Here is a 72,089-nt window from a genome sequence, read left to right on the forward strand (position 1 = left end):
GGAGATGTGAGATCACTCTTCTCAATTCTCCCCTTATTATAGATGGGTAGGGTTCAGTCAAGCTCAATTGTTTTTCACTCTCACTCTCGCTCACTCTCTCTCTCTCTCTCTCTCTCTCTCTCTCTCTCTCTCTCTCTCTCTCTCTCTCTCTCTCTCTCTCTCCTCTGTGAGTTAATCATAAAACCCTAGTTTTTTTGTTGAAAAGAAGGAAAATAAATACCATAAACAGTAACCGATAAGGCGACAACCGTTCCTTTTTCAACCTCTTTCACCATTTTAATTTCTAATAAGCTATGTTCCCCACGTTTAACAACAAGTTATAATCGTTATCTCCTCGAGCACTATATATATATATATGATTACTAATACATTCCTTTGTCTGGTAGCAAGGAAATGTCCCAAGATCCTGTACAACATGTTGAAGTGGAAAAGGATAATGGAAACTGCGAAGGTTTTCTTACAAGGCCGGAACAACTATCAAATCCTTCACCCATGCCCAAAAATTCTTCACAATATGTCAAAGCGGCAAAGGATGATAAAAACTGCAAAGGTTTTCACACAAGGCCGAAACAACCATCAAATCCCATGCCCCAAAATTCTTCACAACATGTTGAAGCGGAAAAAGATGATGGATACCACAAAAGTTTTCATATAAGGCTGGAACAGCCATCAAATCCTTCACACATGCCCCAAAATTCTTCACATGTTGAAGTGGCAAAGGTTGGTGGACATTGCAAAAGCTCTCACATAAGGCCGGAACAACCATCAAATCCTTCACACATAACCCAAAATTCTTCACATATTGAAGTGGCAAAGGATAGTGGAAATTGTACAAGCTCTCACATAAGGCCAGAACAACTATCAAATCCTTCACGCGACAACACGACCTTTGTCGGGTGCACTACACATCACAAACTATGAACTTAGGTGCAAAGAATATCATAAATAATGCCGAAATTACCATAATACCCCCCACACCATACTACTCTCCATATCATAAAAGGGCAACTATGGTAATTTTGGATATGGTGACATTTTTTTATTTTTTATTTTATTTAAGAATAAGAAGATTTTGGTGACAATAGATAAAAAATACCGGAAATCGGGATTACGGGTTACTTGGGAGATGTGAGATCACTCTTCTCAATTCTCCCTTTTTTATAGATGGGTAGGGTTCAGTCAAGATCAATTGTTTTTCACTCTCGCTCTCACTCTCTCTCTCTCACTCCCTCTCTCTCTCTCTCTCTCTCTCTCTCTCTCTCTCTCTCTCTCTCTCTCTCTCTCTCTCTCTCCTCTGTGAGTTAATCATAAAACCCTAGTTTTTTTGTTGAAATGAAGGAAAATAAATACCATAAACAGTAACCGATAAGGCGACAACCGTTCCTTTTTCAACCTCTTTCACCATTTTAATTTCTAATAAGCTATGTTCCCCACGTTTAACAACAAGTTATAATCGTTATCTCCACGAGCACTATATGTATATATATGATTACTAATACATTCCTTTGTCTGGTAGCAGGGAAATGTCCCAAGATCCTGTACAACATGTTGAAGTGGAAAAGGATAATGAAAACTGCGAAGGTTTTCTTACAAGGCCGGAACAACTATCAAATCCTTCACCCATGCCCAAAAATTCTTCACAATATGTCAAAGCGACAAAGGATGATAAAAACTGCAAAGGTTTTCACACAAGGCCGAAACAACCATCAAATCCCATGCCCCAAAATTCTTCACAATATGTTGAAGCGGCAAAAGATGTTGGATACCACAAAATTTTTCACATAAGGCCGGAACAGCCATCAAATCCTTCACACATGCCCCAAAATTCTTCACATGTTGAAGTGGCAAAGTTTGGTGGACATTGCAAAAGCTCTCACATAAGGCCGGAACAACCATCAAATCCTTCACACATAACCCAAAATTCTTCACATGTTGAAGTGGCAAAGGATAGTGGAAATTGTACAAGCTCTCACATAAGGCCAGAACAACTATCAAATCCTTCACGCGACAACACGACCTTTGTCGGGTGCACTACACATCACAAACTATGAACTTAGGTGCAAAGAATATCATAAATGATGCCGAAATTACCATAATACCCCCCACACCATACTACTTTCCATATCATAAAAGGGAAACTATGGTAATTTTGGATATGGTGACATTTTTTTATTTTTTATTTTATTTAAGAATAAGAAGATTTTGGTGACAGTAGATAAAAAATACCGGAAACCGGGATTACGGGTTACTTGGGAGATGTGAGATCACTCTTCTCAATTCTCCCCTTTTTATAGATGGGTAGGGTTCAGTCAAGCTCAATTGTTTTTCACTCTCGCTCTCACTCTCTCTCTCTCTCTATCCTCTGTGAGTTAACCATAAAACCCTAGTTTTTTTGTTGAAAAGAAGGAAAATAAATACCATAAGCAGTAACCGATAAGGCGACAACCGTTCCTTTTTCAACCTCTTTCACCATTTTAATTTCTAATATGCTATGTTCCCCACGTTTAACAACAAGTTATAAAGAAAAAAGGAAGCAAAGAAGGTCCATCAGCGCCCATTTCTGGTGACATGTATCTTCTTTGTTCCTCATCATATAGTTCACGTTCAATATCACAAAACACACACAAATCATGACGTGTAAAACTGTATGAAACAAATTCTATTAATTTTTTTATTAGTTAACAAATTATGTAAAACTCTTATTCGTATGAAAATCTTGTTTGATATTAGCTATATCCTTATCTAGCTTTAACTCTGTCAAGAATACAAAGTTAATGTACTCTAAGAGATCGCAACTTTAAAAATACATGAATGTGAAACAAAGTCATAATGTGACACAGGCACATTAACATTTTTCTCCCAATTTCTCAACGACTCCACTAACTTATTAAAGTTACGATCTCTTAAAACTCCCAATACAACAGTCTGATATTGTCTACAAAGAGTTACCTGGCCAAAAACCATTAGAGACTTGGCTTAGTTACCTGTCCAAAAACTAAAGAAAAAAGAAAGCAAATATTGGAGGAAAACAAGAAGAAAATGGAGCAACTTAATCTCCATAAACTTGCTCAAGCTCCCAAACCTTCCCCTAAAAAATTTCATACTTTTCCCATGTAACATATTCACTTTTCCCATGTAATTTTAATTTAAAATAATCAATTATATATATATATTTAATTTTTCTTTAGTATTTCGTTTTCAATTCTCATGTAAATTACTTCATTCATGATTCAGGTGAAGAAGGCGAAGCTGAGATTGAGCGATTTCAGTGTCTCGTCTGTTCGTTTAAAAATACATGAATTTAAAACGAACTTAATTTAATGAGTATCTTCTTTAGTCCTCATCATATAGTTCACGTTCAATATCACAAAACACACACAAATCATGACGTGTAAAACTGTATGAAACAAATTCTATTAATTTTTTTTATTAGTTAACAAATTATGTAAAACTCTTATTCGTAAGAAAATCTTGTTTGATATTAGCTACATCCTTATCTAGCTTTAACTCTGTCAAGAATACAAAGTTAATGTACTCTAAGAGATCGCAACTTTAAAAATACATGAATGTGAAACAAAGTCATAATGTGACACAGGCACATTAACATTTTTCTCCCAATTTCTCAACGACTCCACTAACTTATTAAAGTTACGATCTCTTAAAACTCCCAATACAACAGTCTGATATTGTCTACAAAGAGTTACCTGGCCAAAAACCATTAGAGACTTGGCTTAGTTACCTGGCCAAAAACTAAAGAAAAAAGGAAGCAAAGATTGGAGGAAAACAAAAAGAAAATGGAGCAACTTAATCTCCATAAACTTGCTCATGCTCCCAAACCTTCCCCCAAAAAATTTCATACTTTTCCCATGTAACATATTCACTTTTCCCATGTAATTTTAATTTAAAATAATCAATTATATATATATATATATATATTTAATTTTTCTTTAGTATTTCGTTTTCAATTCTCATGTAAATTACTTCATTCATGATTCAGGTGAAGAAGGCGAAGCTGAGATTGAGCGATTTCAGTGTCTCGTCTGTTCGTTTAAAAATACATGAATTTAAAACGAACTTAATTTAATGAGTATCTTCTTTAGTCCTCATCATATAGTTCACGTTCAATATCACAAAACACACACAAATCATGACGTGTAAAACTGTATGAAACAAATTCTATTAATTTTTTTTATTACTTAACAAATTATGTAAAACTCTTATTCGTAAGAAAATCTTGTTTGATATTAGCTACATCCTTATCTAGCTTTAACTCTGTCAAGAATACAAAGTTAATGTACTCTAAGAGATCGCAACTTTAAAAATAAATGAATGTGAAACAAAGTCATAATGTGACACAGGCACATTAACATTTTTCTCCCAATTTCTCAACGACTCCACTAACTTATTAAAGTTACGATCTCTTAAAACTCCCAATACAACAGTCTGATATTGTCTACAAAGAGTTACCTGGCCAAAAACCATTAGAGACTTGGCTTAGTTACCTGGCCAAAAACTAAAGAAAAAAGGAAGCAAAGATTGGAGGAAAACAAGAAGAAAATGGAGCAACTTAATCTCCATAAACTTGCTCAAGCTCCCAAACCTTCCCCCAAAAAATTTCATACTTTTCCCATGTAACATATTCACTTTTCCCATGTAATTTTAATTTAAAATAATCAATTATATATATATATTTAATTTTTCTTTAGTATTTCGTTTTCAATTCTCATGTAAATTACTTCATTCATGATTCAGGTGAAGAAGACGAAGCTGAGATTGAGCGATTTCAGTGTCTCGTCTGTTCGTTTAAAAATACATGAATTTAAAACGAACTTAATTTAATGAGTATCTTCTTTAGTCCTCATCATATAGTTCACGTTCAATATCACAAAACACACACAAATCATGACGTGTAAAACTGTATGAAACAAATTCTATTAATTTTTTTTATTAGTTAACAAATTATGTAAAACTCTTATTCGTAAGAAAATCTTGTTTGATATTAGCTACATCCTTATCTAGCTTTAACTCTGTCAAGAATACAAAGTTAATGTACTCTAAGAGATCGCAACTTTAAAAATAAATGAATGTGAAACAAAGTCATAATGTGAAACAGACACATTAACATTTTTCTCCCAATTCCTCAACGACTCCACTAACTTATTAAAGTTACGATCTCTTAAAACTCTCAATACAACAGTCTGATATTGTCTACAAAGAGTTACCTGGCCAAAAACCATTAGAGAATTGACTTAGTTACCTGGCCAAAAACTATTGGAGACTTGGCTTAAGTAAAATGATGGTGGTGATTTTTTGTATTTGAACATTGAGCACGAGTTCAAGGGATGACTACTTATAACTGGTTTCTTTTACGGTGGGTTAATGTGTTTAATGATAATGATACATACATGGAATTGACCTAATAATGAGTAGAAAAAAATTTAAGTGCAACTTTAGAAAGATGACTTTCTTCAACAGTTAATTTTAATAATCAATAATAACTTATAGTTGATTACTAGTTTAGGGCCCGTGCAACGCACGGCTACTACTAAAACAATTTATTATTTTAATAGTAACTAAAAGACTTGTGATATTAGGAAAACGTGAGAGTAAAAAGGATATATGAAAAAGTATAAAATTCAAAGTTGTGTAAAAAAAATATTCAAATGAACTAAATTTCGATAATACTCTGCAAAGTTAAAATTATAGTCGTTTAATTGTATGTAGAACGATCTAACAACGTTAACCGAACCCGAATGACTCAAGACTAATTTTCGAAAAGACCCGAGCATAACCGAGTTATTCAAATACAACATATTTTGAATGGAGTAAAATCTTGATAAATAAACTTACCATGTATTATTATTTTAATTAACATTCTTATTTACCTGTTACCATGTATTATATTATTAATAGTAGACTAACATTAGAAGTTCATTTATCAATGTTTTTTATATTTCTTATCAGAATAAAAAGTTATAATATATACCTAAATTAAATTATATAATAAAGGAAAAAATAATATTGATTTAGCTTTCCTCCAATAATATATTATGCAGTACACATCTATGGTAATTAAAATATATTTTTATCTTAGTTTCCTAAAAAAACGTAATGTAATTTATTTATTTTAAAGTAAAAAAATAAAAAAATATTTTGGCGGGAAAAAATCGCACCAGGAAATGACACGTGTCATTTCGGGTGTCTCTTTTAGTATATAGTAATAGATTAGGATATCCGGATATTTAAGTAACGGATATCCGGATATTTAAGTAACTCTTGTATGTTTGTAATGTATCATCGCTCAAGCTCAAAAAGGAGTTCCCAGTCATTCCATCTAAAACTCTCGACATATATAACATAGATGTAACCGTTATGAGATCAGAAGCAATCTCAGATTTGAAAACCACAATTAGGTCTTGCATGTTTGTTGCCATGAACCCCACACCCTCCAATTAGGAAGATAAGAATTCTAGGATACAAGACCAAAAGATATTAAGCAACCCCGCCGAGCTGTTGTTGGAATACCACTCCATAAACTTTACAATTTCTTACTGTTGTTGGAATACTCGTATTGAATACTCTATTGCATGCAATGACCTTGTAATTGTAGCTGATTAAACCGAAATAAATGATGGTGTGTTGCCCTTCTTATTTGAAGCTTTCCCCAATTCATTAGGTTTTTTTATTTTTATATTAGATCGATTTGTTTTTCTATCAAAAAATAAGATCTTTATAATTTTGTCGGATTTATGGGAGATATACTGCAACAAAAATGCTTCAGATTGTCTATCTAAACGTTGGTGTTATTCAATTGCGTATTGAATACTCTATTGCATGCAATGGCCTTGTAACTAGGGGTGAGCAAAAAATATGGGTACCCGGTCCCAGAATTGGAACCGGTTTGGAACCGGTGGGTCCGGACCCGGTATTGGTTCAACTGGATCCAAGTCCGGTTCCAACGGTTAGAATTGGTTCCGGTTCCAAATCTGAAATTTTAGGAACCGGTACCCGGTGGGTACCCGGTTTAATAGTGTCTATGTCCATATGCCATGTCCAATATCCGGTTATAATATGCTATTAATTAGATTGGGCTTTATTTTTTATGTAAGGAAGTATAGTCCATTTATTTAATGAAGCCCAATCCCACAAAAATATATTACCTTTAGTCCTTTACCCTAAAAACCCTACCATATTCACCCAGCCTCACTCCCACTTGTCATCTCACGTTCTTCCTCAGCCATCCAAAGAGTAGTCACACTTTTTAACTCCTAAAATCACTTCAACAGCCATCTTCATCTCTTTTCTTTTCATTTCATTTTTTTGTTTTCTTTTTTTACATCAGTTTTTATAAGTTTTAACTTTCATCATTTGTTCTCCTATTCGATATTTATCATAAAATCACTTTTTTTCCCCTCACATTCAATCTGATTATTTTATATGTGCGACAAACAATCTAGGATCGATGGAGAAATGAACCAGTGGGTCGGGTCAATTAGGGTCACTGGTCATAAATTTTGGATGTTAATTTTTCTAGCGTAGTCTGATAAGAATTTAATTGACGAACCCAGCTCGAACTACCCGTGACCCACCTATCCCACGAACACAACCCTGGTACGTCCAATTTCTCCGACCCGACCCACGACTCGTTTCACCCTATCACTAACCCGGTCCGGTCCTGTGTCCAACAACCCCGACCCAAGACTCCCCTGACTTGGACACAACCCACCCAATCACTCCTAGAATCAAACCCGAACTCCACCGAATTCTTTTCAATTTGTTCTTGTCTTCGCTCCCATCTTGCCTAGCAGTCCCTTTGGAAGATTATAATTTTCAACTTCCGAGACGTGGTATTGTTTTAGATCCTAATGGAGTTATTGTTCCAGCTCGACCCACCCGCGACCCACCTAACCCATGAACACAATCCTGGTACGTCCAATTTCTCCGACCCGGCCCACGACTCGTTTCACCCTATCACTAACCCGGTCTGGTCTTGTGTCCAACAACCCCAACCCACGACTCGCCTGACTTGGACACAACCCACCCAACTGATGCGTATAATAGCATCAATTTAGGCTAATTAGTATCAAATTATTTTAATTGGTTTACTTTTTTTAAGTCGTCTATTTTTCACGAGATTGAGATGCGTCACGGGTTGTGTTCGTGGGTTAGGGTTCGGGTCACCGATTTCTCTGGTTCAACCAAGTTGGGTCATGATCGGGTTCGGGTCACCAATTTCTCTGGTTCAAACGCATCATTATAAGTCACTAGTTTTTTGGGTCGGGTCAATTAGGGTCACTGGTCATTAATTTTGGATATTAATTTTACTAGCGTAGTCTGATAAGAATTTAATTGACGAACCCAGCTCGACCTACCCGTGACCCACCTAACCCATGAACACAACCCTGGTACGTCCAATTTCTCCGACCCGACCCACGACTCGTTTCACCCTATCACTAACCCGGTCCGGTCCTGTGTCCAACAACCCCGACCCACGACTCGCCTGACTCGGACACAACCCACCCAATCACTCCTAGAATCAAACCCAAACTCCACCGAATTCTTTTCAATTTGTTCTTGTCTTCGCTCCCATCTTGCCTAGCAGTCCCTTTGGAAGATTATAATTTTTAACTTCCGAGACGTGGTATTGTTTTAGATCCTAATGGAGTTATTGTTCCAGCTCGACCCACCCGCGACCCACCTAACCCACGAACACAACCCTGGTACGTCCAATTTCTCCGACTCATTTCACCTTATCACTAACACCTTATCACAAATTATTTTATCACCTTATCACAAATTATTTTATCACCTTATCACAAATTATTTTATCACCTTATCACAAATTATTTTAATTGGTTTATTTTTGTTAAGTCGTCTATTTTTCACGAGATTGAGATGCGTCACGGGTTATGTTCGTGGGTTAGGTGGGTCACGGGTAGGTGGAGCTGGGTCACGGGTACGACTTAACAAAAATAAACCAATTAAAATAATTTGATACTAATTAGCCTAAATTGATGCTATTATACGCATCAGTTGGGTGGGTTGTGTCCAAGTCAGGCGAGTCGTGGGTTGGGGTTGTTGGACACAGGACCGGACCGAGTTAGTGCTAGGGTGAAACGAGTCGTGGGTCGGGTCGGAAAAATTGGACATACCAGGTTGTGTTCGTGGATAAGGTGGGTCGCGGGTGGGTCGAGCTGGGTTAATAGTATAGGGCCAGCCTATATTAATTCAGCCTGATAAAAGTATAGGTTGGGCCTAAGTAACAAAATAAGGTCTTGAGGGGATCGGGCCTCGCTATCCATAACATTGTTCCTCACTCTACTCGTCTTCCTCAATAATCGCTCGTCTTCCTCAATAATCAATCACTCGTCTTCCTCTTTTTCCCTAAATTCGTGTCTTGAAGCTGAGATTTGGCGAGATTGAAGCTGAGATTTGGTGAGACGTCCCTTTCTTTAGTAATTTTCGAAATTCTAGGGTTTATGCTGCTTTGATTGTGTGGGATTGTTCAATTTGATTGTCTGGGATTGTTCAATTTCTACTTGAATTTTTCTTTTTCTCGATGTTCAATTTTTTTAGTTCATGTTTATTCATAGTTTTTTCGTTTCACAGTAGTCTCAATTAAGCCATATACATGAGTAATTTGTAAAGAATTGCTGAGATTTTGCCCCAATTATGCGATTTTTTTTGAAGAATTAAGTAGTGACAATTTAGACTATTTTGGTGAAGATATTTGGTTTAGACTTTAGAAAATTCAATGTGGACCTAAAAAATCAGTGTATTATTTTTAAGATTTTTTTTTCAAGAGCTAATTCTCGAAAAATCCTATGTTTTGGCACTGCATTTGCTGCTGTGTTTGTAAGGTATTTTTATGGTGTCTGTAGGCTGAAATGGTGTTGGTTTAAAGGCTAAACATATCACCTATTTAGGACATTACAATTCTCAACAGGCTAAACAGGCTGCTAATCTCATATTTGTTACACTTGTTAGGAAATTACAATGAATTCCAACAATTCTCATGATACATGTATATGCAAACTCTCCGATTTTATGCCTGAAAAGGGTAAGTTTTATTTCGAATTTGTTGAGTCGATTTTCATACTATGTCAGTTTTATTTGCCGTGAAATTATTGAGCATTTCCTAAATTAATTTCTAGTAGGTACACGATTTTCACACTATGTTGTTTGGAACGGTAGAAAGCCTGGAGTTTATGAATCTTGGGATGAATGTAGTAAACAAGTGAAGGGATTCAAAAATGCTACATTTAGAGGGTTTTATGATTTGGAATCTGCCGTTGCTGCTTTCAAACGCAAAGAGGAAGGGCCTCTTTCTATTGTAAGTTAAATATGTTTTAAATAAGGCGAAGATGAATGTAATAAACTAATAATTGCCTTTTACTTTATTAAACTAAGAATTGCCTTTGACTTTATTTGTCATGGAGGTGCCACGAGAGATACATCTTCGGGGAGGTGCCCAAATTGTGACTATCTCTCGTTGAAAATCAAGCTCTTGGAAACTAAAGTGGCTTACTACAAGGAGAAGCTGCAGAATAGTCCATCCCCATCTTTGTCGAATGAAAAATCTGTTCCTATGCTCATTGAAGAGCTGGGTGAACTGCTAAAAAATAAAGCATGTTTGGATCACTAGATTATCATAGATTTTTCTATTTGAAACTTGATTACTTACATCAATTTTTGTTGTAATGATCTACACTTTATTTTGTTGGACATTAACTTCAGAGTAGTTTGCTAGCATATGGAATATTTTATAAGAAGTTAGCGTAGTGTACTTGATACTGGCGTAGTTTATAAGAAGTTAGCGTATTTTACTTGAAGTTAACGTAGTGTGATAAAAGTTAGCGTAGTGTATATGAAGTTAGCGTAGTGTACTAGAAGTTAGCGTAGTCTTAAAAGTTAGCGTAGTCTTAGAAGTTAGCGTAGTGTATAAAAAATTAGCATAGTATACAGAAAGGGATCACCGAGTATCCGTCTTCCAACGAGTACCGGGTCGCCCGAAAGAGATCACCGAGTATCACCCGGTACCTTCGTTCCCCCAATGTGCTAACGTAGTGTATATGAAGTTAGCGTAGTGTACTAGAAGTTAGCGTAGTCTTAGAAGTTAACGTAGTGTATAAGAAGTTAGCGTAGTATACAGAAAGGGATCACCGAGTATTCGTCTTCCAACGAGTACCGGGTCGCCCGCGAGTATCACCCGGTACCTGCGTTCCCCCAATGTGCTAGTATCTCTATCTAGTGATATTTTGATGTAACATGATCAAGGGTAATATACCTTCACCCCCCTGTAATGTTCTATTTTGATTTCCTCTATTTTTATATTTTTATATTATTCATATGTATAACACTGCACCTTGTTTTGCCTAGGACGCCGACGAAAATAATGATAAAGTTTGTTGAGGATGACGCTAAGTTTGTTGAGGACGGCTCTGTATTGCACCTTGTTATGCCGCTGATATTTGTGTCTTTATTGTAAATTTATTGTCAATATGATTTAAATTTATAATTGGATTGAATACTTGAATATATTGATGAATTTTGTTGAGTTTTTTTATTATGATCATCGTGCAATATTTGAGTTAGATGATGAACTAATGATTTGCGAAGTGGCTCTTCTAGTTTTGGTTTAATTGTAAAAGACATTCTGTTTTTAGCCAATTCTTGTGCTTATTTTGATGTTTCTCATGTGGGAAGAGAGGGGAATGGGGTTTCTCATAGGCTTGTTCAAAAAAATTACCATAAGAAGTTGGCGTAGTTTATTTGAAACTGGCATAGTTTATTAGAAGTTGCCGTAGTGTACTTGAAACAGGCGTAGTTTATAAGAAGTTGGCGTAGTTTACTTGAAACTGGCGTTGTTTATAAGAAGTTGGCGTAGTGTGATAGATGTTAGCGTAGTGTGATAAAAGTTAGCGTAGAATCTTAGCAGTTAGCGTAGTTTAAATGTAAATGGCGTGGATTCTTAGAAGTTAGCGTAGTGTACTTGATACTGGCGTAGTTTTTAAGAAGATGGCGTAGTTTACTTGAAACTGGCGTAGTGTGATAGAAGTTAGCGTTGATTTTTAGCAGTTAGCGTTGTGTAAATGTAACTGGCGTAGATTCTTAGAAGTTAGCGTATTGGTGGGGACGTTCCTTGCAACCCCATGAAGTGGCTTGGCCTAGGTTTCCAAAAAAAAAAAACATTGGGCCTACATTTCTTAATTCGTTTTATTGTTCGGTGTACGGTTTTGGGATAAATAGTTGTACGGTTTTGGGATAAGTAAGTGTACAACTTAACTAAATTATGAATTTATGTAACTAAAGGACGATTGGGTATTAGTGAGGCCCTTAAGTATTCATAGATAGCACGCGCCCAGTTGAAAGTTTTGAAGGCCTCCAGATATAATTCGAATTTTAGTTTTGGGATAATTTTTTTTCCTTTCCTTGAAAGCATCGTGCAAAAACGTGTATAATAGATGATGAACTAATGATTTGCGAAGTGGCTCTTCTAGTTTTGGTTTAATTGTAAAAGACATTCTGTTTTTGGCCAATTCTTGTGCTTATTTTGATCTTTCTCATGTGGGAAGAGAGGGGAATGGGGTTTCTCATAGGCTTGTTCAAAAAAATTACCATAAGAAGTTGGCGTAGTTTATTTGAAACTGGCATAGTTTATTAGAAGTTGGCGTAGTGTACTTGAAACAGGCGTAGTTTATAAGAAGTTGGCGTAGTTACTTGAAACTGGCGTTGTTTATAAGAAGTTGGCGTAGTGTGATAGATGTTAGCGTAGTGTGATAAAAGTTAGCGTAGAATCTTAGCAGTTAACGTAGTTTAAATGTAATTGGCGTGGATTCTTAGAAGTTAGCGTAGTGTACTTGATACTGGCGTAGTTTTTAAGAAGATGGCGTAGTTTACTTGAAACTGGCGTAGTGTGATAGAAGTTAGCGTTGATTCTTAGCAGTTAGCGTTGTGTAAATGTAATTGGCGTAGATTCTTAGAAGTTAGCGTATTGGTGGGGACGTTCCTTGCAACCCCATGAAGTGGCTTGGCCTAGGTTTCCAAAAAAAAAAAAACAACACTGTTACTCAACAATGTAGTCGTATTACTAACAGGCCTGATGAGTCAGATCGTACTTGGTTTTTATCTGATTATTTTGGCTATGTTTCTTCTGAAAATGACTACAAGATTGTTTATTTTATGGGTGAATTCTGTAGTGGAAATATGTTGTATGGAAAAGACTTGGTTAATTGCGTTTATATATTTTCTTCAAGGACTTGTAATTGGGAAAAAAATTCAATTTCTGCTGGAATTGCTCGAGTCGATAATCCGGTTTTAATTAGGGAAACTCTTTACTGGTTTACGGGTGATAAAAATATTGCTGGGCTGAATTTAATTAATAAAAAAATGGGTAAAATTTCTCTATTATCATTGGCAAATGTACCTGGTTTGTGCCAGCCTTATAGAAGTGTGAAATTGTTTAAGACAAAAGAAGGGTTGTTGTCATTGTGTTGTGGTTCAGAAGTTTGGATGCTGAAATCAGATGGTTCGTCTTGGGTGAAATTGTATGAACTCAATAGATAATAATCATTTGATGTGTATTTCCGAGATTGGAAAATGGTTCGTTGTTAAAAATAGGGTACTTGGGTTACTTGATCCAAGTAAGAGTTTTAATGGACAATATCAAGGAGGAAACAAGTCTAGCAATGGTGTTCCTATATTTGAAGCATGTGATTTCAAGATGAGTCTAATTTCGCCGTTTGTATTATGAGTTTGGTTTAGTAGTTGAAGTTGTGCATTTTGCAATCTTATCGAGAATTAACTGGTTTAAGTACTTGTTTTACTATATTGCTCTGTTTGCAGTGGGTAGTAGTACTCACTGTTTAGTTGGTTTTTGGAGTTCCATGTAGTGTGTAATATATTATTACTAATTGTATTGTACTGCGTAATTAGATCTGAACTCCGAAGGAAAGAATTAGTGATGTTTTCATTTTGAAGTACTATATTTGCTGTATTACATAGGGGGCTTCATTGGCGTAGGTTTGTCGCTGTTGGCGTAGTCTCTTTTCAGTTGGCGTGGTGTTGTTTCTAATAGAGTTGTATATACTTTGTTGGCGTGGATTTTCTGTCTTTTGGCGTAGTCTCTTTTCGGTTGGCGTAGGGTGTTTATGTTTGGCGTGGGGTGTTTTATTTAATTGGTTTTACTATTCTTTGATTGAATTCATTCAACTTTTTAATTTTCAATCAAATTCTTGTAGGTAGAAAAAGCGATTCGCAATCAACATGCTAACTGGTTTAATTGGTTTTACAGCTCTTCGATCTTCTATGTTTTATCTTTGCAGGGCTTTGCAAATTTATTAATGCCGGTACTGAGGAGTACAAGACTCAAGGTCTTAGTGTTAAGTGTGTTTGGTAGTGGAAATGTGACAGCCGAACAGCTAACAGGACTAATAAATGTTGTTCAGACCGGAAAAAAAAGTGTGTGTTGGTGAAAGTATTGAGTAATCCTTAAATGAGTAACTCCCAAGCGTGCGTTATCTGTCTGTATTTGGTTTAATGATACACTAACATTTTTGGCACTCTATGCATGTGTGACATGATTACTGGCATATGAAAATGATTGAAGAAATGCCATTTGTGTTTTGGTGGGGTGGGGGTGAGGGGGGGGGGGGGGTTGGGGAGGATTTTTAATATACTAAGTATAAATAGATATAGATTATAGTATTGTAGAATTGAAAAGTTGCTAATGGTATAAAAGAGATAAATTAGGTCGTTATACTCATCAAAGTTGTGGAATTTGTATGCAGGGGGGCATAAATGCTACATTGTTTGGGAAGGAAGAAATCCTGGAATTTATTTTTCGTGGAAACAATGTAATGAGCAAGTCAAAGGATTCAGCAACAATTGCTATAAAGGGTTTTATTCATATGAAGATGCACTTGCTGCTTATGAGAATCATAGCTCATATGATTATGATGTAAGTTTTTTGTTGTCCATTTTTTAAATGATTAAAGCTAATTTCAACTTTGGGTCTTTGTTTCTGTTTAGTTGCATTTATGTTCACTCCAGAATGATAGTTCTTAAATTTTAATTTCTTGTATGCAATTTTTTTTGTTTAGTTACGTGATGAAGCTCCTGAAGGTCCCTCTTCTGAGAGGTGCAGAAAGTGCGACTTGCTAGAGTTAAAAGTTTAGATCTTGGAAGCTAAAGTGGACTTCTTATATGAGCAGCATGCTACCCCCTCATCACCCCGAAAGAAATCATTTTTTGATCATTTTGCTGAGTTGGGTGAACTGATGGAAAAAAAAAGCAGTGTTGGATCACTAATGAATGCAATAATTGTGGGAGAATGCATACCAAGGCCTCCTGATTTTGTGTTAATGTGGATATCTAATGAATGTTTATTTATAGCGATGTAATTATAAGATATTGTTTTTGGCCTTTAACTCTATTACATAAGTTAATTCATAACTTTTATCCATCATAAACTCATTAATTTAACATTCCTCCAGCCCCTCAAGGTGTGCCTCAGTTTTATGTCTGCTAGGTCCGGACAAGAAAATATGTATGGAGGACTTGTAACTGGCGTAGTGTCTTAGTAGTTAGCGTAGTGTACTTGTAACTGGCGTAGTGTATTGGAAGTTAGCGTAGCGTCTTAGAAGTTAGCGTAGCGTACTTGTAACTGGCGTAGTGCACTTGTAACTGGCGTAGTCTCTTAGCAGTTAGCGTAGTGTCATTGCATTTGGCGTAGTCTAATTTAGGGTATCCGGTTTTGGAATTGGAATCGGTTTGGACCTGGTGGTTCCAAACCTGGAACCGGTCCAATTGGGTCCGGGTCCGGTTCTAAAATTTTGGACCCAGTTAGAGCTGGTTCCAATTCCATGTTCTTCTATGATTAATTGCTCCGAACTTCTTCTTTTTTATCTTATTATGCTATTTAAGAGCAAGATTTTTTAAACTATATTTTTGTTCTTGCTAGATTAAAGTAGTTAATATGTTTTTAATGTAATATGGCACATAAAAATCAACACCCGGTATTTATAGAACGATTTTTTACACATCTTCAATCACCGATGACCCGCGCGCAACGTGCGCGTCGGCCTCCCTAGTAAAGGAGAAAATGTTGCTTACAACACATGTAAATTCAAGAAATCCTCCCATAGCACATGTTAATGATTAGAGGCATTTAGAGGAGAATGGGGTGTCCTTTCAGATTCCTATGTGTATGATCGTCAATAGTTAGTTGGCGGATTTCCTAAGATTCAACAGATGCTGCAGGAATTTTTTAATGGGAAGAAACCGAATAAAAGCATCAATCCAGATGAATTTGTTGCTTATGGGGCTGTTGCTCATGATAGGATTAATGCCTATGGGTTCATTCTTGGCAACAATGATCAACGGATCATAATGAACCCAACTTTAGAGGATGTTCTCTATCTAACATATCATCTTTCTTTTCCCTTTAATTTCAGGTCCGAGGATGTTCTCTTATGACCTTTGGGTGTCAGTTTACTGTATCAACACTACGCCATCACTATTAACCACGCCAACATTGTGTACACTACGCTATCAAATAAACCACCCGCCAACTGTGTCTATTCTACGCCAACTGTGTCTTTACTACACCAACTGAGGCTACAATAAGTTAACAGAGTCTTCACGCCAACTGTGTCTATTGGTAATCTTCTCTGCATTACGCCTTAGTAAGGAAATGGTGACTCGGATGGGGCAAATATCGGACGGTGGTACTTGGTGAGCCCAGAACCCCAACCAGATGAATTCCCTGACTGATTTGACTTACCAGAACCCCATTGACAGATCCCTTTCGGGCGACCCGGTACTCGTTGGAAGACGGAGACTCGGATGGGGCAAATGTCGAACGACGGTACTCGGTGAACCCTATCGGGTGAGCACGGGTATTGGTTGAAAGACATAGCCTTGTTTGAGCCGTTCGAAGTTCCCCGAAAGGGTGGCTGAGGGCGACCTTCGGACGGTGAATTCTTGGGGAAAACCAAATGCTTCAACTTGGAAGAAAGAATCTGGTGGAAAGTTTGATGGTTCTGATGATTCACAATCACCTTGGGGACAACCTGGAGGGTCAGGATGGAATAAAAAACGGCTTGGAGGAGGTCGTGGACGGGGCTCCTCTAATACTTGAGAGTTGGTGGCTGGAGTTCAAATAAAGAGATTGCAACTTTAATAAGATAGTAGACTCGTTGAGGAATTGATTGTTTAATTTCTAAAAAAATTGAATTTGTTTAATTTTTATGAATTTCACCATATGGTATAGCCGATGATTTGATCATCTTGTAAAGTCAACCAGTTCATCCCAGAACATTCCCCATTGCTAACAGAAACACCCCCTCTAGCCCAAACTCCACATGCTAGTAAAAAAATTAATAAAAAATCAAAAATAAAAATTAGAAAATTTAAAGCATTCAAGGCATTATAATTAAATTACGTAAAAAACTATAAAAACTGAAAGTAAATTGATTAATTAAAAAAACAGTTGTTCGAGTACATGATCATATGCCGAGTGCCGATATGCTAAATTAATAACAAATATCTAGAAGCCTTAAAACAAAACAAATTCAAGGCCTTAATCTTATATAGTTTTTTTAATGCCTAAAAAATAATAATAGAAATAAAAAAAAAATCAACGGTTCAACTGGTTTTCATTTTCCTTCAAATATTTTTCCAAAGCAAGATGTTGCGCCTTCGGTTTTACACGTCGTTTTGAAGAACCTCTTGCAACACCATGGGCATGTTGCAAGAGATTCCTGAAATTGTAGTGTCTTATTTTCTTTCCCGGAAAATATGGGCACCTAAAACCTGCGTCTGAAAACCTTAATTTGCACTTCCCATCTACCAATTAACACTCTTCTATCTCAGACTCACTATACTCTGTTTCTTCACTTGAACTCTGCATTTTTTTTTTCTGGAAACTCTCTAAGTTACATGTAAATATTTGATTTCAACATTATTGAGTATATATAGGAAGATTAGGGTAGCTGAATGTGAATATAGAGAGTTTTGAAACTTTAATTTAATTGACTTTAATTTTGGTTGATTTAGCGAAACAACCATTCATCCAATATTCTCGTTTTTCAAAACTTATACGTAGTAATGGTATTATTTGAAAGTTATATACGGATTACGGAGTAATACAATTTTTATTGAATTAATTCAACTCTATCTTTAATGCTCCTTGACTCCTTCCTCGATATTGTGGCACACTAAGCAGCAAATTCTATGTCTTCACTTCTTCTTCACACTAAACAGCCACCTCTGAGCCGTAAAGCACCGAAGCTGCTGTCATCCTCGCTCCTCCCATCAAGGTATTATCTGATTTTGCTTCAAGGTTATGTGAAATTTTAGCTTTGAAGTTGGGGTCTGATATTTGGGTGAAATGGGCGAATTTTGGGTGAATTTTGGGTCGATTTTTCGGGGAATATGGGTCAATTTTTGGGTCAATCTTGTTCTGTTTTTTTGCTTACACTACGATATAAATTGCTTTTAATAGCGCTTAATAATGCTTTTAACAGCGCTTATTGAAGCGCTGTTGATGGCTTCGCTATTAAAAGTAAAATGTACCTTTTATAGCGTTTTTCAAAAGCGCATGAAAAGGGCTGTCATATGTAATATCTAGGATAATTCAAATGTTTCTTTTATAGCACATTATAAGCGCTATTAAAGAAACGCTATTAAAGATTTTGCGCCATCTTTTAAATTATTTTCTAATAGCGGATGTTATGAAGCGCTATTAAATGTTTTTTTTAAATATAATATTTAAACCTGAAAAATATTTCTTTTTTTTGCCACAAATAAGACCATATATTGAAAAATAGTAAATAGTTGAAAATTAATTTTCATACCTCAATTAAAAGAATTTTTACAATTGTCACCCTAATAAAATCGATTACATAGATCTAAACTAAAACTAAAAATTAAACTACGTAGAATACATTAATCAACACTTCAATAGAGTCTTATGTTTGTTGGTTCCTTCAACATAACCTAGAGATTATACAATTGTTGAACAACATAGCGCACCAATCGGTTCTTACTTCGTCAATCTGCTCTTTGTCATAACTTGGAAACTGACAATCTGAAAAGTACTGCGAAACAACGGTGTATAAGAATTCATACATATATAGAAGGGAAAAACCCCGAAAGAATTAGTATTACCATAAACATTAACATTAAGTGCAATACATGAAGAAAAAATTGAACTTCACATTTTGGAAGTTAGTATTTTTGTTCAGAAAATATATGCCATCCTCTGATGCATTCGGTTTCTCCCTTGTCTTCTCTAATTTTTTCATTTGTCTGCATTTTTCATTTTTTCATTTTCCTGCATTTTCCTTCATTTTCCTGCATTTTTTTATTTTTTCATTTTCATTTTCCTACATTTTGGATTACGTTTCAAGGTATGAACTGAAAAATGTATAGGGATCACAAATTCACTGTACCATGTTACCAACATATAAATTTATTGACTAGAAAGTATTCAATCTAAACTGGCTTGTCTAAGGTAAGAAGAGATGATGTAAGACAGGACACTGAACCAGATGACATGGTAAAGGATAAGTTGTACCTGTGGCTTGGGTTCTGACTGGGTTACTGATAGTCTCAAAGTTATCAAAGTTGTTGAAATTTGGGAGGACATGGTAAAGGATAAGTTGTACTTGTTCCTGGGTTGAAAGACCATTGAGTGTACCTGGTTTAAGATTTTGGAAGGCGTTGTCGGTAGGGGCAAAGACTGTCATGCCTTCTGTTGAGGTATTCACCTGCTTGGCTATCTGGATGCCTACCTGGGTAGAGGTCAGAAGACAGGACACTGAACCATATTTAATATCTGGTGTCAAAGTGACAAACTTAATGTCTTATGTTAGAAGGAGTCTTGTAGTTTAAGCATTTCTTTATTTATATGATAGCACGGTATTGACAGCCTTAAGTGTGATTGTGTGAATCTAAAATGCTATTATTAGCAGGATTAACACGAATTGAATACCAGCTACCCATAAATAAATCAGCAGGAATTGAAGCATGTGCAAATGGACAGCTAAAATAAGTGCCCATAATATATTGCAACAAGTTGGGGACTCGATCTGATCTGTTCTAAACCGTGTGAGCTACACTCAATCTTCTACTTAATCTAGATCAGCGTATCTCAATTTGTTTATCTGTGTGAAGGGTGACTGACATAAGGGGAAGAATAAGGGGGGAAACAAAAGGGATCTTTAACATAAAAGTGACATGAATTAAACATAACCACATTTATTCAGAAACTAACATTAATCGTGATGGAAGTTGCCAAGTTGGACAACCGTAATCTTACCAGGTAATCGATCAGAGAGATGTATTTACTTAATTTGTAAATGAAATTTAATTATAAATTATAACAAAATAATCAGATCTTACAAATGGATGTTTCGACTAGTGTTCTGGTCAGCTTCTTCACTTTGCTGCAAATAATCATAGTAATGATAATTCCTCCCCTTAGATTTATCTATTATCAAACAAAACACCCATTTTATAATTTTTATTTTGAAAGTTGGGAGTCTCAACCAAGAAGTGAAGGAGGAAATCAATTCAAGTTGTATGTTTTTTTTCAATTTTATTGGGTTTGTTAGCTCACTACTGTCCCAAGTTTGTTAGTGTAAGAAGTGAGGCTTTGTTATCCCTGTTAGAAGTGATTGGGTTTAATAAGGATCTGTTGTGTTAAAAGGTGAAAAAATTCCAGCAGTCCTATGTACTGCCTACTTGGGTCCATATTAAGCAGCAGCAGGACAGTAGAAGCATGACAGTCATAGAAACACATAGCAACACATCAGCCGTACGAATTGTCATAGAAACACAGCAGCAGGACAGTAGAAGCATGACAGTCAACAACAGTATAAGCAGGACAGTCATCACTGGGAACACTAGACTCCAAAATTTTCAGACCACTAAACTACTAAATCACAAAAAGTCCTAGTAGTTAAGTTGCATTATCCCTCATGCATATTTGTCAACATTTTGGTAATGACGTGGCTTCGTAGATTACGACCTAAGAAGCTTTGATGCCTTAACTTTTGTTCCAACACAGTTCTATTTGATTTCAATTTACCATTCTTTAAACCAAGTAAATATATCCCAAGCCAACATCTCCTCTCAAAGAAAGAATGGGCATGCCACAAAATCTCAAAAGCCATTTCATTCATGACCAGGAAAGTAGCAGCTATACCTGCTTCCCAAATTAAATTAATATTCCATTTATAAAAATTTTAGACAGTGGGATGTACTCAACTTACCTTCCATGTATTGAGCATGGGCGGTAGCAGATGCAGGGGCTTTACTATCATCGTTACTATCAGCAGGCCTTTTGTCCACCAAAAGCTGCCAAAACAGTAAAGATCTTAAGTAAATTCTAAACAAGAGACTTGAAAGAATGGAAAAGATAACGTATTTCCATAAAGCCTAGTTGAATTTCAAGTGTAATCATCCATGACAATGACTATATTTTCACGTAGGCATTTAAATCATGTAGCAACAGATGTGCAGAATATGTAAGGATGCCAACTAATAACAATCAGGAGGAGCTTACCTTCCTCACATCTTACATTATATCCATCCCAATGAAATTTTTTTCGACAAATGCACCTTCTTTCACCGTCTCTTGCCACTTTGCAAGTAGTATGAGGCCAAACTTGACAATCTGAAGACATAGTACAAGCAGGTTATGGTGGTGGTTGAAATCTCTTTTTTTCAGGATCTGTTGAAGTAACTTTGAAGGTGCCATTGGAAGTTAAGAAACTAACATGCCAAGTTTCCTCATTACAATGAAAATTAAAGTATGAGGGATCGCCACAATCAGCAGAAGTGCCAAGCGGATAGGGAATAGTATAAGTCCCGCAAGGCTTGCAGTCTTCAGAAGTCAATTCTGCAGAAGGAGTATGCATTTCCTGTCAGCTACAGTGTTTCATGTTTGACAATGTCACAACTATTGAAAGTATATTTTCCTGAAGATTACAATTGAGTTAAAGTCCTCAAATTGCACTGTCATCATAATAAAGTGCGCTTGATACTCAATGCACTATACTCGGTATTAGCATTACCTACATGTATTTCTAAGACCATAATACATTGGATTTACCACAAGGATGGATAAACGAGTATAATGATGTAGATAGACTAACACACATAAGCTCAATATTGTCCTCTTTCCCAGTTGGTAATGAAAAACACTGAAAGCCAGGGGCCTGAATATGAAACAGTAAAGAAAATATGAAAACTTTTATCCGGGAAATATCACAAGACCAGATCTGTACACATGGAGACATTAGAAAATAGTCAATGCATTTGCAATTTCTACCATCTTATGTTAATCCATCACACCAATGGTTACAGCCTTGACGATGTCACTATATTTCAAAATTGGCACTAGGAAATAAATCATAGAGTTGGTATTATTTGACACGTACATTTCCACTTCTCTTAGACTAAAAGAAGACTAAATAAGTGTATGCTTGCAGGTAGATAGCTTAACGCCTGAACTGCGTTATGGAATGTAAGACATTCGATTTCAAATATAGGAAAACCTAATACCAAAGAGATGTTAAGAGTTGTTCAATTTCAACAAGAAAAGGAAGATACCTATATCAGAAAGTGTACTGCGAACAAAGATAGTAAGCCCGCCGTGATACTCCTCTTGTAAGTCAGTAAGTTCATTACTCCACATCAAGCACATCTCATTTGATCCACCTGTGTAATTAGCAGCACCGCAAGAGTAGGCTACACAATTACAGTCCTGAAGACAATCATCCATTTTCCAAAATAACCAATGTATTGTCTTTGTTCCCTTGGGTCTGCAAAGAGAACCCATAGCTGCCAGGTGCTGGGTTGCTGCTAGCCTCCCATGACGTCAAAGCGCTTACATCACCGTCCATTCCTGGAAGAAACGTGTCAGTATTTGGGCTATCAAAGCGCTTACTGCAGGTGTTATTTACACACGAGAATGCTGATGCTGTCCTTGGGATCAATAACTTAGACTGTGTGCAGAATAATGAAGATAGTGACAAAGCATCAACATGATTTTTCTTAAATCATCAACTAAAGTGACAAAGCATCAACATGAATTTTTCTTCCATTATTACAGTTTTGCGCTAATCTCATGAAAAGAAAATTCAGCAAAAACGTAATTCCAGTGCAATCATGAAATCAAATAATGAATCAAGCCATTATCAAAATAAAGAATCAGAACCCAAATCCAAACTAAATATTCGCTACTTACGTCTACCAATTCGAAAACCAATTCAATAAAAATAATTAACAAACCAACCCTAACTGAATCCAAACCCCCTCCCCACAAAACCAATTCCATAAAAAAAATTAACTATAATCCCACACTTCAAACGTAAAATAAGAACAACCCACCATAAATTAACAGAATTTCGCAAAAGAAAGGGAGATTACCTTGAAATTTGAAATTACGTCGGAAGAAGCACCACCGGGAAAAGAAAACGCCGCCACCTAAATCTCCACCACCGTAAATCGTCGTCGCGTAGAGAATTGTGGTAGGTTTCGCCGTCTATGGAGAGTCTTAGGTTTGAGGTTTTTGGGTTTTGCAGAGTAAACTTGGGAAAGAAATTGTTTTAGGCGGTTCTTATTTTTAGTTTTTGTTAATTTTATTTTTATTTTAAAAAAAATATGTTTTCAATAGCGTTTTGTTTGAAAGCCCTATAAAAAATGTCATCATGTGACCGCGCGCCCTACTAAATCGCTATAATATGGTGAAATATTATAGCGTTTTTTTAATAAGCGCTATAATATGCTAATTTTTAATCATTTGATAGCGAAAGAGGCAAAAGCGCTATTAAAGACACGCTATTAAAAGCTATTTCTGTAGTAGTGTTAAATTGTTCACTATTGTTTCTTGCTCGATTTTATTTTTGCTCGAATTTTCGAAATTATGGTTTTATTTTTGCTTGAATTTATAATTTAGTTTTAATTCAATTGTGACTTGCAATTTAGGAATTGTTAATTTATAATTTACTTGATTAAATACAAAAATTAGAAGTATATTACCTAGGTTTTGATTTTCCCCAAATTGTGAGCTCGGATTACTGTTTTGGGTGAAATGGGGAATTTGGGGTGAATTTTGGGTCGATTTTTCGGGGAATATGGGTCAATTTTTGGGTCAATTTTGTTCTGTTTAATTTATATTGTTTGACGAGTAATGAATTTGATTGGATTTGAGTGTAAATTTTTGGATGAATTTTATTGGATAATTTGATTGGTCTGTACTGTGGTGGTTTGATTTTACTTGACTTGTTTGTACTGTTGTGGATTTTATGGTGGTTGCAATTGTGGTAGCTTAATTTGTGACCTCTAATCTATGATAGTAGTGGTCTAATTGGTGGCCTGTGGTTGTCAGTGGCGATGGCCTGTGGTTGTCGGTGGTTAAACACCAATTTCAACTCTAAACACCAATTTCAACTCACGCCTAAGTTGAAGGTATGGTTTTAATGGGTTAGGGAAGGCTGTCAATGCCTCTTTTGTAACTTACAGTGGCTTTGCCATGGGATGATTAGGCCTCTGGACTCGACAACAGTTTTCTGAAATGCCAATGCTATTGGATTTTTGGCGTGAGTTAGTGTTGTTTGAGGTCAATAACACAGGCTGACACTTCGTTTGTTATAATGCCTTCAAATCTAAGAATTAATCTAGCTCATCATTCATTTGACCTGTCTTAAGCATTACTACATCAACACTTATTATTTTAACTTAAGCATTACTCCTCCGTGATCTGTCCTTTAATATCAGTTTTTAATGTAGTAGTTAAACATTATAACATTGTGTAACAGTGAATATGATTTTGTTCTCATATTTATAGTATGTGAGAACACATGTCTTTGATGAGAAGAGTATAAAATGATCTGAGCTTCTGATATGGTTTGAGTTCCTCCTTAACTGCTGCTGCTGTGTTCAAATGCTGCTGCTCAGGTTGCGATGTTTGACAGCAATTCGAGCTGTGGGGGGTGTTTGTGTGTACTTGTACTGGTCAATTTGTGAGTGGTTGTGTTTGATTTTGGTGGTCAACAAGATCCTTCGATCTGTCAGTTCAGAATTTGCTTGAGAGATTCAGTTTTTTACTATCATCAATATCCTCTCATAACCTGTTTTCTGTTTTCTGAGTTTTAGGTTACTGACATGGCTTCTAGACAACCAATAAAAACATCATCGAACTTGAGTAAGATCAAGAAACTAAACCTGGATACAGACAAAAAATCTTTGATGAAGTCTACGATCTTCCACAAATTCGTAGACATTGAGAACTTTAGGGAATGCAGCGAGACTCTGGTCGCTGCTCTGTCAAAGTGTCTCAATGTAGCTGAAATGGAAAATACCGACAAAATTGAATTTCAATTCAAAAATGCCACCTTCAGCTTTTGCGCCAAGGAGGTGGCGCAAGTCTTGGGAATGGAACTTACTGGAAGTGATTATGCAGAGTGCTTAGAGGCTGCAATGAAGAAGGCTGAATCTAATAATGGGAAGATTCCTAATTTCTTGGAATGTTTCAATCTCAGTTCTATTAGTTCGTTGAAATCTTTTGCTTTAAAAGAGAAGTTGATGACAATGGCAACTGTTCAAGAATCTGATAAAGCACTATTTTTGAAATTAATGAATCTTTTTTGTATAGATCAAATCTTAGTTCCCTCCACTAATTATCAATTTGTAAAACAAAACTCAATATTGCTGGTTAATGCCCCGGAGTTGGTCAGAGCATGCAACTGGCCCCAAGCTGTTTTCAACTTCCTTTTTATTGCTTTAAAAAAAACACAAGCTCATTTTCTTAAAAAACCAGATAAGCAACATGTGTTTGATGGGGCGCTCCCTATTCTGGAGGTATTGTTTAATTTTATTTGCTAATCTAATTTTTTCAACTATATAAATCAACTATATTATTTGCTAATCTAATTTTTTTCAACATGTTTTTTTTTCAGACAATAATCTATCATCGCATACCAAAAATTGCCAAGTTTAATGATAAACTTGAATATCGAAAACTTCGGATTGATGCTTGCAATTCGAAGCGGACTGCTGATTGGCAGCTCGATAATTTGGAAACTAGTGAGGTAATCTTTGCTATTCTGATATGTTGATGATGGGGATTTTATCTGGTTTGCGTTTGTGTGTTGATTTCTTATAATTTATCGTTTTTCAGGTATTATTGTGCCCTTTTGAGCCCCAGGTTATTGCGTTGCCTTGGTATGAGGATGTGTGCTCCTCAGATGCTGATCTGGAGAATGAGGATGTGTGCCCTTTGGCCTCCTCTTTTGAGGGAATTTCCCTCAATCAGCCGGAAGAGCAGCAGCAGCCATAAGAGCAGAAACAGCAGCTGGAGGTAGGGGCGGGGGCGGGCAGAGGCAGGGGCCGGGGCAGGGGCCGGGGCAGAGTCAGTGGTGAGGGCGAGCCAGAAGAGTAGCAGCAGCATCAGTTGCGGAGGACAGGAAGAAATAGAGCACCAAGTCTGAAGGCTATGGAGGCAAGGGCGTCAACAGCGGCAGCGGGCCGAGGCAGGGGTCGGGGCCGGGGCCTATACTAATTCAACCTAAGTTAGTGGTATGTGTGAGGTTTAGTGAACAGATTAATGTCTCTTTGTTGAATGTTAACATATTAATGTCTCTTTGTTGATTTTGTTGGTATAGTAGGGGCACTCAAACAGAACAACTTTTTTTAAAAAAAAAAACTAATATTTGTTGCTGCTACTTTTTTTAAAAACTAATATTTGTTGCTGCTGAGGGAGCTTGCTGAGGTGACTTATCACAAGTTATCTTTAGAGCAAATCCGTAGCACTGTAGTTGCAGTCTGAAAATCAGATTCTTCCCAAGCAGCAGAACGTTTACAACCCTGAACTTCACCATTATGTTACCTTCTCTGACAATGTATTTTGGCTGCTGCAGTGCCTGTCAACGCTACAGTGTCCAATGCCACGGTAATTACCTTAATTTCACTTAATTCTTTTGGTTTGGTTCTATTGTTATTGTGAACTCCACAGTGTCCAATGTCAATTTGTTTCATATCTTCTATGGTTCCACTCTACTATTCACTCCCTTTTAATCTATATCAAGAAATGTGTTTATCTGAATTTTATTTTCTGGGCATACAGATCCTTGCTCAAAATTATAAACAAGGGTTTTCTACAATCTACATGAATACCTCTTAGATTTTTCTTTTGACAAACCCTATCAAGCCTAAATGTCTTTGATTGCTTATTTTTTTGGTGTTTTGTGTGACGGAATACTGATATCTTTGTGATATCAGTAGTGAAATGCACTGCATTTTATACCTCTTAGGAATACCTTTTGAACTTTTTAAACTACATTGTTCATATATGGGGTATACAAAATTGGGCTTGGTTAACATAAATCTGGGAGTCTCGGATCAAATCATTATAAAGGCTAGAGGGACCAACCCATTGGCGTGCATTTGATATCACTTACATGGCCTGTTTACCAAGTATGCTTGTCATGGTTACAGTTGCAACAACTATTGATGATAGACCATGTTGTTTAAGGTCCCCAAGGAAAAATGAGACTGGGGTTGCCCTTCCTCCTTTCATAACTTGAGTTTAGAAATTTTAGGCTTAATTCGCAACACCAATAAGTCTAAAGATTGTGTGCAATTTATTTTGCTATGATTGATTGGATGCCTTTACTCAAAATTAAGTGTAATGTGCAGCAAAACCAGCATATGTGGCATTACTTGGCTATGTTTTCCCTTGACGAGCTATTGTCGTGGTCTTGAAGAAGACCACTTGGAATGCCTTTGGCTCCTGTTACTGGTGGTGGTCTAAGACCAACAGATTTCAAGCACAAAGTGACGACAAATGTCGAGCATGTTATTGGTCGGATCAATGTAATTGCACCCCAAACTTTATGTTAGAGACGTAGATGTTACTTGAAATTCTAAATTTTTACGTTTAGTGCTTGTGTTAGTTATATATGTCATTGGCTTTGTGTCTTGGAGTGTTATTTGCTATGTTTTGACATTTTGTTAGGTTCATATTTGCTTAATTTTGTTTATGTTTGCTTGGTATCCTACTCTTTTCATACATGGTTTTTTTGGGTGGAGGTGTGGGTTTCATTGGTCAATGTATGTTGTTCTTGTGTGTTCTGCTGTTGTTTTTCGATCTGAAGGACTACATTGCGTCGGAATTAGGTTCATAAGTTTACATACATTATTTTACTCCTAATAAAGACATAATTTCTTTTTAATTCTGAAGCATTATTTTACTCCTAATCAAGACATAAATGAAATGAAGGACTTGCTAATGATTAAATGTGAACATATATGCCAAATTTTCCTTAATGACCAAGTTAAACCATTAGGAATTGGCATAGTCCATGCTAGTCCAAAGAGCACCTTCATTGTGTGGCTAGCAGTGCAGAACAGACTTGCTAAAAAAGACAGATTGATAAGATGGCAGCTAAATATTGATGGTATTTGTGGTCTGTGTCAGGTGGAAAATGAAAACTTGGAGCACCTTTTCTTCTCTTGCTCCTATTCTCAGGAGATTTGGAAGCAGGTTCTGCTTTCTTTAGGTGTGAATAGAAATGTGTTGCCTTGGCATGAGGAAGTTCAGATTGCAGTGAAGAAAAGCAGAAGCACACAGAAGCAAGCTTGCAAGTATAGTATAGCTTTCATTGAGTCTGTTTATTGTATTTGGTTGCAAAGAAATGCTAAGGTCTTTAGGGATCATGTTGATCCAGTTAAGACTGTTGTTAGCAACATTATGTTTAATGTTGAGTGTAGATGTCAGTAGTAGCCTCTGTGCTCATTTGCTAGCTTGTGTTGGTTAGCTAGGTGCTTGGTTGTGTCTGTTGGACAGTTGGTGTTTTCAGAGTTTGTTAACACTCTGATTACTTGGTAAATAAAGCTCATTATTATTTGCCAAAAAAAAAATGTGAACATATATTCACGAAATGAAAATAAACCAACTCGAAAATGTACCCGAACCCGATATGACCCAACTTGTAATCAATCCGAGACCCAAATTAACATGACAATTGAGGTCCGAACCTGAACATGCCCCAATTTGTAATCAATATGAGATCCAGATCAACGTAAAATTTGAGACATGAACCCGAACAAGACCCGACCGGAAAATGACCCGACCGGAAAATGACCCGACTTGAATATAACTCGCAAATTATTGACTTGAACTGAACCCGAGTGTAGACACCTACTTTTGTCCCCATTCCCGCAAGGGAAAGGTTCGATGATGAAAGCATAAAAACTCCACTTGACAACGCATCTCCTATAAAATAAACGAATCTCGATTCCCCATTTCATTTTACCCGAAACCTGCTATTTATGGAAACCTGCTAAAAATAGTAACTGCCGTAAAAGGTAGCTTCTAAAAGTGGCAAATCATAAAAGATAGAAACCTGTCAGAATTAGGTGTTGCACTCCAACGTAAATCCTAAATGAGATAGAAAACTGCGAGAATCCTATTCCTAAAAGGATTCGGAAATAAGAGTTACGTATTAATTAAAATCCTAACGAGCCTAGAGTTCGTAACGGGCCCAGACGCATTCCGTCACAAATTGATACGCGCTAAAAGACTCAAATTAATCTCAAACTCTACGGATTTTAGAATCCGAATATGACTAAACAAAGAACTGCCCAGACCCTATTTTCAACGCCTGGCTCTGGGCGCCGAAATCTTCGGCGCCCAGGCCTGGGCGCTGAAAATACCTGGGTACGTTTCTTTTCCTAATTCTTTGTGGATTAGAACTCTGCAATTCTATCTTTCCACGAACTCTTCCCTATAAATAGACCCCTAGTTTTGGCACAACAACACATAATATATTCTGAGTATTGACTCAAAACCCCTGAGCCCAAGCCTCTCGCTGCGAAACTGTTCACGCGTTCTGTCGCAATCGATCCATAAATCGAACAGAACGTATCCTGTCCCATAATCGAGATTCGTTAAATAAAAAGGAGAAATAGCAAAGTCAAAGTGGTTAGTTTTCTGAGAACCGTGACGCACCTCTCAATGGTGCGTCGTAATGTGTCCCTTTTCGATGATTTAACTGCTTTCCTCGCCCTTTTTTATGAACTGTTAAACTAACCTAATATGATTGTTCTATCACGCCTAACAAATATAATATTTTTGGGAAATCGGATTATCATGCTAGGTCCCTTAATGATATTTAAATCAGATAATCACGATCGAATTAGTATTATATGCTGCATGTTGCTAAAATCAATTCAGATTAGTTTAATAGTTAACGCATGTCCCTTCAATTATTTATGCTGAGCTAGCAAGGATATCCTGCCTCTGGAGTTATCGACGAGCGAATTACTCCTCTCGGTAGTTACAGTCCCCCGAACCCTCAATCTCTACCTTGCGGGTGTATATTGAGAGATCCCCACACCAGGGATCACAAGGGAACCTACGGCCGTCGTGGTCAAACATAATTGCACTCCCTTTATGTCACGATAACCGGGTTTTGTCAGTTTTTCTCATTGTCGTTAAAAACTGAATGGCGACTCCTATATTACTAATCAATTGGGTGTATACTCACAGGAAATCCAATTACAATTGATTGAATAAAAAGAATCGTCACACCCACGAGGGACAGGTCACGCATTAGCCTCGCGCTTTTTCGACCCCCTCACAGTGGCGACTCCACTGGGGATAGTGAAGGAAATACTCGTGCTTGTAGGTAATCAAAATAGCCGAAGGGTGAAACGATCCTACCCCGCGTTTATTTCCCCATCAAGTTGGGATGACCTGAAAATCAGCATATTAATGTGAACGGGCAGAACCTCATAACGAATCTCGGCTCCCTCGGGAGTTGGGACTAAGGATACCTTTTTTCGCCAATAGGGGGGTGCATACGCCGCGCATGTTTCCCACTCGGTACTTGTGCAGGTAGTACACCTATCCCGAACCCAATCGCTCGCTCATTAGGTCCCTCTCGCCTGCATGCCCCCTTGGCTTGCACTTGCGGGTTGGCCTCTTGAGCGAAATTCGTCTGTTGAAGACACTACCTCGACCGGGGCATGTGTTGGATCTACGATAGAAGCGGTACCAAGCCAGGCGCATATAAACTACCCATAGAAGCCTATCATAAACTACGTGGCATATTTAATTTTCAAATCCATGTTTGTAATGTAGTTATGTGTAGCGAAATATGTGATTGTGTGTGACAAACTATCCTAGAAAACCAATGACCTTAAAAATTGCCCAAACATTCATGAACCAATTGGCCAAAGAGTTATACTAACATACGTGTTCCGCAAGCCCGAACGATCGCCACAAAAATAAGCGATCTCGAGATGGCCTGTAACGAATCCCACAAACGCTGCACAACGCGTAAAGGACATTATAAGGCAAGCACGCAAAACTAAAGTCGCAAAAACAAAAGTATACGCAAACAGAAAACAAGAACCAGCCAGGGACGCATTTTCAACGCCCCTGGCTGGGCGCCAAAGTTTCTCACGCCCACTGCTGGGCGCTGATGTTGCTGCCTGGCCTTTTGGTCAGGCACAGCAGCCTCGGTGTCCGCGCATAAAAAAATATACGTAGCAAAAAAAAAACTTTTTGAAAAATTGCTGCGAGGGCGTATGAAAGGCACTCGACGCTAAAAAGCGACTTGTAAAGAATAAAATAACTCTTTGTGTCGTTGTTAGGCCTCCTACGACGACAATGCTCGGCACCAAAACCGAGCATGCTAATTAAACGACCTTGAATGTCACATGGGCAAAGAATTCAAAAAAATGGTGTTCGAATAAAGTCTTCAAAAAATAATGTTCAAATAAAAAGTAAATCCGAGTCTAGACTAGGCTATGCCAAAAGTACAATCCAAATCCTAAGTCTTAGTTATCTTATCCATAGAATCGGTCCTAATGCTTGGTGTCGTTCTGCAAGTTAAAAGGTTAAAACATATTGAGTCTCCCGTCCTAACATTTAAATCAATAAACACCCATATGTAATTGTCATCCCTTGCTAAGAGTCCACGGCCTTAATACTCTCTCACCAATAAAAAGAATATATTATTTGCAAAATGGAAACGGTCACATTCTGAAAATCATTCCCCCATAGTCGCACAAACCCCAAAGTGAACCTAAGGTGTCAATACCATTGGCAAGAAAAATTAATGGCCTCAAGGCTTATAATCACATTGGGTCACGACTATCATAGTCCTCTCGAGTCACTCGCTCCTTGAAATACTACTAAGTACGGAGTAAAAGATTTTCCATGAATGCAACATGACCAACCATGAAAATACCCAAATCGGCATACCAATAGGGCTACCATTGGGGTAAAGCAATACACACTAAGAGAGAAGCCGCACTAATGATTCTAGTCTTGCAAAAATAAAAATTCGATCTCCCTAATTAACTATCTTGCCAACATTAAACAAAATGGCGCCTGACAAATGAACACCCAAGGGTTAAAATCTAAAGTGTCGACCAACGAAAGTTATGGTCCAATTAGCCTAAGTCTGAGAGTTGCTTGGTCAAGTATTATAGGCTTACGCCACGTCATTATTTTGAGTCTAGGCCACCTCCTTGTATTCATACACGGGTTATAATCAGAAAAATTAATGAAAGTTTGAGTCCAAATCACAACTTCCAATTAAATCCCAGAAACTGGAATCTGAAAAGAAACAAAAAATTACTTTCGATGTAATTCTTTCGTTAAAATTCAATAAGGTAAAAACAACATTTTGAATCTACGCTATTTGCATATTTTAAGAAACGACTAAATACGCTTGCAAAGTGAGACAATTTAAAGGTCCACCCTAGGCCTACTAAAATTAAAGGTCCACTATAGGCCTACCAAAGGAGTCTCACTCAGTTTCGCCTCGTGACTCAAAGACCACAACCATCTACCCTTTAGCCCAAATTGATTGAAGGATTTATGTTGGGGAGAAATCCCAAGAAAAAAGAAAAAATAGAAAGAGAAAAGGGAGAGCGAAAAGAGCGAGCCATGAAATACTTAGCCCGTACCGCCCAAAGTACGAAATTTACCCAAGTAAACGAAGGAAGAGAATTGAGTCAACCAATCCAAATCATAAAATTCTACGATGTCTACCCTTTCCAATCCTTATGCTCTTAGACGCATTCGCTCTGGGGTCCCTGTTCAGCTCATCTAACCCATCCATGTTCCCATTGCCATAACCCAAGAAACCATTACCTCGACTCTTGTTCTTGAACTTGTTGTCAACCGCAAACCACGCACGGCCATTGACACGTGCGTCATACCCATTATTTCCAAAGCCCAAAACCTGTTCTTACACCACCATTAGCATAATGACCATATAACTTGTGTGGATACACACTGTTGATATACCCTTAAGCCGTCCCCATACTACTCATTGACCTTGGTTAATTTAAACTCACGACACTAGTTCGAGGCTGCAAATTGTGAGCCCTAGCTAATATAATCCTCATGCTTGACCAATACCTATACAAATTATCCTATCTCATTCAACCCGCCTTTCAAACCGTCTTGAGTCACGAATATAAAAAAAAAAAGACAAATGAAAAGTACAAAAAATGTAAATAATACAAAAGCAAACTTTGCAAAGCGCCTCTAAAGTTAGTCTAAAAAGGAAAAGAAGCATCTAGCGTACCAAAAAAAAGATCCGCCCAGAAGTCATTTTCAGCGCCCAGAGCTGGGCGCCGAAATCTTTAGCGCCCCTGCCGGGGCGCCGAATCTCTCTGCTCGCCAAATTTGTCCAGAAGTGCTCGTCATTTTATCCGCACATGCACGGAAAAATAACGAACACTTGGAGGGGTACAACACGTATTCAGACATACGTACCACCAAAAAATACATGTACTCAAAAAAATATATAAAACAAATTTTTGGCTTACGGCAAAGCAGTAGATTAAAATAATAATAAACTTCATTTATTCTACCGTTTCAAATAATATGTTTCCACCTCAGAACATACTTATCAAATTCGGCATTCTAAGAAACTATTTTCTAGGCTAAGAACTACGCAAGACCTGATTCCAAATTAAATCTATTTAAAGCGGATACGTAGGCAATCCATGATTCGGTCCAACCAATTTGACAAAAATATTAAAAGCCTATAGAATAACAAGAATAAAGAATAGAAGTCCCTTATTGAAATTTAATTACTTGCAATCCAAGTCGAAAGAAAAATTTAAGTCAAAGCAAGAATCCAAGTCATCAAAATGCCAAAATTAATGAGCACACATCGAAAAATAATAAGGGCACTTACCCTTGCCAGAAGGAGCACTCACACTCCTAGGCACTTAGCCAAGACTCAAAAGACCGCTTTGCCTCAATTAAGTAGGGGCTAGCGCAAGCGTCCATGACCTCTAAAGTACTCGACTTGACCCTCCCTAAAGCGAACTAACTCACTTAAAAACCTTCTTTCACCCCTAGACATAGTCGTTCGCTTTAAGACCTTCTTTCACCACTAGACACAGTCATAATCGCCAACAAGTAGTAAAGGCAGTAAGCTTCCAATAAAGAGGATTGTTCTACGGCATCGCCCCATCGTTCCTGCAGACTCAGGGCACCCATTCATGGAAATTCAAGCGCTTGCGAATCTCCTTTGAAACAATTAGACATTGTCAGTAGGACTTGGCACTTAACCAAGGCTCACCCTACGTAGACATATGACACGGACATCTAAAATCGAAATCTAAAAGCATCATTAATGGGAAGACATAATAGCAACTGGGGGCTAAAAATTGAAATGGAAGAGCTAGGGGAAGAACTAAATATACCTGGTCCTTTTGTACAGACATACACCAAGTAAATCTAAGTCAATTTTAAAACGGTTTATATTCCCGCAATCCTGGAAAAATGGCCCTAAAAGCCTAAATCATAAGCCAAACAGGCACAAGTAATATCTTGATGCCTGCACCCTGGCTTCCAGCAAATCCTTAGACAGCATTCCAAAAATCGTAACAGTATTTTGATTCATTCATGTAATCCTGTACGAACCCTTCTATAAGTCAACTTACTTAGGACACCTCGGACTGTACACAGTAGGACTCGGATTTTAAATAATTTTCAAATGATTTTTTTTCAAACATAATAAAGTGTCGTTGGTTTAAGCTAAGTATGCGTTTATCTCAATGTTGCAAGTAAGTCAAAGGCTTTCCAAATATGATTATGGGTAAAGAAAGGCACCTAGCTTTTGGACAAGGCACACTTCAACATGTGACCACCTTGACCATGGCAATGTCGCACAATACGACATTTACAAGAGAAGCAGCAAAATCACTACTCGAACATACCTCGCACTAAACGAGTCTGGTTCAAACTATTCATGATCCGTGTCACCATGAATGCATAAAAACGTATGCAAAGCATTATAGCACCAAACCAATCCCGTAGCTACAATTGGGGGCTTGAGAAAAACACTCTAAAAATGCTCGAAATGACGATTTTATCGCGAATTCTCGACGCTAATACTATACATACATCATAGGGGCACAACCCTAAGCTTTAATCGTGTAAAACGAACCTTAGAATGGCTAAAACCCCTCCCAAATTCTAAAGCACTATTTAGAATATATAAAGTCACCCCACTAACAAGGGTAACTGAAAATCGCGAGTCACCAAAACTCCGATCAAGCTACTGCACATAACGCTCGCCCTACAAGCGCCCGTTACACAGTCTACCTCGTTCCAAAGCAAAAAGCGAAAGAAAAAAAATCATCAAAATATACCCATAAATAAATTTCAACGCCCAGAGCTGGGCGCCGATATCTTTAACGCCCCAGCCTGGGCGCTGAATCTTTCTGCTAGCCAAGTTTTGCCCAGATACAAAAATAAGAAAGAAACACCTATGAATCATCGCATCGAACGAAGTAATAAGCCGTGCAAACCCACGCAGAAGGTGCTACACTTGTTCGAGCACCTGAACGATTCAGCACGATGAAGTACTCCAAATAATGATATCCCAACACTTGGAGGAATGTTCTAAGACACGCCGTTAGGCCACACAAGCCTGCGTTGCACCATAATCCCACAGTACAAGTCTAAAAAAGGGTAAGGCACATTGCACTAATGCAAGCACGACCAAGATTAAGAGGCAAAGACTACTTATCGCCCAAATGCAAGCCACACGACTTCTACATTAAGGATTAAAGGTAGCAAAACCTACCACGAAAGGGATAGCTCGCACCTACACGAGCGAAACCCCAAGGCATCTTTCTCGAAAGAACCTACAAAATCGTACGCCAAAAGGAAGCATCCCAACATGCATACTTGGGGGCTCCAAGCTACAAAACAACCATAGCAAAATAAAAAAAAAAGAGTCTCAAAGCAAGTGTTTGAACGATCAAGAAGGGCACGATGCTTGAGCCCACTTCATGAATGGGCCTGAACCCTATCAAGCTTCTAAGCAAACTATTCAAAATCAGTCATTGCTCAAAAAAATATGATTCAAGCAAACTGATTAATGGACCGCACACAACGGCCATTCTATGAACACTCGTTCGCACATACATGTCATCATTCACGAACGCATTCAAATAAAATATATACAAGAGCGATCAAAGTCTTACGCCTCAAGGTATGTTCCTCGGGCCATATAGACTCGCCCAACTATCACAATAACTGTACGCCTTAAGAGCAACAGTTCCTTAAAATAATCGTCCCAAAGCGACAAGCACCATAGTCCACCAATCGGCTACGGCTTCTCAAGAAAATCATGACGTTCTAAAAACAAAGAAAAAACAAAAGAAAAGAGAATACATAGAACTTCCAAGTGAAATAAACTAATGAACAAGAGGCCAACTGTGTCATCAAAAGGCCAGCCCAAACAACACTTTCAAACGCCCCACCTGGGCGTGAATTATTTCAGCGCCCAGGCCTGGGCGCCGAAAATGTACCCAGGCTCAAAAAAGGCCCTAACTTCTAGTGGGCCCTGCCATACTCATTCGACTTGAAAATTGCCGAAAGTCGCACCCCACGGCTTCGCTAAATAGCACACTACTATAGGAGGTCGCTCGCACATACGAGCGTGACCCCAAACATGATTACAAGATACAAAAAACAATCGACGAGCCCCAACGCTTGGGGGCTCGCAAAAAATGGACTCCAACAAGGAGCGCGCAATCAAAATCACATTCCCAGACTGCGCCACGCTCCATATCATGTTTGGATATCTCAAAAAAATATATTGTTAAACAAAAATATACACAATGTGGACCCACTTTTAGGACACATCTAATCAGGAAAAATTACGACCCACCAACAGGTTGTAATCACAAAAGCCCTTCTACATAGGCAAAATAAGAAAATCAAAATGGGCTCGCCCACCCTCAGCGGGCGGGGTCTGCATCACTAGCCGCGCAGGTCCTCAGTTTTCAAAAGAAATAAAAACTTCAAATTTAAAATAGGCTCGCCACCTTCAGTGGGCGGGGTCTACGGCGCAAACCACGTAGGTCCTTATTTTCAAAAAAAAAAACAAAACAAAATAAAATTTCAAAACAGATTCGTCAACTGCAGCGGACGGGGTGTCCACCCTCAGCGGACAGGTTCGCCATCTTCAGCCGGCGGGGTCTACGTCACAAACCGCGTAGGCCCTTATTTTCAAAAATTTCAAACAGATTCGTCCACTTCAGCGGACGGGGTGTCCACCCTCAGCGGACAAGGTTCGCCACCTTCAGTGGGCGGGGTCTACGTCACAAACCGCATAGGTCCTTATTTTCAAAAACATCAAACAGATTCGTCCACTTCTATCGGACGGGGGGTCCCCCTCAGAGGACAGGCTCGCCCACCTTCAGCGGACGGGGTCTGCGTCACTAACAGCGTAGGTCCTTAGTCGCTGCAGCGATAACTTTTACTGGATTTTCCTTCGTTTTACTTCCTATAAAAACAAGGGTACTGGATTTTCCTTCGTTTTACTTCCTATAAAAACAAGGGTACTGGATTTTCCTTCGTTTTACTTCCTATAAAAACAAGGGGGTTTTCTCGTTTAGCTAGCCCTGAAAATGAGAATCTTTAAAAATATTTTACCTCGTGATTGGGCTTGGCCAGGCCCAATTACACTTTACAGCTTTAATTTCGAAAACATCTGTAGTTACTCCCAATGACAAAGTGAGGGGGTTTCTACGCATCTTTAGATCCTTCCAATGACAAAGTGAGGAAGTTTCTATACTATCAGTTGACAAATCCCAATGACACGTGAGGGATATGTCGACACTTCAAGTGATGACCCTTAAGTCAAATGTTATCACTCGGGGGCTCGTGAGACCCTCGCAAAACAGGTCACATACACCATGGCTTGTGCGACGCACTCCGTCTAATACTTTGACCATCGTCTTACTCCAAGACTCTGTCAAAGTGGGGGCTAACTGTAGACACCTACTTTTGTCCCCATTCCCGCAAGGGAAAGGTTCGATGATGAAAGCATAAAAACTCCACTTGACAACGCATCTCCTATAAAATAAACGAATCTCGATTCCCCATTTCATTTTACCCGAAACCTGCTATTTATGGAAACCTGCTAAAAATAGTAACTGCCGTAAAAGGTAGCTTCTAAAAGTGGCAAATCATAAAAGATAGAAACCTGTCAGAATTAGGTGTTGCACTCCAACGTAAATCCTAAATGAGATAGAAAACTGCGAGAATCCTATTCCTAAAAGGATTCGGAAATAAGAGTTACGTGTTAATTAAAATCCTAACGAGCCTAGAGTTCGTAACGGGCCAGACGCATTCCGTCACAAATTGATACGCGCTAAAAGACTCAAATTAATCTCAAACTCTATGGATTTTAGAATCCGAATCTGACTAAACAAAGAACTGCCCAGACCCTATTTTCAACGCCTGGCTCTGGGCGCCGAAATCTTAGGCGCCCAGGCCTGGGCGCTGAAAATACCTGGGTACGTTTCTTTTCCTAATTCTTTATGGATTAGAACTCTGCAATTCTATCTTTCCACGAACTCTTCCCTATAAATAGACCCCTAGTTTCGGCACAACAACACATAATATATTCTGAGTATTGACTCAGAACCCCTGAGCCCAAGCCTCTCGCTGCGAAACTGTTCACGCGTTCTGTCGCAATCGATCCATAAATCGAACAGAACGTATCCTGTCCCATAATCGAGATTCGTTAAATAAAAAGGAGAAATAGCAAAGTCAAAGTGGTTATTTTTCTGAGAACCGTGACGCACCTCTCAAGGGTGCGGCGTAATGTGTCCCTTTTCGATGATTTAACTGCTTTCCTCGCCCTTTTTTATGAACTGTTAAACTAACCTAATATGATTGTTCTATCACGCCTAACAAATATAATATTTTTGGGAAATCGGATTATCATGCTAGGTCCCTTAATGATATTTAAATCAGATAATCACGATCGAATTAGTATTATATGCTGCATGTTGGTAAAATCAATTCAGATTAGTTTAATAGTTAACGCATGTCCCTTCAATTATTTATGCTGAGCTAGTAAGGATATCCTGCCTCTGGAGTTATCGACGAGCGAATTACTCCTCTCGGTAGTTACAGTCCCCCGAACCCTCAATCTCTACCTTGCGGGTGTATATTGAGAGATCCCCACACCAGGGATCACAAGGGAACCTACGGCCGTCGTGGTCAAACATAATTGCACTCCCTTTATGTCACGATAACCGGGTTTTGTCAGTTTTTCTCAGTGTCGTTAAAAACTGAATGGCGACTCCTATATTACTAGTCAATTGGGTGTATACTCACAGGAAATCCAATTACACTTGATTGAATAAAAAGAATCGTCACACCCACGAGGGACAGGTCACGCATTAGCCTCGCGCTTTTTCGACCCCCTCACACCGAGTACCCAACTCAAACCTGAGAATGACCCTAATTCATTTTAACCCGTTAAAACCTGAATTTAACCCGACTTATTATTCACCCGACCCAATTGTAACCCGACATGTTATTGACCCGACCTGAACCCGACCGAAACCTAATAAGATGTAGACACGGCACTTGGCTTTTAACCTTGCAATTTTTGCAGCCTCAAGCTCAGTTGAGAAGGTGGAGTAAGCAGTTGACTGTTCCTCTTGGAAGAAAGCCAACAATTCATCCTCCCATGAAAAGAACTCGCAATGCCCCTCAACCGGAAAGATAATGATATAAGTACACTTCTTTTTTTTCACGCTTTTCAAGGGAGCGATTTAGAGGTGTAAACGACTATATTTTTCGACCAAATTTTAACACAAGCAAGTTTGAGATATCAAGTTACTTGTCTCCAAAAATTGTTGATTAATTTGCTCGTTTATATTTTTAAATCGATCCCTTGAAAAGCGTGAAAAAAAAGAAGTGTAGCAATTATTTTGAAACGGAGGAAGTATTTATTTTATGGTCTGAAATAAGATTTTGTTGGATTTAGGAATAAACTAGTATAGCTCCCGCTAAGGATGACAATCCAATCCGAATATGACCCTAGTCCGCTCCAATCCGAGAAAAAAAAAACCTTGTGTATGTGGGGAACGATGATGAAAATCTATCATATATACCTGCCATGAATGATAGAATAGGGGCAGAATAAAAATTTAAAATAATATGTAATGCTAGTATTAAGAATTGGAGTTTGATGAATACAAGTATACAACCCTTAGAGCATTACGGTTTTACATATACCGTAAGAGCTAAATAAAGAAAATTTTGGCATTATATAAGCATGTCCAACACTGATTTATGATCTGTGGTTTTGTCATAAATTACTCTATATTATATTAGGAAATATATATCTAATTTTTTATTGACAACCATGTGATGGAGAAAAATTTAAAACCATCATGAAGACAAGGATAAGAATGGTATGGCGGAGAAAAAATGAGACGAGGATGAGAATGAGAAAGACAACAAGTACAATTGCCCCGGTCTGCTAGTCAATAAAATTGTGAAATACTCTTTGCACAAAAGATGGAGGAGAGTGAGGGTTCAAAACAACCACCATGAATACAGCAAAAAAAAAAAGTTCCTTAACCCCAACATGAAAACATATCCATTTGTTAAGTTCCAATAAGTCCCATTACCCAATAAGGAAGGGGTAGGTAGCAAGGAACAATAACAAGCTACTCATCATCCAATTCACAACCAGCAAATTTTTCAATAAGATTAAGATAGGCAGCAGCACTTGATTGAGCTACTTTGAGAGATTGTGTAAGTAGCTCGGTTTTCTTCTTAAGCACAACTTGGCTCGGAGGAGACCGATACCTATCTTGGGTAATGGGAGGAGAGGACTGAGGCTGAGCCAAGGGAGTGTGCATCAAAGGGCTGGAAGGAGATTGAAACTGCGCCGAGGAAGATTGAAACGTAGCCAAAGGAGTGAAACTGTGCCACTGTCCCGAGGGAGATTGAACCTGTGCCGAGGGATATTGAAATGGTGTCGAGGGAGACTGAAATTCTAGAAATTGTGCCGAGGGAGATTGAGACGCTGCTGAGGAAGATTGAGACGCTGCCGAGGAAGATTGAGGGTTCGAGTTCCAATCCCTCGGCAGTTGCCAGGTTGATGTGATCCTCATCATGAATCCGCAATCACCAAGTCCCTGCCCATACAAATATGTTATCGTACATGATAGACTATAAAGCAACATAATTACAACTATCAGCCATTAAAAATTCTCACCTGAACGCAGCAGCACCAAATTTTTTCTTTTCTTATAAAGGCGGTGCGGCAAAAGCCACGTCCACAGGGACACCGCTTTAAGTTCATCCTCGAATGAATAGAACTTACAATCTGGGATGTTATTTCCCTGTCCCATAACATTGATTAAGATATAACATTAAAATATATATATAGAAAAAAACAATATATGCAAGTATATAAAACTTGCCTTCTGGGAACCGGGGCATTTGTAATAAGGACGGGTCACATTAGGGCCTTTTGTTGTTACATTCTTGATTAAAATACCATTTCCGCATGGACAGGTAAGCTCCATGAATCTGAATTCATTAATATCATACAGAAACAGCTTTAAATCATATTAATCAATGAAATCTAGCATATAAAACCGCTGCAAACAGATATTACAAACTGTTTATTTTTCTTTTTGGCTAAATAATGCTACCTAATTTAATGTTTCATAACCCTAAGGATATCTCTAAGAATCTTGGTGGTATGAATATCGAATGGTTTAATGGTAGGATTTCTCTAAGAATCTTGGTGGTATGAATATCGAATGGTTTAATGGCTCAACGTATGGTTTCTTTCAAGGGAAACAAGGTTTGAGACAAGGAGACCCTATGAATACTGTTCAAGGCTCCTTAGGTATGCAGGGACTCAAGATGGATTCAACTCAATTATGCTCAATATGAACGCAACAGTGCAACACAAAATTAAATCAAAAAAGCTCCATAGCAGCTTAAAAAGGGAAATTCTGACCTATATGTATGTATCATGTATGTATCATACATACGTCAGAATTTCCAATGAAAACTGGAACTTAATCTTCCTGAAGAAATAATGTCAGGAAGTTCAAAACCTAAACTGAATCTCTCAAGCAAATTCTGAACTGACAGATCGAAGGATCTTGTTGACCACCAAAATCAAACACAGCCACTCAAAAATTGACCAGTACAAGTACACACAAACACCCCCCACAGCTCGAATTGCTGTCAAACATCGCAACCTGAGCAGCAGCATTTGAACACAGCAGCAGCAGTTAAGGAGGAACTCAAACCATATCAGAAGCTCAGATCATTTGATACTCTTCTCATCAAAGACATGTGTTCTCACATACTATAAATATGAGAACAAAATCATATTCACTGTTACACAATGTTATAATTTTAACATTGTTACTACATTAAAAACTAATATTAAAGGACAGATCACGGGGGGGGTAATGCTTAAGTTAAAATAATAAGTGCTAATGTTTAACTACTACATTAAAAACTGATATTAAAGGACAGATTTGAAGGCATTATAACAAACGAAGTGCCAAAAATCCAATAGCATTGGAATTTCAGAAAATTGTTGTCGAGTCCAGAGGCCTAATCATCCCATGGCAAAGCCACTGTAAGTTACAAAAGAGGCACTGACAGCCTTCCCTAACCCATTAAAACCATACCTTCAACTTAGGGTTGAGTTGAAATTGGTGTTTAACCACCGACAACCACAGGCCATCACCACTGACAACCACAGGCCACCAATTAGACCACTACTACAATTAAGCTACCACAATTGCAACCACCATACAATCCACAACAGTACAAACAAGTCAAGTAAAATCAAACCACCACAGTACAGACCAATCAAATTATCCAATAAAATTCATCCAAAAATTTACACTCAAATCCAATCAAATTCATTGCTCGTCAAACAATATAAATTAAACAGAACAAAATTGACCCATATTCCCCGAAAACATCGACCCAAAATTCACCCCAAATTCCCCATTTCACCCAAAACAGTAATCCGAGCTCACAATTTGGGGAAAATCAAAACCTAGGTAATATACTTCTAATTTTTGTACTTAATCAAGTAAATTATAAATTAACAATTCCTAAATTGCAAGTCACAATTGAATTAAAACTAAATTATAAATTCAAGCAAAAATAAAACCATAATTTCGAAAATTCGAGCAAAAATAAAATCGAGCAAGAAACGAAATAGTGAACAATTTAAGCAAAAAAACAGAACAAAATTGACCCAAAAATTGACCCATATTTCCCGAAAAATCGACCCAAAATTCACCCCAAATTCGCCCATTTCACCCAAATATCAGACCCCAACTTCAAAGCTAAAATTTCACATAACCTTGAAGCAAAATCAGATAATACCTTGATGGGAGGAGCGAGGATGACAGCAGCTTCGGTGCTTTACGGCTCAGAGGTGGCTGTTTAGTGTGAAGAAGAAGTGAAGACAGAGAATTTGCTGCTTAGTGTGCCACAATATCGAGGAAGGAGTCAAGGAGCATTAAAGATAGAGTTGAATTAATTCAATAAAAATTGTATTACTCCGTAATCCGTATATAACTTTCAAATACTACCATTACTACGTATAAGTTTTGAAAAACTAGAATATTGAATGAATGGTTGTTTCGCTAAATCAACCAAAATTAAAGTCAATTAAATTAAAGTTTCAAAACTCTCTATATTCACATTCAGCTACCCTAATCTTCCTATATATACTCAATAATGTTGAAATCAAATATTTACATGTAACTTAGAGAGTTTGCAGAAAAAAAAATGCAGAGTTCAAGTGAAGAAACAGATTATAGTGAGTCTGAGATAGAAGAGTGTTCTGAAAAACCTTACAAAGAGTTGGTAGATGGGAAGTGCAAATTAAGGTTTTCATACGCAGGTTTTAGGTGTCCATATTGTCCGGGAAAGAAAATAAGACACTACAATTTCAGGAATCTCTTGCAACATGCCCATGGTGTTGCAAGAGGTTCTTCAAAACGACGTGTAAAACAGAAGGCGCAACATCTTGCTCTGGAAAAATATTTGAAGGAAAATGAAAACCAGTTGAACTGTTGATTTTTTTTATTTCTATTATTACTTTTTAGGCATTAAAAAAACTATATAAGATTAAGGCCTTGAATTTGTTTTGTTTTAAGGCTTCTAGATATTTGTGATTAATTTAGCATATCGGCACTCGGCATATGATCATGTACTCGAACAACTTTTTTTTTAATTGATCAATTTGCTTTCAGTTTTTATAGTTTTTTACATAATTTAATTATAATGCCTTGAATTCTTTAAATTTTCTGATTTTTATTTTTGATTTTTTATTAATTTTTTACTAGCATGTGGAGTTTGGGCTAGAGGGGGTGTTTCTGTTAGCAATGGGGTTAAAAGTAATAATAACTTCCCCATTTTAAGGTCTGCATACCATGCATTACACACATAATAATAACTTCATTAATTAAAAGTATGAAAAAAAGGTTTAAAATTGATATCTAAACAAAAAAAACGATAAAAGTTGAATGCAATTAAGGCATCGATGAATTAGATCCAAAAGTCCATGGGATTAGACAGAGAAACACGGTCAAGAAGGAGAGTTTTTCATATCATCCTTAATCAATCTCAACCGTGGTTTCTCTGTCTAAACTCATGATTTTAGATCGATTTTAGAGCCTATATTTCTTTCATTCTTTTTCATTATTATTCTTTATCATTATAATATGAGATATGATGATACAGAGATTAGAGAAAGGTTTTTATAGTCTTATTATCTATTAGGGTTTTGTGTTATGGTGGCGGCCTTTCTAACCCTATTTCTTCTCATATTTTGGGCCTAGCCCCCATCCCCATCCCCATCCCTATCCTCATCCCCATCCCCATCCCCATCCCCATCCCCACGTGGATATCTATCCTCACCTCAGCCCCACCTAATCCCCGCCCCATCACCCACCTAATCCCCATCCTAGACCCACCAAATCTGAAAGGGAAGTTGATGATGTTGATTCAAAATTTAACTTGCATTTCCCTCCTGGTGAGGCTAGCGTGGATGAGGGGCAATTTAGAACGCCCAACCGGAAGTCATTCTATAGCATTTGCAACAAAGCTGGTTTATGGGAGGTTGCTAGTAAATTTGGCCACAGTTCTGAGCAATTTGGTGCTCAGATCTCTTTGGATGTAAGGAAGAATTTTATTTATTCACTTAAATTTTAGTGTTCTTTCTTCCAATTTGACCTTTTTTCTTGAACTTTCTGTAGAGGGTGGATGAACCTGAAGATCCAAAGGAGACGCCAGAGGAAGTTGCCTCTAATTTTACCTGTGCAATGTTTAGTTTACCTCAAGATGTGCGTAAAGGTGCTAGGAGGTATGAGTTTTTGAACTTCCCCAAAAGAAATTTCCTAAAGGAGGTCATAGATGGGGCTCCTGCTCAAATACTAGAGAGTGGAATTGCAGGAAAAATCAAAATCCTTGTAATCAACCCCCAAGAGGAGCGAATGATGAATTTAATTGACGATCATACACGTAAACCTAATTGTTGAAGAAAACAAAATTTACAGATATAAAGTTGATTTACAACACTTATCATTCTATTACAACTATTATTTAAACTTTTTGATAAGGTTATTACATTAGCATATCCATTAGAAATGTTTTCCCTTACTCGGGCTGTCTTTCTTAATCCGTTCTAATACGAAGTATTAACCGTGTTAATACCTCTCCAGTTGTTTTTCATTTTAACGGATGTTTTAATTTAACACAGAATTAACGTGTGTTAATACTACTCTGGAGGTATACCATTATTAAGAACGTTTTCTCTATTTTAAATGTTTTCCTTTACTAAGGATGTCTTTCTTAATCTGTTCTATTACGAAGTATTAACCCGTGTTAATACATCTCCAGTTGTTTTTCATTTTAAGGGATATTTTAATTTAACACAGAATTAATGTGTGTTAATACTACTCTGGAGGTATACCATTATTACGAACTATTTTTTGAAGTTGTTTGTAAGTGCTCTTTCTGAGTTGGATTAAATGATTAATATGGGATTGGTGCCCATATTTTGAAGGTCGCCCCGGGCATTACTAAGGAACGGCCCTGTATATTTATTGGTTTAAATGTATTTATTTTAGTTTTGGGCCCATATATATTTTTGTTTTATTTTTGTTTGGGTCCATTAGACCTGTTCTCTCTCATCAACTATCGACAATCCATTTTTCCCCAAATTCAAAACCCTAACCCAAATCCAAAACCCCCAATTCAACATTCATGCGATTTGCAATCTTGCTGTGGGTGGGGGGCTGTCATGCCGGCGTCGCGCCGGCACCGGCATGGGGGAGGGGTGGGTTCCAGCGGCCGGAGGCCGGCTGGCAAAAATCACTAGTTCGAAGAGCTGGGTTGATAGACACTGGAAATGAAAACTTTTTAATATCACCGGAGTTTTGAACGAAGGAGGAAGGAGTCTTTGCAGCAAGACTTCAGTCAAGGAAAAAACTGACGTGTAAGAAGAAAGCTTCTCAAGGTAGGTCCAAAGAGCAAGCCGATGAAAGCTCTCGAAGGGTGTCTGCTCGTGTAGAGGACTAGAGGGGCAGGGTTGGTGCTGACTGGATTCTTGGTGGGTGGTTTTTTTTTCATTTTTTTTTGACGGGGCTAGTGGGGTGGTGATGTCGGTCGTGGCTAGAGGTTTCGACCTTAGCTAGTGGTGGTTTCGGCCGAGGCTGGTGGGGTGGTGGTTTCGGTCGTGGCTGGTGGAGTGGTGTTGTTAGCCTCCCCATTTTCTATCTCCTCTCCCACCAAGCCCCACCTTCTCTCTCCTAATTAGTTTAATGATACATTACTAAACCCAAATTAGAGTTACTGTAGAAATCTGATTTCGGGAACCGTGAAGAGGAGTTTGTTGCATGAATTTGAAAACGGAGGAAGTACCATTTTCCGTCTTCTTCAAACCAGGTACCATTTAATTTGATTAAATATTGATGATATTTTTAATTTATTTGATTAATTATTGATGATATTTTTAATATAGTATTATGATTGTAAATGATAATAGTATGATAGTTTTAGAATTAAATGCAAATGTTTTATTGATTAAAATAGGCCCAGCCCAATGAACAGGACTAGGTCCATATAGATGGGAAATATAAGTGATAATTGGGCCATATTATTTTATTGTTGGGTCCAATACACAAATTAGCAGTTAGCACTCAATATTTTAGCAGTTAACACTCAACATTTTAGCAGTTAACACTCAAAAAAAAAAATTCAAAACACTGCCGATTTAATTTACTCAACGGTTAATTTTTGAAACTATTTTCAAAATAATTTTCTTCGGCACCACCGCATCTCACTCTCTTCGGCACCACCGCGTCACCTACCAGCAGCTCATCCTTGGTGAGTAAATTTTTGCTTTTAAATTTATGATTTTGAATTAAAATTTTGGAGGAATGATTTTATTATGGTAAATTTTATCGAATTTTGCATATATGCTCGAAATTGTCGAAGCTAGGGCTCGAATTGGGGCTTTTGATTTTTTCTCAAATTCTTGCTTGGTTGTGCTTAGTTTTTCTTGATAATGATGTATTCTTATGTTTGAACTTCAATTCGAGTTTGAATTGCCCGAAATTGGCCTTTTTTGTCCAAACATATGCACGAATTTATGTTATTGTTTCGAAGCTCTTTTGTTTTTCTATCAACAGATTTATACCATATAATTTTGTGCCAATCTGTATTGATGCTTTATTACATTTTTTTTTTCATTTTTGAGATGTTTAAAGACCTTACATATTGGAATCATATATCTTTTACTATTCGATTTTTTTTCTTTCTCTCATCTTTCCTTTTATCTGTATCCTTTTTTCTTTTTTGTCTTTTAATTTTGTTTGACAATAAATCAAAAAATCTAATGAATTGTTTATGCCAAAAAAACGCAGTTCATACAATGATAGGACTATAATAACATATCTTGACTGCTTCCTTTGATCTAGATAATGTGATGCGATGAGTTGGTTATTAGTTCATAGTTATGAGTTTCGATTTTGTATGATGTATTCTTTTGTTTATTTCTAATTAGCTCATGGGGTAATAGTCTTTGTTGTTTTGATTCAGTGCAGTCTTGCTTATTGTCGTATGTTGGATTTTTTGTGTTCTAAATTGCTGTTAATATGCCTGCTGCTTAGCATTACCTGCTGCTCAGAGTTCGTGCTCATGGCTGATTGTGTTCTAAATTGCTGTTAGCATTGCCTGGTGCTTAGCATATTAAAATTCATTTTGTCTTCATTCCTAGCTTCGACAATTTCGAATCGACAAATGAATTGGGGCTCGAATTGACAAATTTATGGCTTCATGTTTTTTGTTAGGTATAATTCGTCATCAACATGACTGAAGTTCGTCAGAGAGTAAAATGTGCCACTAGCCTTGGTAAAATTGTTAAACTATTTCAGGATTTGAGGGAAGAAAACAAAACTGATTTATTAAGTTCATCCGTTTTTAAAAACTTGATAAGTCTAAAAAACGATCGAGAGGTTAGTGGGCCTCTAGTACACGAGCTTTGTAATGTATTTGATGGGACACAGTTTACCTTCAACCCATCTACGACAATGCAAATATGCAGCCATGAGGATGCATCGGTCCTTGGTATTGCAGATACCGGGATCGTGATCGATCTTTCTAAGTTGAAACACTGTTCTTCTTTTATGGAATACCTCTCCCCTTTAACAAGCGATGGAAAAACCCTGTCTGCCTCTAATCTTAGGGATGGTATCGTTAAAATGGAGATTAGAACAAAGAACGATGAGGTTATCTTTCAAAAACGTTTTACCTTGTATATAATTGACCAATTTCTTTGCTTTGGGACCTTGTACCAATGGGTTAATTCAAAATTGTTTGAATTAGCTGATGATTTAGAAAAGGTTAATTCTTTGAATTGGCCTGAAATAGTACTTGGGCATCTAAAAAAAGGTTTGATTGAGTCCAAAGCTGCTTTGGCTGAGCCGGGAAAACAACGTGTTTTCAATGGTTGTTCACCCGTTTTGGACGTTATCGTTTTTGACAGAATTCCGTCCATTCAGCCTGCGATACATAGTGAATACGATCTTCCACTCGAGAAGTACCGTAGTAAAAGGCTTGATGTTTATAATCTCAAAGTCATAACTGCTGATCAAGTAAGTTTGAATTTGAATATTTATCATATTTTAAATATTTTTCCTTTTAGTAAAGTTGATATTTTTGTTATTCTTTTTTCAGATATCTCCCTGCCACGTGTGCCAACCTGTGCCACTGGATGAAATAGCTCCCCCTCTTCTATTGATGCCACCTCCTGTGCAAAATGAAGTTCCTATGGAGAATGAAGTTCCGGTGGAGAATGAGGTAACTTCAAGAGTGCATGCTATTCCTTGTTTGTGTTGTGTACTTATCATGTATATTTGACTCCTTTGGTCATCTTTTCAGACTCCGGTTTCAATGCCTGTCTCGGAGGAGGAGGTTTCAATGTCCACATGTCAACCTCAACCTCCACCTCCTCCAGTTTCAATGTCGGACCCTTTGGTCTCCTGTTTTGAGGGCATGACCCTCAATCAGCCGGAACAGCAGCCGGAAGTGCAGCAGCCGCGGAGGACAGGCAGAAATAGAGTACCAAGTCAGAAGGCAGCGGAGGCAGCGTCAACAGCGGCGGCGGGCCGAGGCAGGGGCCGAGGCAGGGACCGGAGCAGGGGCAGAGGAGCCTAACAGAGCTTGCTGAGGATGCTGCTGCTATTGGAAGAGGCTGTGGTAGACTCTCAAACCTATGTTGCTGCTGCTATTGGAAACTATGTTGCTACTGCTCACTTTGATCCTTAATTGTTTAGAACTTCTGTTTAATTTGTTGTTCAGATTGGACTTTATCGTGTTTGTTGAGATTTATGTTGTAAACAATATTTTGTTTGTTAGACTTGTAGAATTGTTATTTTAGTATTGTAACTGTTGTTAGGCTTGTGTTTGTTATGTGTTTTCTCTGTTGAGAAGAAAGTCAGATGCCTAAAGTCAGCTGGAGAAGGCTTATTTGCAACAACAAAGCCTCACCTAAGAGTATATTTATACTCTAGCTCTCCTTATGGAATAGGGTTGTTACTAAGGACAGGCTTATAAGATGGGGAATCAACTGTGATCCCATTTGTATCTTATGTTTAGAGCATCAGGAATCAGTGCAGCACCTATTTTTTGAATGTCCTTATGCTAAGGAAATTTGGAGCCGGATTCTTGTTCTGCTCAAGCTTAATAAATTAGTGCTATGTTTTGATCAAGGTTAATAAATTGTGTACAAGGTAGCCTGTAGGTGTGAAACTGAAGACAGGAAGCTTCTTCTGATCTAATTTTGGTATTCAGGTTTACTTTGCATGCTGTTTTGTCCTCTGGCAGTAGTCTGCTATCTGCTGCAGGCTGCCTTAGGTTGGGTTTGTTGGTGTTCTGTGGCTGGTTCTGTTCCTGTGCAGGTACTGTTGTCTCGAGCTGTTACCAGGTGTTTGCTTTGATGATGGTCTGGATTGAGTCGCTGCTGGGCTTTTCTGCTGTTGCAGCTCTTTTCTGATGGCCAGAAGTTGCTGTTTGTGTCCACTGGCAGTGATCTGCTAGTCTACTGCAGACTGCCTCATGCTGGGTTGATTTGAAGCTGGTTAGATTGTTGGTTGCTGCTGCTTTGTGCCTGCTTCCTGCTAACTGAGTTGTTGCTAGCTGCTTTCTTGTTGGTTTTTGTTTCTTTGGGCTGCTGCCCTATTTGCTGTTCTGTTGCAGCTAGCTTTGTTGTTTTTTTTTTACTTTGTGGTTGTATTTTGGTTTTCTTGGCTTAGTTGGTTGTGCTTATGGTGTGGTGGGTTTGGTGTTCCGGAAACCCTTCCTAGAAGGTGGGCTGGGCTGGGCCCTTATCCCGCTTCATTATGAGCCGGTTTAGAGGTTTAATTTATAACTAGTAAGCTGGCGAGATGCTAACAGACGGGAGGTAAGAAGGAAAACAAGACTTACTAGTTACTGTATGTTTATCACTTGTATGTATCTTGTGGTTTGTCAAGTGAATTTGTTTTTCGGGGTTTTTTGCTCAATTTTTTCTTGTTTTTTTGTCCACAATAATGCTTGTGAATGTTGAACTTGTGTAAGGGTTTGATTGATTTATTAAGGCTTTGATTGATTGATTGAATAGCAAAAAGTGAAATGAAATTCTTGTTCCCAAACGCTACCTTATTGATTGTCGACCTTTATCATCGTTTTGAGAAATGATGAACAAAAATTGCAGCATTAAAAGCTATCAAGTGAGTAGTGATCAAATTCAAGTATAAAATTCATAAAATTCAAGCATAATCAAATAGTACTAGTTAAATATTACATCATGAAAAATTACTAGTCAGAGATTACATGAAACTGCTCAAATGAATTTACTGCCCAACGCCCAACCTACTGCAAACATAATTTGTAATTAAGGGTAATCATAAAATTTAATAAGCCGGAAGCCTAAAAAATATGGTCAACATATTATTACACAAACTGAGAATGAAATTCATGCATAATTCTGGAAAAACAAACATGGATCATGAACAATTTGTAAATTTAATTCATACCCAAACCCTAGCATAGTTGACTACAATACAAACAATCACTTTCTAATAAAAATATTAGAGTGCAAGAATGTACGTTGTTCAGGCTTCAGTACTCTTTTTTTTTTTTTTACAATAAAAGTTCAATACTCTACTTGCAACTTCTTGCAAAGTTAAGTACCCTCTATTAGTGAGTATTAATTTGTAGATACTTAGATAAAACAAAGAAACATTAAACTTTAATTACACATGCTTCAAAAGTTTAAATTAATCATAAGGAAAAGCGAAAGGATAGGTACAATTGTAGAAAATTAATTACGGAGAAAGTAATTTTTTGTTGGAAATTAATTACGGAGAAAGTAATTTTTTGTGGGTCAAGTAGAGAAAGGCCGCCACCATAACACAAAACCCTAATAGATAATAAGACTATAAAAACCTTTCTCTAATCTCTGTATCATCATATCTCATATTATAATGATAAAGAATAATAATGAAAAAGAATGAAAGAAATATAGGCTCTAAAATCGATCTAAAATCATGAGTTTAGACAGAGAAACCACGGTTGAGATTGATTAAGGATGATATGAAAAACTCTCCTTCTTGACCGTGTTTCTCTGTCTCTTGGCGTGGGGTATTGTCTCTTGGCGTGGCTACTTTCTCTTGGCGTAGTGCCTTTCCCGTTGTCGTATTGTCTTTTGGCGTGGGGTATTGTCTTTTGGCGTGGGTATTGTCTTTTTGCGTGGGGTGTTGTCTAATGGCGTGGGGTATTGTCTTTTGGCGTGGGGTATTGTCTTTTGGTGTGGGGTACTTTCTCTTGGCGTGGGTACTTTCCGTTGGCGGCATAGTGCCTTTCCCGTTGTCGTATTGTCTTTTGGCGTGGGGTATTATCTTTTGGCGTGGGTATTGTCTTTTTGCGTACAGAATTTCAAGCGCCCGTCAGAAAGATTAAAGATTTGGGTCAATCTCGGGTTTGGGTCTGGTTCGGTTCAGGTCAATAATTAGCGGGTTATGTTCAGGTCGAGTCATCTCAAATCGAGTCATGTTTGGGTTCAGGTCTCGAATCATAAAGTTAACTCGGGTCTCGAGTTGGTTTCAGGTCGGGTCATAAATAAGTCCATGTTTAACCTTTCAAATCGAGCACGAGTCATAAGTGATAAAAAATTGATTCCATATACTACCTCCGTTTATTAATATTTGCAATTTGACATAGAGTGTAAGAAATATATTTACTATAATGATGCGTTTGAACCAGAGAAATTGGTGACCATCCCCATCCCCATCCCCATCCCCATCCCCACGTGGATATCCATCCTCACCTCAGCCCCACCTAATCCCCGCCCCATCACCCACCTAATCTCCATTCTAGACCCACCATTAATATATAGTACACTTTTTTATATTTAATGTTTATTTTAATGTATAGATGGGTGGGTAAAATGCGGGTATGGGGTGGGTCAAGTAGAGAAAGTGAGGTTTCAAAAATTTATAGTGTTTTTTTAATATCCTTTCAAATTAATTTTATTTTAGTGAAATGGAGCCGGCAGAAGTACAAGCCCAAAATTGAACAATAATAGAAACCCATGATGATGTTCATGGTAGGAGGTGGGCTAGGCTAGGCCCAAAATATGAGAAGAAATAGGGTATGGGTAGGGTTTCAGTATAAGGCGGATTTAGTTAGGGCTCACTACAATCTCTACTCTTCGATTTCAGTATAAGCCGGATAATTAAATATTGATAATACATGCGAAAGTATAAGCCGGATATTTTTCTAAATTTTTTATGTTGGACCCATCTTGGACCCTAAACCCTACCCATACCCTATCAGACCCTAACTAATTTTATTGATGCTCCTAACTAGCTACAAAAGTATAGGATTAATTTCCATTCAAATATATATAGTACTACCAAGATTGAGAGTGAAATAAAAAAGTTGTTCTATAGAAAACTTGCATACAGTGCTACGGATTTGCTCTAAAGATAACTTGTGATAAGTCACCTCCATTTCACCTGATGAGAAGACTGAGAATTTTCTACTGGGTTCTCCAGGGACACCTGATGAGAAGAAGTTATTTCTTGCAGATCTTGGATTAGGTTTTTGATTAGCTTTGAATCATGTGGATTAATGTTCAGCATTTCTTTTCATTTTGGTTGTATCTGACATTTATGAGTTCTATCCAATGTAGCAACAAAATGGATAAATTTTGTTTGATGCATGGTGAAGGATGATCCTGTAGATCAAAAAATATTGGAATATTTGAATGAAATAAGGAAAGCACAAGGTGGTTTCTGGCATGGAGTCGCTATTAGGTTTGACAGCAGGGCTATTTGGGAGGAGGTCACCAGATCAGTGAATGCAGCTTATGCCCAAAATTTTCAGAGTCATGAAGTCTTTATCAAGGTCAGGGAGATGGGAGCAATTGTTAGAGCTAGGGTAAGTGTTATTGCTGCTAGTTCTTAATGTGATGCATTTTACTTCAAGATTATTGAGTTTAAAATATTTTGCTGTTTGAATTTTAACATAGGATTATTCATAAAACTTTTGAGTTAAGCAGAATTTTTAATTTCAAACTTTCATAATTTATGTTATAAAACATGGGTTTTGAGTTAAGCAGAAATAGAATAGGATTTTAGGCTTGAGGTTAGAATTCTTTCCAGCTTGTTATAATGTTCGGATTGTGTGAACATTATAACAAGCTTATAATGTTAGTAATAATGCATTATGGAAACTGGCTTCAGAAGGGTGATTATGCAATTGATGTTGGCTTCAGAATGGTGATTATGGAAACTGATAATCTGTTGCTCTTTCACCATTTGAAAGTGAAAAAGCATCACTCTTCTAGTTTTGGTTTGATTGTAAAAGACATTCTGTTTTTGGCCAATTCTTGTGCTTATTTTGATGTTTCTCATGTGGGAAGAGAGGGGAATGGGGTTGCTCATAGGCTTGCTCATATTAGTGTCATGTATGGGGAAAGGAGGGTATGGTTAGGAGAGGTTCCTGAATGTGCCTCAGATACTGTTTTGAAAGACTTTTTGAGCTTGCTTTAATTTTATCCCCATTTTACTCGTAAAAAATAATGCATTTTAAAAGATTATTGAGTTTAATCTTTCAAAAACTGATGATTATTGAGTTTAATCTTTCAAAAACAAAAAAATAATGCTTTAATTTTATCCCCATTTTACTCGTAAAAAATGATGATACATAAATTTCAGGCTCTACGGTGTCATATATGTGATGCATTTTACTTCAAGATTATTGAGTTTAAAATTTTTTGCTTTCTTCTCTTGTCTTTGATCTAACAAGTGAACTTTCGAGTCTTTGATCTGGAACTGTCTTCTTTTCTTTGAATTTGTTTTGCAGCCATCTGTTTTAAAATACCCACTCAACGACGCCTTTGGCCCTTGCGAAGGCTGCGATAATTGCCAAGGTGCGGTAATATTGCACAGTTCCCTCGACTATACCCGGCAACTATTTTAAATGAATACCTACAATTGTTGAACCCTTCCCCTATTGCACTATGCTAGCCACCCAAAGGGATAGTCTTCTATCATAGGACCAACTAGAGGTCTAAACCTTACTTCTATCACGAATGCTAAAATAATGACTGTTTTTTTTTTCCAGCCGATTGAATCACTGCAGCAATATAATGATAAAGGCTTCGACGGAGTAGCTGTTGGCCCTGCTGCTTGCTGCCTTATTATTATTAATTTCCTGCCCTCTCAGACTTCCGATTTAGTATTTATAATTTTAATTTGGATGAGGATTTTTATTGGATAATGCTTGTACTCTAAAAACTCTGAATGTGGGAATGTTTTATGTTTATGCATGTTTTATGCGGATATTTATAAGTAACACCTTTTAATCTATTCAACAAGTATGATCAATTTCAATAGGTTGTTAGAGATGAAAAGGGTTTGAATCTTGACAGAGACATGGGAATCAGAAGGCCCGTGAGGGCTGTGACAGGGAAAGGTGGCTGGTGTGTAGGCAGGGATGGGGGCTGGTGTCAATGCAAGGAGAGGAGCTGGTATCAAGGTGTGGAGGATGGCAAGTGTGTGCAAGCTGAGAAAGGGCAGGGGCTGGTGTATTAGTGTCTATGGCTTAACAATATATAGTTTATGGCTTAACAATATAAGTTTATATCTATTAAAAGATTTCTTTAACTTAACTTATAGGATACAAATTCTTAATTTAGCTTATTTATGGTTGTCTTTTGGCGTGGGGTACTTTCTCTTGGCGTGGGTACTTTCTCTTGGCGTAGTGCCTTCCCTGTTGCCGTACTGTCTCTTGGCGTGGGGTATTGTCTCTTGGCGTGCCTACTTTCTCTTGGCGTAGTGCCTTTCCCGTTGTCGTATTGTCTTTTGGCGTGGGTATTGTCTTTTTGTGTGGGGTGTTGTCTAATGGCGTGGGGTATTGTCTTTTGGCGTGGGGTACTTTCTCTTGGCGTGGGTACTTTCCCTTGGCGTGGGTACTTTCCCTTGGCGGCGTAGTGCCTTTCCCGTTGTCGTATTGTCTTTTGGCGTGGGGTATTGTCTTTTGGCGTGGGTATTGTCTTTTTGCGTGGGGTATTGTTTAATGGCGTGGGTTATTGTCTTTTGGCGTGGGGTAATATCTCTTGGCGTGGGGTACTGTCTCTTGTCGTGGGCTACTTTCAGTTGGCGTCAGTTGGCGTAGTGCCTTTCCCGTTGCTGACGTTGCTTTGATAATGAATTTGCTTAACAGTTTAAGTTTTTTTACACGAACCCGACCCGTTTAACTAAATGGGTTACATGTGTTAGTTTCGTGTTACCCGTTTAATAAACGGGTCGTGTTCGTGTCTAGCCTTCCTGACCCGTTTATTAAACGGGTCATGTCTGTGTTAGGGGGTCCTCAACCAGTTATAATAGAATGATAGTGTTGTAAATCAACTTTATATCTGTAAATTTTGTTTTTTTTCAACTCTTGGACGTACCAGGGTTGTGTTCGTGGGTTAGGTGGGTCGCGGGTGGGTCGAGCTGGAACAATAACTCCAAGCATAAAAACTCCTCAATGATAACAATTGTTCTGCTTGGGATTCCCCGTTACAATAAAAAGTTTCCAAGACTTTAGGATAACATAATCCAACAAACTTACAATACAAATACATGCACAGCCGATACAAACCAACAATTCCAACACACAAGTCCTAAGAACACCTTCCAACCAGCAGGTAGCAGCATCTTCGATCCCCCCCAATCAGCAGCCTGCAAAGAAAGAAAAAGGAAATCATTAGGGATGAAAACACCTAGAAGAAAGAAGGAAGAAACAATCTTAAGCAAATTGTAAGGGATATGGAAGAACTTAAGTGAAACAATGAATTTAGATGGCTGACCCAATTTCACATCATTAGATAGCCGAATTTTCCAAAATCATCATCAATTTGTTGTTGTATAGAAAGAGCATCATCTGCATTTTCTGCCGCAAGGAAAAAAACGTTGACATTCACATGCAAGTTCTTTTTTATCATCATACTATAGAGTGTTGACACATTCCCCGCGAGGTCGCGGGTAAGAACTCCACTTCTTTTCAAATCATGTACTGCACGAGCAACTTTCTTACTGATGTCCTCAGAATCGATTGATTCATGGCTTCTCTTTCGCGACCCACTACTTACAGAAGCCTGTGTTGCATCCGAGGGAGGTGGAAAATGGGATTCAATGCACTCACATATGTTCTTCTAATTTGAAGAGCAATCGCACCACGAAATGCTCCTTAATACATCAAGCAATATTGAAAGGTTACGAATTTCATTCATAGGTCCACTACCTGGTAGTCTGTGGTGCTTTACTTCATTGTTGTATTGTTTGAGAACTTCAAACCATAAATTTCTGCTTTGCCAAGTTTTCTTACCCTCTTTAACCAGAGGGTAAGCAACATCTATAACAATCTTTTTCAATGGATCATTCTCTTCCTTTGTTTGACGAGTCAATAGTCTGACCTGTGGGGATGGAACCAATGCCATTGCTTCTAGTTCTTCTGCAGTAGGACGCTCAGGTTGCATACCTGTAGTACTGAATTTACTAGAGCGTGGTTGTTCAACCTGCAGCCAGCCATGAATAAATCTCTATAAATTTAGATTAAAAAGCATGGAAACAAAATGCAAACCACCAATCTTCCTCGCTTAGAAAACCAAAAAAGCATGGAAACTGTATAATTTCCCACAACTTAGAAAATATAGCAAACAACCAACATGTAAATCAAATACAGCAAACTTAGAACATCATACAAACAATCAGCAATTTGGTTTTCTTTCCTCTTTCCAGAAGAATTATCCAGTTCTTAATGAAAGTCAGCAATAAGTATGGAAATGTGAAGAGTAACATCCTCATGATGCAGCCTCTGCCACACATTACTCAAGCATACAGACTTCTTTGTCAAGAAGAAAATCAGTGAGGTTTGAGTACTGTCAAGACAACAAAACAAGTTGCTTTTGCATTGAAAGGTTCTAATGAACAAGCAGCAAACAAGAATTTCAGAGGAGGAAATTACTCAAGCTCAAACTCCAGAGGTTCAGGCAATAATCAGAACAATGGCAGTGGCAGAGGTGGTTAATTAATAATATCCCTTCCTAGTATAAGTCATTAATCTCATCAGTACTTATTGACAAGATTTCTTGGCTTCATTACTGTAATGATCCCCTTTTGGCTTGTATTCTGTCCTCAACAAGCTCCTAGTATATAACTCATTTTAATTTCCTTGATTCACTACTTAAAACATCATACAAAAATCTACACTTATAAAAGTTATGGATCCATTTCTGGATTTATTTCCTCTTTCCAGAAGAATTATCCAGTTCTTAATGAAAGCCAACAATAAGTATGGAAATGTGAAGAGTAACATCCTCATGATGCAACCTCTGCCACACATTACTCAAAATTACAGACTATTCTGTCCTCAACAAGCTCCTAGTGTATAACTCATTTTAATTTCCTTAATTCACTAAATCAATAAAAAATTTCCAACAGCAAATAAAACAATTAATTCACTAATAAAACAATTTCACACAAATTAATTGAATGTAGCAGCAAATAACACCTAAAAATTAGATCAGTTTGCCTTTCCAAAACCAAAAAAAAAAAAACAAAACAAAAAATCAATTTGGAAACCGATTGAGCCAAAAATACCTCCGGAGAGCACTCGGTCTCTGTTTCCCTTCTCAATAAAATAGTAGCCGACTTCAAGAGTTGTAGTGCTACCTGTAGCCAGCCATGAATACAGCTTTATAAATTATAAACAAAAATTTAGAAATCAAACATGACAAAAATTTAAACAAAAAATTTACAAATCAAACATGACTACTGAAATTAAAATTGTTCATAATAGCCAATTAGAAAACATCCTAAGAAGCAAGTATTAAACAACTTTTTTTTTTCGGATTTTTCATGAAATACCCCCGAATTTTGGCGTAATTCACCAAATGCCCCTCGACTTTCAGAAATTCACCAAATGCCCCTCACAAATGACTTAATACCCAAAATACCCTTACTAATAATGCGCCGTTAGTCCTCCGTTAACCTAATTTTCAAATTCACCAAATACCCCTATTTTAATACTTATTTCACCAAATACCCTTATTCAGAAACTTAATTCACCAAATACCAATAACTTAAAATTACTCATTTTGATGCTCAACGACTAGTTTTTGTGTTTGAAAATTAGCCGTTGCTTATTGTTTGCTTATAAATACTCTTTTTCTGACGGTTTATTGTAGTTTTCCTATTATTTTGTTAATTTCATATCATTTTTGTCATGAGTTTTCTTTCAAAATCATCATCCACACCCAATGAGTCCACATATGTAAGAGTCCCAAATAAATTTTGTTATCATGGGAGAAAATTTGACATCCGAATATCTGATACAACACTCAATCTGAAGCTCCGGTACAACACTAAAACAGAAAACACTCCTAAAAACACCTCAAAACGTCGCAACTCTTCAAGAAAATAGCTACTTCTTTTGTACCTTATTCTTTATGTGACCAATTAATTATATTTACCACGCAATCGGAAGGTATTCATTTTTCAATATGGGAAATATCTTTAACATATGCAAACAGATTAAAAATAAAGCTCTTATTAATTTTATTCTAACGCATATGTTCCAGCTACCTCGGCTTCTATTGCTTCCATGCCACATATTTAACGTTAACTCCCTTTTGTCTCCTGTCTCTACTGCCTCCAAACATCTTTCTTCAATCTCCTAACTTTCTCTCAACCTTACAGTCGAGGCATAAAGGTTTTCCCACTTTTCTTTTGAGCTAGGTCCTATTGACATGGTCAGATTTATGGACAAATGTCTATTTTTGGATTTGAGGGAACAAGAAAAAAAAATGAAACTAAGGTATGTTCCAAAGCTCATGAACCAGTGAAAAAACATGAATCTTGGCACAAAGATTTGCCTCCAAACTCAAGATTTTCACATCATGAATCCAAGTTGAAATCGAGGTTGTGATAAAAATGTATGTGTTATTGAACTTGATTTCTTAGTTTCTTTACCATTCGGACAATAAGAAAATTAAGGTGTTAGCTTTAGATTGATTACTTCAGCTTCACTTACATAAGATCCCTTTGAAAATGGGGTTTTTTGGCCTTTTGCTCAGCTAAAGTGCATTGTCTTTACTGGATGAGGCCTGAACTTATTGGATCATAATTGAAACTTACTGAGTGTTGTATCGGAGCCTCAGATGGAAATTTCCTCCCATAATATTAGAAATTGTTTGGGACTCTTACATATGTGGATTCATGGGTGTGGATGATGATTTTGAAAGAAAACTCATGACAAAAATGATATGAAATTAACAAAACAATAGAAAAACTACAATAAATAGTCAGAAAAGGGGTTTTTATAAGCAAACAATAAGCAACGGCTAATTTTCAAACATAAAAACTAGCCGCTGAGCATCAAAATGGGTAATTTTAAGTTATGTGTATTTGGTGAATTAAGTTTCAGAATAGGGGTATTATATGAAATAAGTAATAAAATAGGGGTATTTGGTGAATTTAAAAATTAGGCTAACGGAGGACTAACGGCGCGTCATTAGTAAGGGTATTTTGGGTATTGAGTCATTTGTGAGGGGCATTTGGTGAATTTCTGAAAGTCGAGGGGCATTTGGTGAATTACGCCATAATTCGGGGGTATTTCATGAAAAATCCGTTTTTTTTTTTTGAGGGAAGTATTAAACAACTTAGACAGTTACTTTCAAAAAAAAAAAAAAAATTTGATAATCAGAAGAGAAATTCGCAAACCAATTTACAGGAGGAAGAGGCTGGTGGTGGACCCCACCTCAGGGGAGCTGCACTTAGTGTTACGGGAGCAGTTGTGTGTGAAGTTATGGTATGGTAAAATTACTATTACAATACTCAAAAAGTTATAGCTCTAGCATTTGAAAGATTCCAATCCGGATATCCGGATAATCAACTATAAGTTATATGATCAATATAATTTGTATCAGATAACTTATGTTAAAAAAAGGAACAAATTTATACATATATACTCCACAGTATTTATAAAATAATTTTTTGGTTTGCACAACTCATAATGGTTATATCTATGTTATGTCGGGAGTTTTAGATGGCATGAATGGGAACTCCTTTTTGAGCTCGAGAGATGATACATTACAAATGTACAAGAGTTACTTGATTATCCGGATATCTGGATAATCAACTATAACTTATAGCTGATTATCCGAATAACTATTATCCGGATGATCAACTATAACTTATAGTTGATTATCCGTTGATTATCCGGATATTCGGATAATCAACTATAAGTTATATAATCAATATAAATTTAGGAAAACGAGTGCTGATTTGGTTTTTTTCTCTCTATTTATTTTTCCCATTTTTTATATTTTAAATGTTTAAACTTTAAGATTTAAAACCCGAACCCGAACATGACTCGACCTGAACATAACCCATAGTTTATCGGAGGGTAACTCTACAAATCAGTCATCTACAACATAATTATACCCTAATTATACCATAATTATACCCTATTCATAATTACTGCTTTCTCCTCATTTTTATACCGTGTTTATATTTTATGTTGATTGAAGTTTGAAACTTTATTACTCTAGAAAGTTCTTCCAATTTTATGTTATTTTATTTGACCATCTTCTTGGTATATAATTATATTATCAATATAATTATATCCGGATAATCAATTATAAGTTATTATTGATTATCCGGATATCCGGATAATCGACTATAACTTATAGTTGATTATCCGAATATCCGGATAATCAACTATAAGTTATTAGTGATTATCCGGATATCCGGATAATCGACTATAAGTTATTAGTGATTATCCGGATATCTGGTTATTAGTAAAATGGTTGATTTAATCTTTCAAAAAAAAAATTGGTTAATTTAAAGAAACAGTCAAACAACCCTTCATTCAATATTTTCGTTTTTCAAAACTTATACTTAGAGCATTAATTGCATCAATTTTGGTTGATTTAAAGAAACAGTCAAACAACCCTTCATTCAATATTTTCGTATTTCAAAAAAAATTTAATTGAATTAATTCAACTCTATCTTTAATGCTCCTTTACTCCCTCGATATTGTGGCACACTAATCCTTATCTGCTTGATAAAAAATGGGTCATATTGCTTGACATGTCGATGTGGCCCGATCTAAAATAGGATGTGGATGTGGCCTGGTCTAAAATAGGTCATATTGGGCTTTGTTCAAGAATACTACGCCAACGTCTAAGACACTACGCAAGTTAAAAATACACTATAGTCCAAACACCAAATTCGTAATCCCTAAGTTATCATCTATGCCTACTGAGTCAACAAAGCCATCTTCTAAGAAAATACGCCATACACCGAACGCCAAATTCATAGTCCCTAAGCTATCATCTACTCCAGCCATGTATCCAACGCCAACTGGATAAAACCTATGCCTACTGAGTTCACCTACGCCAAATGGATAAAACCTATGCCTACTGAGTTCAACTACGCCAACTGGATAAAACATATGCCTACTGAGTTCACCTACGCCAACATCTAAGACACTACGGGAGTACTGGACCCAACGCCAATCTCCAGACCCCACGATAACATTTTAGAAGATCAGAGGGAACAGAAACCCACGCCAACTGGAAAAACCCCACGTCAACTGGACAAACTATTGCAATCAACAAGAAAAAATAAACAGCAAATCAAATCCAATAATGCAACAACGACGCCAACATATCAAAACGAATATCAAATCAAAGATAAATATCAAAAAAAATTCAACAAGGCAACCACGAATTTAACCAATTAAGTCGCTTATATTTACACGAAAACGCCGATAAATAGATATTGATGTGAAAATGTTTATTGAGTTTAAACTAAATTTCTATTACCCACCACAACCATCGCTTGAACCCCAACCACCAGGGAATGCTTCATCAAAACCCCATGTGGAGATCAAAACCACCAGGGAATGCTTCATCCCCGCTGTTCTTGAGTCACCATCATCCCTGATACGGCCAGAGGAAGCTATCCTTGACAGCAAACTTCTCATGCAAAATTTCCCAAAGTATGATAAACTTTGCGGTATTAGCATTTTCCTAATGCAAGATTTTTCAAGTTTATTCATGTTAGCACAGAATTCTTATCAAAAAGAAAAAACAGAACATAACCTCTTAAAAGGTAGCTTTTCACATGTTGCCCAATATTGTAAATTCTTAAGCATAACACCACAATGATACCATTGTCTTCCCCATTACAGTAAAAGTTCCAAAACAAAAAGAAATAACAGAACATACCATACTAAAAGGTAGCTTTTCACCTCTTGCCCAATATTGTAAATTCTTAAGCATAAAAACTCCACAATGATAACAATTGTTCTGCTTGGGATTCCCCGTTACAGTAAAAAGTTTCCAAGACTTCATGTTCACATGATGGTGGTGATGCATATGCATTACCTAAGAAGTGGAGAATACATTAGTGCTTTGTTAGAAACTTGTAAATATGAACAATTCAAAATAGAAATGGACATGGACTAGTACCAAAACAGCAAGATGCGCTGCATGAATATCTGGAGAAATGCCATCTAAAGAATCGAGTACATAGATCTCTCGATCTTTTACATGAACAATGATAGTGAAGAAGTGATCATTATCCACCACACCAATAAAAATCTGAAAGGAAAAAGAAAAAATCCAACACATAACATCAGTCAAGCACCATTTTCACGTAGCAAATGAAGCACCATATACTAGTTTCATTCGGGTTCACCTTATCGATATTAGACTCAAATATAGGATGGACAAACTTATAACTTTTTGTCACTTGTCTTGTATTGGCTTTCCAAATCTGCAAGGCAAATGATAACAGAAAAAATAAGAACAAAAAAAATGTAGGGTTTCAATAGGAAATGGATCCAAAATGCAAAAATAGAAAAACAAAAGAAATTACTTGTGGATTAACAAACTTGAATGGCTTTTCTTTGAAAGCTTGGTCGAGAACTTGATAGAGCTTATCAACTACCTATGATGGCAGATAAATAAATAAAAAAAATTCAATAGACAAGATGAACATATCTACTTATATCTACTTATCAACTCACGAATTAGAAAATTTTGGCTTGAAGACTCACTGTTGTATCCATCATTGCTTCTTTCTTCATATAATCATTTGATGGAGATAAAAGTTTTCTAACCAAAATAAAAGGTCAGCGTGACAAAATAACCAAAATAACCAGACAAAGCAATAAAACAAAACTGAAAAGCAGCTAAAATATCACATACATATTTTTTCCCTTCAGTTGATTTCGTATATTGGTTATAGGTATCTTGTACAATCGTTCACAATCCTACCAAACAATAGTGAGTGATTTGTGACATCAGGATTTGAGATCATTATGGTTGATATCGAAATTCAATTTACCTTTTTTGTCAGGAAAGCGAGATCATTATAGTTGATAAGATCAAAGTCCAGCAAACTACCATGCTCACGAAAAATGTCGTCTCTTTTTTCAGTCTACACCATATCATATGAGTTAGTACGAAAAACTGAGATAATAAACCAAATATAGAGCAGAACTCTATCAAGAAGCATACCCAATTCTCGCCCTTAAATGCATAAAAATGTTTTTCCATGAAACCATTAATTGTAGCACAAATTTGTGGCTCCATGGACATAAACTCATTATGTAATGTATGATTTACGGGTTGGAGGCATGTTTCCACAACCCTTTTGATATTTGTTTTTTTTTCAAATTCTTTTTTTCTATCTGCAAGAATTTGATTGAATATTAAAAAGTTGAATGAATTTTCAATCAAAGAACTGTAAAACTAATTAAATCAAAATTTCCGACCTTCACATGAGGATTGCGTAGTACTAGAATGATCCATATCTAAGTAGATCTCAAGTTCAGCTTAAACCCTATCCCTAAATAAAGAGGGGAGCACGGGAAATTTCAGCAAAACACAATAATTTCAGCAATAAACTAAGTGAATAATTTTACAAAGATAATAATAAATTACCTGTGATATATGACGAAGGAGGAGGAACCTGTGAAGACGAAGGAGGAGGAGGAACCTGTGAAGACGAAGGAGGAGGAGGAACCTGTGATATTTGACGGAGGAGGAACCTGTGAGAAGTTGAGAACGAAGACGATTTCTTTTTTTTCCAAGAAGAACCGAAGAGGTGGAAGACGAATTTTATTTTTATTTTTTTTTAAAAGGGAAATTACGAGGGCCCATTTTTCTGTCGTACCACAGAGCCCATTATGACTGAGATGGGCCAAACATAACGATCCAAAACCCCTGCTCAAAACGAAAAAAAATAAATAAAGTAAATAAATGTACGGGTCATCCGGGTCGGTTCAACTTTGGGTCGGCTAACATACGGGTCTGGTTCGGGTCTAATCAGGTTAAATCATTTTCGAGTCGAGTATGTTCGGGTCATGTTCGGGGTCTTCCAAAAAAAGAGCGGAGGAAAGTTGAGGATGCTATTCAGCAAGCGATGCAGTGGCTAAATTGGAATGATTTTGCATAATCAAAACAAGCAGCTGAGAAGTTGATGGATTACTCATCCCTTGCTATCTGCAATGACGGTGGAGTCAACGCAGACCGAAGAGGCATGCGAGGCAGGGCACGATGAAGAAGAGCCCTCAAGGTTGGACGCGGTTCACATGCTATATGCCATGGGGAAGAAAGAACCCGAGGGGAGGTCCAAAAACACTAATCTCATGTATGTGGAAGTCTCGGTGAATGCAAAAAGGATGAATGCAATGATCGACACGGGGCCACCCACACAGGGCCGTTCCTGAGTCTCATGGGGCCCGGGGCGAACTAACAAATTAGGGCCCTATATTTATTTTTAAAAATTCAAAATTTGAAGGTCGTATACAAGTTATTATACGACTTATATAGGCTAGTGTCCGAGCATTATAGCATTTAAATTTTTGTACAATTTAAAAAGTTCGAGTGTTTTAATAGAGTACTTTTTTTTTTGAAAGGAACTCAAATAGAGTACTTAAGTATTTAGATATATCTTTTTTTTCTACTATTTTCAATGGTTGATTTTTTTTTAAATAAATCGTTCTTAAATATAAGTTGATATATATTTTCTTTCAAAAAAATTTAAAAAATAGATATGCTTATAAAGTTAAAAGAATATTATGTTATTAAAATTATTGATACAATATTTGATCTTTAAAATTAGAATGTAAAAAATTTACTTGTAAATTGCTTCTTAAATATAAGTTGATATATATTTTCTTTCAAAAAAATTTAAAAAATAGATATGCTTAAAAAGTTAAAAGAATATTATGTTATTAAAATTATTGATACAATATTTGATCTTTAAAATTAGAATGTAAAAAATTTACTTGTAAATTGCTAAGTGACTTTCTAATTGAAATTATCATGTAAAATTAGGTAGTAGATATTTTTTCAAAAAAAAAAGGAAGGAGGAAACCCAAGCTGATAATACGAAGCCTTTGTGCTAATCAACCCAGTTAGATTTACACTACGCCGGTTAGATTTACATTACGCCGGTTACATTTATACTACGCTAACTTCTATCACACTACGCTAGTTTCAAGAAAACTACGCTAACTTTTTATATACTACGCTAACTTTTTTTACACTACGCCATTTATATTTCCACTACGCCGGTTACATTTATATTACGCTAACTTCTATCACACTACGTCAGTTTCAAGTAAACTACGCTAACTTTTTATACACTACGCTAACTTCTATTACACTACGCCATTTATATTTACACTACGCTAACTTCTATTACACTACGCTAAATTCTATTACACTACGCTAAATTCTATTACACTACGCGAGTTACATTTACACTACGCTAACTTCTATTACACTACGCTAACTTTTAATACTTGGAAGGAAACCAAATTATTAATGTAATCAAGTAAAACGCTAGTATCAAGTACACTACGCTAACTTATAAGACACACTACGCTAAATTCCAGTAAACTACGCCATTTTCAAATACTCTACGCCATTTACAAATACGCTACGCTAACTTATAATACGCATCGCCAGTTTCAAGTAAAGTACGTTATATGCTAAGAAACTACGCCATTTACAAGTACACGCTAACTGATAACAATCTTTAGGAGAATAAGTTCAAAAAAAAATCAATAACATCACACAAGTTAAAAGTCAACAATCTTTTTTCACCCTTTTCTTGCCGTGATTTAATTCGTCAATCAAGCGAGGTGGGGGTCTTCGTACCCTTTTGCTATGGACTTTTTCAGCCGTGATTTTCTCTAGCATAGTTTCAATAGAACTTCTCTTGGAGTTCTTTTTTGTGCATTTTTTCTGCTTATCAGTGGATGATTTAGAATCACCGTCAAGCTGGGAATGCACACCGTGCTGCTGCGACGAGCCCCCCATGTTACTTGTATCCACATAATCAGTGGATGATTTATAATCACCGTCAAGCTGGGAATGCACACCATGCTGCTGCGACGAGCCCCCCATGTTACTTAAATCCACATAATCAGGGGGTGGTTTAGAATCACCCTCATGCAACTTCAACAACAAATCCAAATTTGATGCTTCTTCAACCTGAGTATATACATGATTTAATAATTTAGCAAATTATTAGCAAATAAAAAAAATAAAAAAAATAAACACTTACAAAGTAAGTTGCCTTCATTTTTGTTATAACATATGATATAGGGACCATAGGGACCTCCAAATGTTGTCCTAAAACACTCTCAATACAGCGATAAAGAAAGGAAGTTGCCTGATCTTTCTGCAGTCTATCAGCCACTAATTTGACAAATGACTGATCTAGCCCATCTGGCTGCTTTGTATGTATCTGGCACAAATTACCAAGTGTCATTACAAAAATGTGAGTACGAAGTTAAGTGTAAAATGTAACTTGTAATTCGTTCGATCAACTTACGTTATGACTCAAAAACATTTTTTGGACACTACTGTCATGCCATGTTTTTCCTCTAAATTTATTTAGGACAATCATTCCTTCCTTCCATTCACTCCTTATTTGAGGTTGGAAGATTTCAGGGAGCTGATCGTACATCAGAGCCTACAAAATCAGAATAAAATAAATGAAAGCATTATAAAAAAAAAAAAAAAAATCAGATAAAACAAAGGCTCGAGCCTACGCCAACTAGATCGAACCTACGCTAACTGAGTCAAACACTACGCCAACAAGAAATTGACTACGCTAAAAAGAAACAGTAGGCTAAAGTTTGTGGCTCTACTTAGCCACTCCTACAAAATAAAACTATCAATTTATCCAATTATAACCAAACACCCAAATCAGAATAAAATAAATGAAAGCATTATAAAAATAAATAAAAAAATCAGATAAAACAACGGCTCGAGCCTACGCCAACTAGATCGAACCTACGCTAACTGCGTCAAACACTACACCAACAAGAAATTGACTACGCTAAAAAGAAACAGTACGCTAAAGTTTGTGGCTCTACTTAGCCACTCCTACAAAATCAAACTATCAATTTATCCAATAATAACCAAACACCCAAATCAGAATAAAAAAAATGAAAGCATTATAAAAAATAAAATATAAAAATCAGATAAAACAAAGGCTCGAGCCTACACCAACTAGATCGAACCTACGCTAACTGAGTCAAACACTACGCCAACAAGAAATTGACTACGCTAAAAAGAAACAGTACGCTAAAGTTTGTGGCTCTACTTAGCCACTCCTACAAAATCAAACTATCAATTTATCCAATCATAACCAATAAATTAACAATATCAATCACACAAAATTGAGGAGCCAAATACCTCAACAACCGGAGCAGGACAAGTGATGTATGTTTGATTTTTTTGAACAACATTTGTTGCGCAATGGATGATATTGTCCAACATAGCTTTTGCCCAAAAAATCTTCTCAAATTTCTCAAGATCAGCAACATTGACAAAGTAATGTGCAGCCCCTTTATCATCGGCCGGTGCCTCGTTAAAGAAATTGATCAAATAAAAACACAACAATTTCTTGAAGTTTTTCTTTTCATCATCACTTCCCACTGCCATCTTTTTCAGTACATCGCTCACTACTCTCTTCCGGCATAATGCCAAATTGTTTCTCTTCTTTTTCCCTCCCTCTTTTGGAATTGCTATGCCAAGATTATCACAAAAAGCTACGTACCAGGACATAGGTTCGTATATTTCAGCATCAGTAACTTTTCGCTTCTCATACAGGATTCCGGTTGCATTCAATCCCGTGATTCTTGATATATCTTCACTCTGAAGAGATATATCTCTATCCTGAACTTGAAAACACTTCTTCTCTACATTGTAAGTGTCAAGAAAACGATGGACCAAATAATGTGAAGTGGATTTATTCTCTACATCAAGAAGCTTAGAAAATTGAGATTCCCTCATGAGCTCCTTCTTGTTTTCTTGTAAGTTTAAGTCAGTAATGACCTTTAATGTACACCGGCTATCAAACTTCATTCTGCTCTCGTTTAAATGAAAAATTAAAGTAAGTAAATAACAATCAGTCGCTACGGAAAAAAAAACTTGCAGAACAACAATTTAAGTAAATGCAGAAAATTAAAGTAAAAACTTGCAGAACAACAATTAACAATTAGTCAATTTAACTCATGAAAAATGAAAAATTAAAGTAAATGCAGAAAATTTAAACTATATTAGTCAATTTAACTCATGAAAAATGAACAATTAAAGTAAATGCATTAGTCAATTTAACTCATGAAAAATGAACAATTAAAGTAAAAAATTAACAATCAGTCAATTTAAGTTGTGAAAAATGAAAATAACATTACCTTTTTTGACGGGGATGACTGACAAAGCGGCGGGGAAGACTGCGGGGAAGTTGACGAAGTGGAAGTGGAGAAGTGGAAGGAAGGCGTAGGAAAAGGAAGTGGAGAAGTGGCGAGTTGGAAGTTTGAAAGTTTTTTGTGAAGAGGAAGGAACGCCTAGGAAGTTGAAATCCTCCTCAGTTGCCGTTTGTTTCTTTATTTCTTTTTCTTATTTCTCTATTTTTTATGGAAGTTTGAAGGTTTTTTTCTAATTTTTTGTTTTTGAGTTTATATATAAAAGAGTAGGCTCCCTTTTAATTAATTTATTTATTTCCCTCTACTAGATTTTATGATAATAATTTTATGATATTTTATATCATAAAAAATATTTTTTATGATAAAACTAAAAACTATATGAAAAACCTAAGCCTGCTGAGTTCACCAACAACTTATAAGACACTACGCCAATTTAAAAGACACTGCGCTAACTGCTTAAAAACTACACCAGTTACAAGTAAACTACGCCAGTTTTAAGTACAAAGAAACTACGTGCCAGTTTTAAGTAAAATGAAACTACGCTAAGTTCTAATACACTACGCTAACTGCTAAGACAACACGCTAACTGCTAGTTTCTTGTCCGTACCTAGCAGACAGGCACACCTTAGACGCTGGAAGAATGTTAAAAAACTTTCATTAGATCAGCAAAATCAGGAGGAGGCTTTTTTTTTCCATCAGTTCAGCAAGATGATCAAAATATCAAATAAAAATAAATATCAACAAGAAATATCAAAACTAATACAACAAAAATCATAATCCAGGAACCACCACCAACCTACAAATGTTCTTGCTTTAGTTTTCTTTTCTTCAAAAGCTTTGTCCTGTTAGCTGTTCGGCTATCACATTCCCACTCCCAAACACGAAGTGTTTGGTGGTGGGAATGTGATAGCCGGCAACTGAGGAGGAAGAAGAGGAGACGAAGACTTTCGTGTTTGGTAGTGGGAATGTGATAGCCGACAACTGAGGAGGAAGAAGAGGAGACGAAGACGAGACCCTAACCCATTAAACAATGTTCACGAGGGCCAATATTTTTTTGGACGGGCCTGACATTCAACAATCCAAAACCCCTTTTACATCTCAAAATAAATTTTCATTTATTTATAAAAAGAGAGCCCATACTTTTTTGAACCACCGAGCCCATTATGATTGGGACGGGCCTGACTTTCAACAATCCAAAACCCCTTTAACATCTCAAAATAAATTTTCATTTATTTATAAAAAGAGCCCATATTTTTTTGGTCCACCGAGCCCATTATGATTGGGACGGGCCTGACATTCAACAATCCAAAACCCTAACCCTAATCCAAAACCCATTAAACATCTCAAAATAAAAAAAATTGCTCAAAATAAAAGATAAAAAAATAAAAAATAAGTTAATAAATGTACGGGTCATTTGGGACTCCATGATTTTAAAAATTATGTATTTTTAACAACAATAAATAATAACAATAAGGCAAAATTGGCCTCAATAGCACCAACTATAGCTTGGGTGCAGAAAATAGCACGACCTTTGTCGGGTGCATTGCACATCACAAACTATGAGCTTAGGTGCAAAGAATATCATAAATGATGCCGGAAAGTGATTTAGTATTATTTTAATATATTTTTAGGTAAATTTCACCTACTTTTATTTTTTACCCCTGTAGACACCTACTTTTGTCCCCGTTCACGCAAGGGAAAGGTTCGATGATGAAAACGTAAATCTCCACTTGACAACGCATCTCCTATAAAATAAATGAATCTCAATTCCCCATTTCATTTCACCCGAAACCTACTATTTATGGAAACCTGCTAAAAATAGTAACTGCCGTAAAAGGTAGCTTCTAAAAGTGGCAAATCATAAAAGATAGAAACCTGT

The 72,089-nt window shown here is 37.0% G+C and overlaps 3 protein-coding genes and 1 long non-coding RNA gene across 5 annotated transcripts; 2 read left to right on the plus strand and 2 right to left on the minus strand.

Annotated features, from left to right (window-relative positions):
- The first annotated feature begins 393 nt into the window (after positions 1–393).
- On the plus strand, positions 394–2,051 carry LOC110776489 (uncharacterized). The gene is made up of 2 exons (XM_021981044.1): positions 394–896; positions 1,520–2,051. The coding sequence occupies exons 1-2, from the start codon at positions 394–396 to the stop codon at positions 2,049–2,051; spliced, it is 1,035 nt and encodes a 344-aa protein (XP_021836736.1).
- A 16,783-nt stretch (positions 2,052–18,834) lies between these two features.
- Positions 18,835–23,610, minus strand: LOC110776488 (uncharacterized). Of its 2 annotated transcripts, none has more exons than XR_002530152.2 (6): positions 23,440–23,610; positions 22,621–22,915; positions 21,786–21,907; positions 21,572–21,682; positions 21,279–21,363; positions 18,835–19,100 (listed from the first exon to the last, which is right to left on the minus strand). It is a non-coding gene; the product is annotated as an uncharacterized lncRNA (long non-coding RNA). The 2 variants fall into 2 exon arrangements; XR_008924685.1 differs by having other exon boundaries at positions 22,621–23,015.
- A 4,675-nt stretch (positions 23,611–28,285) lies between these two features.
- LOC110776490 (uncharacterized) lies at positions 28,286–28,792 on the plus strand. The gene has a single exon (XM_021981045.1). The coding sequence runs from the start codon at positions 28,286–28,288 to the stop codon at positions 28,790–28,792; it is 507 nt and encodes a 168-aa protein (XP_021836737.1).
- A 12,014-nt stretch (positions 28,793–40,806) lies between these two features.
- Positions 40,807–44,417, minus strand: LOC110780200 (uncharacterized). Its single transcript, XM_056831722.1, has 4 exons — positions 43,751–44,417; positions 41,803–41,911; positions 41,595–41,721; positions 40,807–41,514 (listed from the first exon to the last, which is right to left on the minus strand). The coding sequence occupies exons 3-4, from the start codon at positions 41,679–41,681 to the stop codon at positions 41,041–41,043; spliced, it is 561 nt and encodes a 186-aa protein (XP_056687700.1). The 5' UTR covers positions 41,682–41,721; positions 41,803–41,911; positions 43,751–44,417; the 3' UTR covers positions 40,807–41,040.
- Between the last annotated feature and the right edge of the window lie 27,672 nt (positions 44,418–72,089).

This window comes from Spinacia oleracea, chromosome 6, assembly GCF_020520425.1.
Source record: "Spinacia oleracea cultivar Varoflay chromosome 6, BTI_SOV_V1, whole genome shotgun sequence".
In the NCBI taxonomy this organism is placed as follows: domain Eukaryota; kingdom Viridiplantae; phylum Streptophyta; class Magnoliopsida; order Caryophyllales; family Amaranthaceae; genus Spinacia; species Spinacia oleracea.

Bases quoted from the DNA above. Each gene is read 5' to 3' on its own strand.
- LOC110776489 (XM_021981044.1), top strand. From the start codon at position 394: ATGTCCCAAGATCCTGTACAACATGTTGAAGTGGAAAAGGATAATGGA. The intron at 897-1,519 runs GTGCACTACACA...GTCTGGTAGCAG, and splicing joins GACAACACGACCTTTGTCGG to GGAAATGTCCCAAGATCCTG.
- LOC110776490 (XM_021981045.1), top strand. From the start codon at position 28,286: ATGAAGGACTTGCTAATGATTAAATGTGAACATATATGCCAAATTTTC.
- LOC110780200 (XM_056831722.1), bottom strand. From the start codon at position 41,681: ATGAACTTAAAGCGGTGTCCCTGTGGACGTGGCTTTTGCCGCACCGCC. The intron at 41,515-41,594 runs GTGAGAATTTTT...TTGTATGGGCAG, and splicing joins TTTGGTGCTGCTGCGTTCAG to GGACTTGGTGATTGCGGATT.